At 40.1% G+C, this 72,089-nt stretch overlaps 3 protein-coding genes across 3 annotated transcripts; 1 reads left to right on the forward strand and 2 right to left on the reverse strand.

The window, feature by feature from the left end:
- The first annotated feature begins 6,253 nt into the window (after positions 1-6,253).
- Positions 6,254-30,646, forward strand: LOC113135576 (rho guanine nucleotide exchange factor 26). Its single transcript, XM_026315716.1, has 15 exons — positions 6,254-6,582; positions 7,046-8,540; positions 9,357-9,408; positions 9,531-9,673; positions 11,913-11,969; positions 12,407-12,567; positions 15,419-15,571; positions 15,716-15,845; positions 16,374-16,448; positions 16,744-16,833; positions 17,329-17,483; positions 21,665-21,874; positions 27,205-27,275; positions 27,895-27,996; positions 28,869-30,646. The coding sequence occupies exons 2-15, from the start codon at positions 7,122-7,124 to the stop codon at positions 29,009-29,011; spliced, it is 2,961 nt and encodes a 986-aa protein (XP_026171501.1). The 5' UTR covers positions 6,254-6,582; positions 7,046-7,121; the 3' UTR covers positions 29,012-30,646.
- Positions 30,084-50,864, reverse strand: dhx36 (DEAH (Asp-Glu-Ala-His) box polypeptide 36). The gene is made up of 26 exons (XM_026315703.1): positions 50,403-50,864; positions 49,216-49,373; positions 48,947-49,060; positions 48,618-48,825; positions 47,994-48,032; positions 47,655-47,825; positions 47,484-47,563; positions 45,354-45,428; positions 44,314-44,480; positions 44,115-44,196; positions 43,838-43,978; positions 42,420-42,525; positions 40,048-40,135; positions 38,136-38,191; positions 37,945-38,009; positions 37,224-37,367; positions 36,746-36,863; positions 35,734-35,832; positions 34,930-35,103; positions 34,692-34,778; positions 34,517-34,600; positions 34,314-34,413; positions 34,071-34,161; positions 33,225-33,345; positions 31,711-31,863; positions 30,084-31,623 (listed from the first exon to the last, which is right to left on the reverse strand). The coding sequence occupies exons 1-26, from the start codon at positions 50,655-50,657 to the stop codon at positions 31,426-31,428; spliced, it is 3,174 nt and encodes a 1,057-aa protein (XP_026171488.1). The 5' UTR covers positions 50,658-50,864; the 3' UTR covers positions 30,084-31,425.
- A 5,041-nt stretch (positions 50,865-55,905) lies between these two features.
- On the reverse strand, positions 55,906-64,922 carry LOC113125249 (probable G-protein coupled receptor 149). The gene is made up of 5 exons (XM_026298593.1): positions 63,942-64,922; positions 62,395-62,575; positions 61,769-62,268; positions 57,487-57,630; positions 55,906-57,235 (listed from the first exon to the last, which is right to left on the reverse strand). The coding sequence occupies exons 1-5, from the start codon at positions 64,911-64,913 to the stop codon at positions 56,723-56,725; spliced, it is 2,310 nt and encodes a 769-aa protein (XP_026154378.1). The 5' UTR covers positions 64,914-64,922; the 3' UTR covers positions 55,906-56,722.
- Positions 64,923-72,089: the final 7,167 nt, after the last annotated feature.

A 72,089-nucleotide genomic window follows, 5' to 3' on the forward strand; every position in this document is an offset into this window, starting at 1 on the left:
TGTTCATTACTTTATTTCAGCACATAAGCATATCAGTATTTGCTAATTAGCTTAAAGGTTGGTGGAATTGTCACTAGTTTTGGAGATATTAGATCATCAATGATGTTAGAAATGTTTTAGCCAGAGTGATTATGATTCATCCTGAGCAGGGACTGGATGTTTATACCAAATTTCATGGCAAACTGTTAAATAGTCATTGTAAATTTTTCAACTTTTAATCAAAAACACAAATGTCCTTTGTGGCACTAGAGGGAAATTCAAGGGATCACGAAAGTCAGCAAGGCACCATGGATATCTGTCAATCCATTTTTAAATAAAGGCCATCCATGCAGCCACGTCACTGGCATGGCTAGTGAATAAACAAGCAGGCAGCTTACCAACAATGCCATCAGCCCAGAAACACACCTGGGAGCAAGGCTTAGTTGAAACAGTACCTGAGTAAGCTGTTCTTATATACCTTCAGTTTTCAGAGCAGCTTATCCTGCTGTAAACTTCCACACTGGCCCCAGGCTCTGCAGGTCTGAAGAAGCTCTGGGTCACTGCACCATGCCAGACAAGATTTCACTTTTATTTAATTAAAGGGTTCGTTAAGCAGCTTTGAGAAGAGTAATTGGTTGACTTGATGGGTTCAGTAGAGTGGGGGTAGCGTGGGACTGGACCCGGGGTTCAGGATGAGTCAGCAGCAGTAACCAGAGTGGTAGGATTAGTGGTCAAAACACAACGTACTAGGACTAGATGATTGACAAAAGACCAGATTGCATGTAGTCAAATTGAACAGTACGTTTGCAGGTTAACTTCAATCCATGGCTATAGGGAAACGGACTCTTCGTCTCTTGTTGTGGTCCTGAATTTTATGTACTGTATGGCACTGAGATCTTCTTATTAGATTCCACAGTCCCACTGTGGTATTTACTGTCAAAACCTTCTGTATTTACATTTTCAAAGTCAACAACAAAATAAGCTTCAGTGTAGATCAGATTACTTCTAACTCCAGACTGTCATTCATAAAAGACAATGTAGCGAATGGACTTTACTTAATTTATATTTATAACTAAAACAAATGTGTGGTTTCTTTTGTAGACTACAGGAAATTAACTGATCAGTAAATGAAAGTTCTTAACACTAGAACCAGTTACATATATTTTCAGAAATGATGCAGAACAGATTATTGTAACACCTTGTTTGTTTTTACACACAAAGTCATTACTTAAGTACAAGATTGGTTAAAATAATGCTAAATGTTAAATGATTTTAGACTTGGTGAAAATGTGTTATGTGTGATTTGATCTGATATGTGCTGTGACAGGAATATATTCTGACAGGCTTCAGGGAAATAATGCAAACAAAAGGGGGGGAAAAAACAACAACCCAGTAAATTCAAGCAGCTGCATGTATCGTTCTTTCATCGTTGTCTCGCTATCTTCATTTATGTCTTGCTCTCTACATATGCCCTCTCCTGGTTATAATTGGCAATACTTCAGGTAGACTGGTAGTACTGAATTTCTACGTGATGTGCTAATAAGTCAAGAAATTGGATCCTAAGGAAAAACACAATGGGCCCTGGTAATCACTCTCACATTTGGGTCAGCACTGTCAGGAAGATAAAACCTCCTGTAAATTATACAAGTACAACCATCACTTCCACCTTTGATCCAATTCTACTTTCTCCATCCATGATCATTAGTTCATGTCTCAATGTTACACATGTTACAACATGCCACACACGATGACATCATCATCTTGGGGTAAATGGCCAATGAGAACACACAGGAGGGGAGTCAATCACAGGTCATCCCAATAATATTGTTGAGTTTGGCATGAGCCAAAAGGGCTGTAGCCATTGTGAATAGCACGGGTTCAAATAAATGTGTATGCACAACAGATGCCCCCTGTGTTGTTCCATATGCTCCATGTGTACATGGACGGATCCGCTGCATTAATTCCACACTGTGGGTGGGTATATGCATGACAAGATGTCATTAGCAGTAATGAACTCACTCATACCACAAAACATACAATAATACGCCGTTGTCCTGTTGTAACACATGGTTTATGCATGTAAAATGTGAGCCATATATGGATCCGACATACTTTTTGTTAGCTTCTGAATGTATTTCCTGTTTGCTGCACATTTTTTCCCAGCCCATTGTAACTTATAGCTATGGTAATTACAGCCGTTAGCTTTCATCTGTATTGTTCTGGAAAAGGATGGATGTAGAGACGTGTGGGTGGCAGTGAAGGGTGAGAGGAGGGGAGGGGAGGGGAGGCAAGGACAGAGAGCAAACAGCACTGCTGAGTAGGAGAAGTACAATGGGCTGTGAGTCAGAGGAAAAAGAGGAGAGAGAAGTGAGAAAAAGCCAGAGGTATGCTGAGGAAAGGTCAGTGTGTGGAGGGCTTTTTTTTTTTTTTTTTTGCATTGCCAGAAGACTAAGAGAGCACAGGAATGTTGTGCTCATGCTGTCTCTCTGTGTTATGGCTTTAATGTTCATATCTGGTTTGGTAGGGCTTATTTTGAATGCAGTGAACTGATCGTGTTCTCTCCTCCCACTTAGGAGAAACATGGAGCAACAGCTAACAGCTCAAGAGAAATCACACCTGATATTGGAAATGCAAAAGAAATGAGAGAGATTTTATTTAGGGTTTGCGCTGTTTCCAACAGCTCACAGTGTTAAAAAAATGACATTTATATTTTCAACAGCCTCCTGTCCTTTCAGAAACCACATCCTTGTTACTCTGGATAACCCACAGACCTTAATGTGAACAATTTTTACTGTATTTTTTTTTTTTTTTAAGAAAAACTGGCCCCTGTCAAAACTGTTGACAGTGTGATTGTAGATCTTCCAGAGGTTACTTGTTTCTGGTGTTGCCATTAACGTTGTTTTCTTTCAGTGCAACAACCATCGCACATTTAATTCCATTTGTTGTGCCAAGGAAGGAGTATAAAATCACAGAATATCTCAAAAAACCTCCCTGGATACCATTAAAGGTTAGTAGGGGAAAAAAACATGTTTTTGTAATTTGGGTGAAATTATCTTTTAACAGCCCTTGACCAAGTTAAAGAGAAATGTCCTACTGGGAAAAATGCACCTGTTCACATTACAATTAATGTAAGTAGACGAAATCAGAAGAAGTATTTGAAATCTAACTTAACCTTAGTTTGAACCCTGAGTAGATCATGTCACTAAAATAGGATCTCCAGACTTAACTCACAAAGATGTCTTTCCAGCCGAGCCTGACACAGTATAATTTATGCAGACAACAGCAATGGACACTTAAGGTTAAACCCTGCAGGTTAAGCAGCTTAAACACAAAGAAATGGATGCTAAGGCAGTAATCCTCGGCACTTAGTATAACAAGATATTCTTTTCTGCCTGTAATATACACCACACTTGGGCTATAAATCATATTAAATATTTTTGTGTGCAAGTTTTTTCTTTAAATTACCGTTTTTTTGCTTGAACAAATACATTGCTAACAATTCAAATATTTTCTTAGTTCATGTTAAAGAGACCATGAACTTAATGACCTTAGATGCTGTTATCAGTGAAGCAAAGCTGTCTTAGAGATAAAACAACCCTACAGGGAACCCTGGACAGTAGTAGTAGAGGCTCAGCATATGATGTCTCATTCAACAGTAAATCAGAAAATCAGATAAGATTGTGGGATGCAGATGTGGGATAGTATTAGTGACGTGGTGGTTCATAGTGGTATTATTTTGTGTCTGAAGCAGAAGTTCACCAGAGAAACTGGCTCATCTGTTCTGACTTTGAAGTTTTACTAATTTCTGCTTTTTCAGAACAGCTCATCCATCCAGACTGCTATAACCACAAAATCAAATCCATGAATGTGTAGAATATTAACACTCATGCGTTAATTCAGCTCACCATCATAATCCACAAACACCACATCAGTTACTTACCTGTTTTAAAAAGATGCTTATAAATGGATTCTTTAGTTCTTCCTAATGGTTTGCAAATCACCAGCAAAACACAGAATTCAGTCCTCCACATCTTTTTTTCACAACGATCAGATAATCGTCCATGATATTAAATGATTTTCTAGGAACCTTTCTTTTCTGTTCGTATCAATCACATTAGTTTTGTTTTCTCCTGCAGGTTGTCCCGTCACTTTTACTAATGTCACCCTAATTCTATGCAGTTTAACTTTCCCATAAGTAGACGTTGTTCAGACAAGCAAAAGTCTCACTAGTGTTATTGCCTAATCGGCCATTGATGTGTGGAACAATGAGCAGGAGAAGCTTGGGATATAAGCTCAGTCTATAAGAGCTTAGAACGCTTGCTTGGCTTGGGATTAAAGTTTTTCTTGTTTTTAACGCTCTGATTGAGAAGATGCCAATGATTACACAACACAAGACGGGCTGCACTTCCACTGTGGAACATAATGAGGATTGCCACATCATAGGACTCGCTGCTAGGGTCTCTATGATGACGACGAGCGTGAAACTGTAAAGTATTGTGGTAAGTAATGATGAAAATAATGATGCTGATGGTAATTTGACTCTTTGTGATGAATGCATTGGTAATATTTTCTTGTTTCTAGTGATAGATAGATGGATAGTGATAAACATCTATAGGGAAAAGGCCATGTTTATAAAGGTCAGATAATAAATATTACCCACCCTAACTACTGCAAGGCATAGTGATGACATACATTAAACAGTCAGTTTGTGACCTCATAATTGAAGTAAAAATTCCCACAGTGCTGAACAAAATGAGATGTGATCCCTTTCTCGCTCTGTGTAATTGTGCTGTTATGTGTTTTTATTCATCACTTTGACAGTAAATGGTGTTTGCATTAAATACTTGATAGAAATGATGGTTATACAAATAATGAAGGTACTGAATTTCTTATGTAGGGTTAAGGCAGGTAGAGAGAGCACAGCTTGAGACCAATAGAGAAATAATAAGTTCTCAAGTTAAACATACACAATTTGTAGAATCTTATTAAACTTTCCTAAAGTCTCCTCCCAAGTTTCCAAGGTGTTGTGATACAGGCTGGAAAACGTGACGATTGCGCCCCTTAGTGGTAAAATACCTGAAGTGCTGTTTACGCAGTGACGCACAAGTGAGTCCACGCGTGCCACACATCACAGCGTGATCAGTGATATACAGCAGGTATCTGTTAAAGCCATACTCAAAATTAGCGTCTATCTGTGTGTCTTATGGTTCAGGAATGTAGAGGGTTACGATATCTATGGGTATTTTGTGAAACATGTTTGTCACACATTATTTCGCAACCTTCTCAGAACAAACCAAAGCCGCAAATTGCGCAACACATTGAATGAAAAGCTATAAATCACTCGAGGTCCGTTGTTTATCCAATACTTTTATTAACATCTGCAAATGTCACTGCAAAATAGACGACGTGGATTTTGTAAGAGTAAGCATCAGGTTTCATCCGGGTCATTTTTTTATTTTTTTTTTTGTAATGTATAATGAAGGGGACATTGGCCTTTAGTATAATATGAATATTTTATTTGGTGTTTATTTTAATTACACAGATTTGTTAAACGGATCGATTTCTCATTCTATCCTTTAATCGTTTTACAACAGCCCATAATTCTGTATTTACATATTTTAAGGGATCATATTGCTGTGGTTTGTCTTATTAATTGGGAATGCTGCGATTTTTTTTCCTCACACTCCTGTTACACTAAAGTTACCATTATCTGCTCACTGACTGAGTTGCAATTGGACCGCAAATCACACGATGGCGCAAAACAGCAACGGGTCATTTTAGTAGGCTATTCCTTTTCTGTTTTCTGCTGTAATTGTGCAGTGTCGACTTTGGTTCACAAAACCTGGGAGTAGATTGAAGTTGAAGTGAAATCTGTTTGGCCCCTTACTTTAAACCGAAGCTAACCTTCACCCTTAATCCTCACCAGACGTGTCCATGCGTATAACCAGACCCTCCAACCTCCACCGAACCAAATAAAAAAAAAAAAAAAAATCACCACAACATCTACTCCTGAGTCTTGGGATCTAACGCTTATCGGGCGTGCAGGTGTGTGCAAAACTTTATAAGAAAACTGAAAGTGGCGTTATAAAACTTTAAATGAAACTATACATAAATAAACAAATAAATAAGTAGGCAGACGGTTAGCTTTTAAGACAGCGAATCTCATAATGCACCTATAGACAGAAGCTTTATCGTTGCGTGTACAGGAAATGCGTCACTTGCTTGGTGCGGACACCCAGTGCCCACAGCGTATAGCCTGCTACAGGTGAGCGCATGTGAACTTGGGAGCTCCGACTACTGAGTTCCCTCCGCCTCACTGCTGCTTATCAGCTCTCCCTCCCTCCTTCCCTCCCCCCTGCGCTTACAAACTCCTTGTCCCAGCCAGCAGCGCTTCACACGCTCTCAGAGCCGCGCACACCAGGTTTCAGCCGATTACACCAAAGTTTAGAAACTCCGCGGCTCCAACTCTGGTTTCACGATCTCCGTTTGTTTTGGGTGCCCAGCTGGATTAAGAACCTTAACTCTGTTTTTCGTCCGAGGAAGGTTGTTTTGGGAGAGCGCAGGTACAATGAGCGCGTTCTGCAGAAGATCGACTCGTTAGAGGTGAGTTGGACGAATAATCTTAATCTAGGAGAGAAAAACTATCTGTTGTACAGTAAAAAAAAAAAAAAAGCGACATAACAGTCTATGTAGTGATTTTTCTACGGTTACGCACAAACAAGCGCTGGATTTGAAGTGATACAGGAGGGAAAAAAAAACAAAACAAAACAGTTACTGTTTCCCATTTGGAATATTACAGTGATTGCTCACATCTAACGATAACTTATCAGCTTTGTGCTCGTAATTAGGACGTTTCACCAGAATAAACATATACACAAAGGATTATCAGATGTCTTGATTATTTTTGGCTTCTGTTTTGTCCAATTCAACAACTTTTGCATGTTTCTTTTAAGTTTAGCTGCCACGATCTGTACTGAATCTCTGTTAATGAGTAAACTTAGGAATTTGGACACTGCACTGAGCTCTTTCATACTGTTTGGTATTCCTCTCTCTTGTTTATCTTTAGGGGTGAGATTAGTTCCCTACACGCTTGCAGGGCTCGCACTGTGACCTGTGAGTTTAGACACAGACGAGTTCTGACCATGGATATTGGCAATGATGTAGATCTGTCCAACAATAACATAGCTCCTTTGTGGAAGCGCCGCACGGACAACAGTAAAAGTCCCCGGGACTCCAGCAAACCCAAACCGCGACCCCTCAGTTACCACACGAGCGGGGTCATGATAACAGACTTTCCTGTGGAGGACAAGTGTTCCTTCACTTTAAGCCAGCCTGCCGAAAGACTGGACACCCCCGACACAGGAACCACCCAAAGGAACACTGCGGTGTTGAAGCACATTCTACACAAACCCTCCAGTCAATCTCGAGTTGTTCGCAGTATCAGCATTGGGCAACTCTCCAACAGACGCTTCTTACTGTCCAAGTTTAGATGGGAGGATAACAGATCCGCTTCACTGGACAATAGAGTGTATAATGGAGGCTGTGACACTGGGGGAACCAGTAATGGAGACACAGTGTGGCCTGAAAGGGATCAGGACCCCCAGAAACATCTTTCTAGTCCATTCGATCCGAATTCACAGAAAGATCAAATAACATTTGGGACAAGTTCACCTTCACCTGAAATTGTTCCTCTGGATCGCTCCTCTCCTGTCTTGTCTCCCTGCACTCCTAACAACAACAACTACAACCACCAAGAACTGTCATCCAGCCCTTCTCCTCCAGCCCTCCGTCCCCTTACACCCTCCCACAGCTCCACCTCCAGCATCCCCTCCCTCTCTTCACTCACGTCCTCCGATCCCCCGACCCCACGCTCACCATCACCAACAAACAGAGGACAGGGGCTCTGCAGACAGTCCTCATCTTTGACTGCCTCCTCACAGGATGCCAAGGATACCTCATCCTGCTCTTCCATCTCCTCCAACTCACTCTCTCCCTCTCTTTCCCCGTCTGTTTCTTCCTCTCCCTCCATCGTCCTTAGTACCCACAGCCCCGTTGCCCTGAAGATGGGCACGCAGCAACTCATTCCCAAGGATTTAGCATGCAGTATTCGGCAGAGCAAGGCACCTCCCTCTGGGCTGCAGGTCCAGGGTTTACCAGGGTTGCAGGGATTGGATCATTCCAAGCGATCTGTGAAAGCCCTCAGCATGGTGGAGACAGGAACCTACTTTTCCACTGGAGGGGGCCATGGTGAGGGTAGAGAAGGGGAAAGTGAGAGCCCAGGGACGCTCCGGAGGGGCTTGAGGAGTACATCATACAGGAGAGCTGTTGTGAGTGGCGTAGAGGACCCATCAATAGACTCCAAAGCCCATCGGTTATCCCAGCCTGTCTTCAGAGGGCTAGAGGGTAAATCTGGTTCTCTGCCAAGTCCTGGCACTGAAAGTCACACCAGCCCCAGAACAGCCAAGCCTACGAGCACTGGGACATCCAAATCTACCAGTCCCAGGGTTACAACACCTGCTAGCTCTCGAAATGAAAAGCCCACCCTTACTGGAAAAAACAAGGTAGGGAAAACTGGTGGTCCTATAGTAGTGGGTTAAAAGAGGGAATGTTGGGATGCAGTGAAGACTCAACACTGGTTCTTCTCATGAAAACAGGGATGAAAACTCCTATAATGTACAATATAAGCAAACTTTTGACAATTGCACAAAAAGGAGCAGAAGCAATGAGGTTATCCTAAAAAATATTCTAATAGTTTCAGTAAGGCTTCGAAAAATATTAATCTTTGACTTTGACATTTAATGCAATAAAATATGAATACATAGTAAGATAGCTTTAGAGAAATTAATAGCAAAAGAATAAGTCTCAGTTATAGTGGACTGTACTCATACAACCCTGGGCACTTTGGCATTGCATTTTCTTTTCTTTTACTGTTGCAGATTTAGATTTCTCCACTCAGCTAATCAGAGTCTGTCTGATAGATTTATATTCGACTGTGTACAAAGATTGCTTTGACATAGGCTTTAAGTGGGCCTAAATCGTGAAATTACTTCATGGGCTCAATATTAGTGAACAAACCTAGCAGCTGCAGCAGCAGAGGGTAGGACAAGGCCTTACAAGGAAACAATTAATGTGGTTGTTGGAAGACATGACGTAATGGGACACCATGCCCTCACGTCTACCTTTATATACACAGTGGCTGTATAATTAGACAGGGGTCACTGATGGAGGTCACCATAAAGGGCAAGGACAGGTCACAGACAGGTGACAGGGGTACATAAGCCTGTTTCATTTACTGTGTGAGTGTGTGAGTGTGTGAGTGTGGCGGGCTGCTTCCTTAGTTTGTCCAAGCCAGTACATTTATGTTGTTTCTCTTTCAGAGTTCAGATAAGAAGAAAATTTTGATCACTCAGAGGACATTTGACAGTGAGGGTGAGAAAAACACTTTTTGCTTCATTTTTACTACGTTATTCTTCTCTTGTTGCCTTTCTGTCTCTCACAAAATCAAAATATATTTTCAGTTTTTAACATCAACATGAAACTGTGTGTTTCAGAGGAAGAGCTGTATCAGTACTATCAGGAGAAGGCCCTGCATAATGACTCAGATGAGGATGCTGACTCCAGAGAACCAAAACCTGATAATGGCATCGTGGTCCAATACAGACCTATACGCACCTCCTGGAGCCAGCTCAGCGTGGTCAGACATAGCACACACACTCAAACACGGACAGCTGTGGTAGCTTCTGTTCTTCAAATAACTTGTTCTTTCTGTACATCCGGTACACAAACAAACATACAGTATGCACTCTTGGAATGCTAGTGCTCTGAAGAATGCTATCATATCCAGTTTGGCCACAGTCCATACCTATCCTCCCACTGTTTCTGCCTTCCTCTGGCCTGCTCACTCTGCTTATCAGTGAACACAGGAGCACGTCTTCTAAGACATCGGAGGGCAGGGAGACAGACAGCAAGCCGGACCCACAGGAAGTCTTGGAACCACTGCTGGGCCTCATGCCAATGTGTTGGCAAACTACATACTCGTCAGACAGCAAATATGCTTAAAATGTTGCCCCTGGACAGACGTGCGGTGGCTCTGCATTACATAATATAGTTATAGATTGGAATGGAGGGATAGAGGAGTATAGAGGAAGGGAATTAACTAATTTAATTTTCTACTTAGGCATTCCCATCGGTTTGTTTACATGTTGGGCAGGAAAAAGTGTGGGAGCAAAAACAGGCCAGCTGAAATGGAGGTAATTAGGATTAGCTTTACTAAAGCTTTACTAAATTACTAGGCAGATAATGATATGCACACTGAATCTAATAAAAGGGAAACTGAATTGAAACTAGAGAACATCCAGAAAATATCTGTGGGCATCTTTGTTCTTGTGTCGGAAAACGCAGTCAGATATTATCAGAATGGGCGGAAATCTTCCAAAGTAAGCTTTCCTTTTCATCACAGCTGCTTTACAGCTGTGGATGTGTTGGTCCGATTATTTTTGCCCAGACTCTAGATGATGTAACACTGTAGGATTCCTCTTCAACTTTCAAATTTCGTAGGAAATGCTGGCATGGTGCTGTCATTTTCCTAGTGTGAGAGGAAATCAACTTAGTCCCAATGAAGCTACAAACCTAATAAACAAGTTGTCATCAAGTGAGAATTGTTTTTCCAGCAAGTCTCTTCTTACTCAGCGCTTCCTTACATCAGATGTCCCTGTAGCATGTAGTCAATTAGTTTTCGCTGACATGTCACATCCCAGAATTTTCTCATTTCTAGGAATTACCACTTATAGTTTCAGATGGTGGTGCTGCACTGGAGCTGCCTCTTAACATGGAGCTAAAATATCATGATTTTTTTTTTTTTGTTAGTTTTGTTTTGCTTCAAACAGGAAAAGATTGTTTCAAGCTTCAGAAAGAAAGAATGAACTTTGAAATTGCCTTTAAATAATGATGCCTAATAGATGTTATTGTGGTTCCACCCAGTGTAACTGGAAAGCAGGGTAAAGTTCAGTTGGCACATGGCTGCGAGCACATTCAGACCTTACAGCTTCATAATGATTGTTGGATTTGCTGTAATGGAGCATTAAAGGTTTTGGAGAAGGGAAAGCAAGAGTATTAAATATTAAAACAGGTGTATGTGTGAAAAGGAATAGAAAGAACTACAATGGATGTTTTGTCTGCTGCAGGTCTGTTTGTTCTCAGTGTTTGCTGAGGGCTGCAGGGCAGATACTAGAGAGAAAGAAGGCTCTTCCAGAAGCGGTATCACTTCTTTGTGCTTTTAGACAGGATGAGAAGCTAGAAGATTCCCTCTCAGGATCCCTGCCTGCAAGTGTGATCTGGCAAAGTCTACTGTGAATGTGTCCCAGCTCATATTATTGGTTATATTTGGTGAAATATGAGACGATGGCATGTTTATCAATTTAACAAAGCCACAGCCTGATTAATTTAGTAGCAATCCACACCCAGGTCGTTCCAAAAGACTGTTTTTCTTGTTTGTTTTGTTTCTTCCTTCGATTTAATTCAAATATCTCTGGATTTAATATCACCAGCCTCATTCCATTGAGCGAGCACAAGCAATCACAAGAGGTGTCCATTTTACCTGTAGAGTTTTATGGATATATATTTTCTACACTCACCATGTGCCTCTATTTGGTGAAGAACCTACTTTTCTTGATGTTTTACAACAGCTGGCTGTCTGATTAGTGTGGCATGCAAAGTGCTCCTTCGTTTGTATTCAGGGAAAAGAGTCATACACAAACACACACTCACACAACCATGTTATAAATGTGAAAAGCCTGTGACCTGAAAAAGCCTAAGTAGTCAGCAAGTCTGGCATTGTGTTGAAAATCTTTTTTCATGACATTTACAGTCATTGTTTACTGATATTTTTTTTTTTTTTATTTTTTTTTCTTTCAAAAACTGTTTTCTATGCCTAGGTAAAGAAAAGTGGTCTGTCTGAACGAATGACCCAGGAGGAACGCAAAAGACAAGAGGTAAGAATCCCATTTTACACTGTTTGAATACAACTATGACTATAGTTGTATAGACTATTTGACTATCTCTAAATTAGGACTTCACCATGTCCTGGGCAGCTGGGCGGGGTGTAACTCTCCATCTGATCTCTATAAACTCCACTAGACCAATAAAAAAGCCATTTAAAAAGTGCAACTTGAAACATGGATCACAGACAATTACTTTATATCTTAAAGGTAAATGGATCGTAAAGGGGAAGGGGAAAAAAAACAGATGTTCCAATAAACGTTTGCCTGAATCCATATCATTAGGTGGTTACAATACTTAAGTGTGCGTAGTATTGATAACAGCATGCCAAACGTGATGCCAAACATGTTCATGTCACAGCAGTCATCATGTATCAGCCTCCTGAAGCACAAAAAGTCACAAATGTTGCTCTCTTCTTTCCCTCCATTAGGCCATTTTTGAGGTAATCTCATCGGAGCACTCTTATTTGCACAGTCTCGAGATCCTGATCCGCATGTTCAAGAACTCTGCCGAGCTCAGTGAGGCCATGACCAAGACCGAACACCACCATCTTTTCTCTAACATCGCTGACGTCTGTGAGGCCAGCAAAAGGCAAGTGTGTCACTGTCTAGCTTTTATAGGCAGAACGATTATCAGATATACATTGACATTTGACATGTCAAATTCTCTCTGTGTATATATGCAGAACCTTTTGATCTCGAGGGCCTATAGTAAGTGCTGCCTCTTGCATACTGGGTCGTATTTTTAGGCTTCACTTCCACAGTCTGTTTCAGTTTTGTGCAGCTTTTGGTTCTAACTAACGAGCTGGAAAATGTTATTTAAGTGCACTTAACACTTGGTAGAGTGCACTCATTCCACATGAGGTTTGTCTGCAAACACTATTGAATGTTGATGCCGTTCTTTCAAATTGGACCGCAGGACTGAGCTGTTTTCTGGTTGGGAGTGTATGTGTGGTCACATGCTGATAGGCAGAAAACAGAGCCTGAAAAGAAGAACAAATTAGAGTAAAACAGCACAGAACAATGTAGCTTAATTATGGTTGTGTTGTCAATGTGAACAATCCTTGGATGCTTGAGCAAAGGTGTCCAGTGTTTTGCCTGTTTTTTACAAACAACAAATGAAATACGCTGCGACTGTATGAAATGCCTTGTTCACCATGAGTTATAGTGCACACATGTGGACTGTTTAATGACATTTATAGCCAGGTAACCATGAACTTACAGGAATCGCCTTAAACTGATGGAAGCACTCATGCATGCGAAGCCATGTAAATTGAGACTGTGCTGTAAAAACTGTGCTGCTTAAGCAGAACCAGGCAAGATTTCTACAAATAATTGACATGAATGTTTCTCATCTGATACGTTCTTTTTTTTTTTCTTCTGTAAATCCTCTTTTAAATGTGATATAATTTCTCTGGTGTTTTTATTATGAGATTACTGTTCATTCTTTATTCTTGCTTTTTTTTTTTTTTATGATCCCCTATTAGCTTCCACATAGTGGTTCCTAGTCTTCCTTGGGTCCTCGACTGTAATTCTATTGTTCAGTTTCTGAATATTGTCAGCTCATTGTCACAATGCCATCTGCTTTATCTCTGAAGTCATTGTTCATCATAAAAGTAGCGTCATGTCCTCTGAAGTCATTGTTTACAGCGGTTTAAGACCACATTTTGATGAAGACTATTATTAGTTTTTTAACTCTATCATGCGTTAAGAAGCTTCACTCTGGTTGTTCGGAATATGTTAACTCTGGGCTCTGATTTTAAAGTGTGATTTAAAGGGACTTGCTGGAAGCTGGTAAATCCATGTGGGAAATGAGGCTAAGCTAGAGTTTTTCTGTTGCCTGGGGGTATAAGTTTATAGAGGGGCTGGCAATATGACACGTGTGACAAGCTTTCTTAAGAATTCTGAGTTTTATTTTATCATGACTGTCAGTGAAGGTGTGTGTGTGTGTGTGTGTGTGTGTGTGTGTGTGTGTGTGTGTGTGTGTGTGTGTGTGTGTGTGTGTGTGTGTGTATATATATGTATGTGTGTGCTCAAGGATTCCATGTAAGCACTGGAGCCACCTCCGCAGATAGAAAGGTTTCACCTCCATATATAAAATATGCTATCTACACGTACATTTGGCTTTGGTAAGCAGTGTTCTACAAACATGACAGCTCACTTTCTGCACCTCATTAGTTGCACGTTGATTGACCTGGACAGTATTTGTACATTTATTTATGCCTCATTTCCACTTTCCGTGACGGGCGCTGTCTGTGAATTCCTTAACAGTTCTTCACATTCCTGTGTTTAGATGTGCTGCACCCAGTCTCACTCCCTGTTCTCACTTCATGCCACACACATCCACATTTTCCTTCCACTTTAAATACTTAGACATGCATAGCACTAGGATGGAGAGTGGAGGGCGGAGGGATGTAGGGAAAGCACATCTGAAGCTACAAACCAGCCTGTAGCACTGGTTAAACCAGATTTTTATTATTTTTTTTATTTACTTGGAGCAGATAATCAGCCTTTGAGTTTAGTCTCTCAAATTAAGTACTTCACCTTAAGGCCTCTCTGTGTTTGATTCTTGACTGGGAGTATTTTATATAGTATTATATGGGTGTGTTACTGGTTATGTTTCACTTTCAGCCTTGGGATATAACATACCTCGCTCCCAACATAATTTATAATATGTAATTGAAAGTACATACTGTAATACTGAGGCAAACTGTGACAAATAAAGAACATATCCCTGAAGGCAAGTATATTTTATGATGGTAGTTATAAATTACTTTTTATAGTTCATGGTCAGCAGCCTGAATTGGGACATTTTATTTGTTTTAGTCATTCGATTTAACTCCCCTACTTTGTACTCTACACTCATGAAACCTCCTGTTATTGGGTGCACAGTCTCAACCTGAGCAGCCTTGACCTGTTAATGATCCACATACACCTTTAGAATATGGTCGTGAGTTTTACACAGTGCGTGTGTGTGTCTATGTGGGGTAGGTGGGGATGGGGATTAGAGGGGCTTTTGCAGATGAGCTCAAACATGGGCCAGTTGGTCAAGGTCAGCGTCCTGTGTCTGTGTGACAGTTTCCTGTTTGTCACATTGGATTGCACACACAAAAGCACTTCTTCTCTTGAAGTTGGACGTGTGGCATGCCGTTAAACCAGCCATCTGGTGTTGCTCAGGAAGAGGAAAAGCCCCTGTGTTATGGTTAACGTTAAGCTATATCTATTTTAAGAGGCAGGGAGTTCGTCTTTTGCGACCTGACAGCAGCAGGTTTAGTAGAAAGGTGTTTTGCGATGCTTCCTGCCTTCTAGACTTTATATCTGTCCTTGTATCCTACATATTCCCCAGCGTGGGATGATTCATGGTTTAATGCTTCTGACTCAAGCTGTTGCCATTTACGGTATGAGTCCCTGACATTCTAACCTTTATTCATTCCTGTGTTCAGGTTTTTTAAGGAACTGGAAGAACGACACCAACAGAACATAGTCATCGACGACATCAGTGACATTGTTAGCAAGCATGCTCAGTCCAACTTTGATCCTTACATCACTTATTGCTCCAATGAAGTCTACCAGCAGAGGACCCTGCAGAGGCTGGTGTGAGTGACCGAGTAAACACGCGCAAGCAGATGTTCTTATCATGTTTCTCATGGGCTTGATCCAACATGAATGTTCTGACTTTTCAAACCAGGTCAGTTACTCCTTATTCTTAACAACTGGTCTCCCTCCATCCTTCCTCTCAGGTCCAAGAATCCAGCTTTTAAGGAAGTGCTGACCAGGATCGAGGGCCACCCAGACTGCAGAAACCTCCCCATGATCTCTTTCCTCATCGTGCCCATGCAGAGGATCACTCGTCTGCCCCTGCTCATGGATGTGAGTGCTCTGAAGACATACAGTAGCACAGGCTCAGGAATTTGGACTTCAACTCTTACACAACAGCTTGTTTATTCATATTGCTCGGACTGATTCTACAGAGGGTGTGTCCTAACCACAGAGATGTTTGTTTGACCTTACGTCTTTCCTTAACACTCTTAACTGATTTAACTTCTCCAGTTTCATGCTGCTTTTGGTATCGTATTATTCTTTTCCTACTGTGCCTCCCCCTCTTTCTCTCTTGTTCTACTTTCATTTCCCTTTTGCCCATCTTCCGTCAGTCACTCCCTAAGGACTCTTGGGTTTATGCTTGTACACTCGGAGGCTTTCGGATCCTGAGAAAGTTTGTTTTCTCTTTGTTTCTTCCCACAGCCTGCTGCTTTGGACGCCAGTATTTTACCGGGCCTCTGATAGACTGTAGTGTTCAGGGGTGCACTCATTTGTTGTGTTAGTGCACAAATGTGTTTTGAATAAGTATTGGTTTGAATAAGTGTAAACAGATTTGTGTCCTGACTCCCTTTGTTACAGACAATCTGTCAGAAGACACCTAAAGGCTCAGCACAATATGAAGAGTGTAAGAAGGCTTTACAAGCGGTTAGCAAGGTCAGTGAGTTTAAAGAATCAAGTGAAATGTAATTACATGTCATTTTGGATTTTATGTTTTTAGATTTTTTTTTTAAACATTTTGGTGGAATAATATCTTTTTTTAGAGCCTAAAGGGATGACATGTCTTGGAAGACTTGCCTTATATGTAGGAAACTAGGATTGGGTTGTTCAGGCAGTTACATTTAATTTGTGTATTTTTATAAAGATGTTATATCAAAAACAATATAAAAACAGCAGATTTCCAAATCTGCTTGACACAGTTGTGTGCGCGTGTGTGTGTGTGTGCGTGCAGGTGGTAAGAAAGTGCAATGAAGGAGCTCGCACAATGGAAAGAACAGAAATGATGTACACCATCAACTCTCAGCTGGAGTTCAAGATCAAGGTCTGGACATCGCATGAAATATATCCAATATCCAAATATATCCAATAATTTCTTTTTTTGTCAACTAGCTCCTATCAAAAATACAAATAAGCACATTTCCCAAAATATCATACTGTCACATTAAGTGTGTATTGATCAAATATGTAAGAGCCTTACGCAGTCCTACACTGACATGTTCACACATGCAGACACAGTAATACAAACGGTACACACAACTCACTTGGCAGGTTTCTATATATATATTGCACACAAAGCTTGGCAGGCTCAAGTCTGGCTAAGTAGTGTGGGAAAAAGCTGTTAGCACATTTGGGGTTCGCAGATGTCTAGTGAACATGTTCTCTGTGTGCATGGACAGCTGTTCACATGTGCTCACATTGTGATTTAGCATTCGCTGACAGCACCTATATTAAAGACGCTTTGAAAATGTGTTATTCAGTTAAAATATTTGCCCCACCCCCCACCCCCCGTTCATTACATCATCTTCTTCGCTTGCAGCCTTTCCCACTGGTCTCGTCCTCCAGGTGGATGGTAAAAAGAGGGGAGCTGACAGCCTTTGTGGAGGACAATGGCATCTTCCTCAAACGGATGTCACGGCAACAGGTCTATTTCTTCCTCTTCAATGACGTCCTCATTGTCACCAAGAAGAAGAGGTGAGCCAGCAAACCACTGCACAGTTCAGGCAGGGTCTGTGTTTGATTTAACCCGACGTGAATGTGCCCTTCATCTGCAGGCTTTTCCCAGAACTCACCTGTTCTGACATGCTGAGTGTGAAAGTGTAACCATAAGCCCTTGGTTTTCACTGTCTGCTAAGATACAGGGTGTGTGGCATAACTTGTCCTGTAAGCTAAGCTTATTTTGGTGAAAAACAATTGTTAAGGTCAATGCTGAAAGGAAAGTGAAACAACAACTGGTCACAGTGACAGTGTGAAAGTCCCTGTGAGAAAAGTTGTGCAAGATTTTTGAAAGCTTAAGAGGAATTGGCACTCTGTAAAATCAAGCCAATCTTCAGTGCAACCTTCCTTTTTTTTTATTGGTGTGTTTATTAAGCTGAACAGGTGCAGCTACCTGGACCTGCTGTGACATGGCATAATGATTTCATGGCTTCCATGAATCATCCGGAGCTAATAAATCTGTTCATAGTTAGCCCTGTCAGTCCTTCTGCTTTCCCCGCCTCTGTTTCTCGACTCTGCAATACCACCAAGCAAGTTACACTTGATGTGGTTTTCACTTGCGTGTATGTAGTGTGAGTCTATTTTTGCCAAACCAACCCCTTCCCATCCATCTCCCTCTGTCTGGAATTGATCGTACTGCCACTCGCAGACTCAGAATTCCTTGGAATCATAAACAAAAACAGTAAAAAAAGAAACATTCCATTTCATATTTTTCTGGGAATCTGATCCAGCACCTCAGACTCCAGCAGTGTGAAAGAAGGATTTGGGAACGGGAGTGCTCCAGAGTCAGAGTGTGTATTTGTGCGTGCAAGGCGTGTGTGTTTGAATTGGAGAAGCTGTTATAATATTGGTTTGTACTGTGGGGAGCTCTGGAGCCCTGCTGTGGCACGCTACTCTACTGCACTCCATCTGCAGTAATCAAAACAAAAATACACCAGGGTACATGGGGCTAGCCAGGCACCACCAGGTCACACACCATCTTAGACATTATGGTGTAAATGGTCTTTCCCTCATTATGGAGTGTGTGTGTGTGCATGTGTGTGTGTAGGGGGGGGATATCTTACAGACAGCTAACCACACTTTGTTGCCAAATGAAATAAGTTTATATGCTTGAATCCTTTTGGCTTCCTTTCGTCTCATTTTTCATAAGGCTACATTTGTAGGAATAGCATGAAAAGCAAAAGGAAGCGGTGAAAAGGTCTGAGCACTTACACAGTCGAGTTAAAATATGTGACCTTTTAAAATGGGTTCAGTTCAATTGGTCTATATTTCTTAATACACAGGAGAAAGAGACAAATGTCCATGTGTTAATATGCTGTTTTTGCTTGGGGTTCAGTTGCATTTAGATGAAGTTAGTTATTATTATTATTTTTTAAATCTAAATTGGTTCAATTATCTTAAATCTGTATTTGGTCAAATTCGAACAGTTTTAAGGTTCTAAATCTGAAATGAAGCAATCGGTAGCTCCACAAAATATACTGGCAGCTATTTGTTGTATTAAGGAAAAACTTCAAACATTCCCTAGTTCCTGTTTCTCCATTGTGAATTTGCTGTTCACGTCTGTTTTATGTTTGTGCATTTCTTTCGTTTTTTTGGACTGTTAATTGGTTGAAACCAGACATTTAAGGACTGGCACTTCAGGAATCTGTAAATTTTTTGCTTTTTCCTGTTTTCTACCTGTAATTGATTAACTACAAAAAAATATTAGTTAGTTATGGTCATATAAGTATTTATTGAAAGAAAATTAAACTTTTACATTCAAAGATTTCTAGTTTTTATCAATTGATGTTTTGTATATTGTTCTCCCTTGATCATAAAAGGAGAGAAGATAAATCACCATCTGTTACACTCTTCATTTAATAGATTTGCTCATTTTAACTTTGAACTGGATCCGGTGTGTAACTGGCTTTTAGAAACCCAGTGCATGTCAGACTGGCCTATTGTCACGCAGCAGGGAAAAGTGGTGATCTGCCTCCCTAATGCACTCTGGCTCTAGGGAACACTTACATAACATTGAGTCCACACCAGCTGGCTCCTTTCTCATCTTCCCTCCTTTTTCCATTGTGATAATGGGCATCACCTAAACATTCAGTATTGTTGAGGTTTCCATTTCTCTTTTTTTCCCCTCTATCTCTCTTTCCCTTCTCTTTCTTTTTTGTTGTCATGACCTTGTGGTTTTTGTTGTATTCACATGCATGCAAGTCTATAATCCCAACACATTCTGTTCACACTGTAGTATTTTCCCATCCCTCTGTTTGCTTGACTATGCCACAGTCTCAACACTCCTACTTAGCACCAGAACATTATACTTGCGGCGTGTGTGTGTGCGCGTGTGTGCGTGTGTGTGTGTGCGCGTGTGTGTGTGTGTGTGTGTGTGTGTGTGTGTGTGTGTGTGTGTGTGTGTGTGTGTGTGTGTGTGTGTGTGTGTGTGTGTGTGTGTGTGCGCGCGCGTGTGCGTGTGCTTGCTTGACTTGGAGCACTATCTCAACATCTCTCTGAGGATTTGTTAGTTCTGCTTGTGTGTTGAAGAACCGGTTGTACAGTAATAAGATGGTAGCTGACACAGTTGTGATCACAAATGGAAGATTCCATTGCTATCTCTAACAGCAGATTGATTTTCTTACCAACAAGGTTGTGCGTTTGTTTCTATGGAAGTAGCTGGCGGGAAGGCCAAACAGGTAGATAGCATTTCTTACTCCTGTTATCTCTCTCCCACTTTTCAACTTTTTGTATCACCGTCCTCACATATGAGAAAACTCATACCCAGCCCAAAAACATTCAGATTCCCTACCCATCACATTCCCCAGTGTCATGTAAATGGCATTCCAGGCATTTTGCCCTTAGGGGTATCAGGAAGCAAATTCAGATGACCCTAAAATCCAGCTAACACTTGCTTTAACTTTGAACACTATTGGAGATTATTCAGTCATTTGTTGAAGGCAACCATTATTGAGATCATAAAGATTGTGGTTTATGCGAAGGTTTGGCATGTTTTGAAGTGTGACGTTAACTCCCCCTGCTTTCCCTGTCTTTGTCTTTCCCTGTAATTTCTTTCTCTTCCTCTAGCAAATCTAATTAATTTTAGGTAACTGACTTTTAATTTGATTGATTGGTAGACCAGCTTCTTCAACCAGTCATGACTGTGGAGTCCAGAGTTTGTGTGTGTAAATGAAAGCTGTACAATAAGACATGGGCAGACAGACTGTTCACTACTGTTTGTCCATGCTTGTGTGTGCGTGTGTGCGCAGCTTGAATCTGTACACTAATGGATATGCTGGCCTACAAGCAGCAAGGTTCTGTCTAGTAGCTTCTTAGTTTGTCAGCTGTTTCAGTCTCAGGTTGATAAAACACGTGGGCTGAATTTAAGCTCATGTTCTTCAAAATACTATGAAAACACTCACACACAGACACACACACAGTTTTTCTCCAGGTTCAGTGCAACGTCTGATGTTTTTCACAATCAGCTCCAGATGTTTCCAACTTAATTCCCTATACTGCTAGACATGGGGTCACGCTCAGATAAAGGTAGTCTTGGGAAATGTAGGTGGTGGTCTTTAAAAAATTTGATCCACGAGCAGCAGTGTATGAATGGTGCAGTGAACCATGCCATATTTCCAATGTAAGTTATATTAGTTATATTATTGATTTTTTTTTTTTTTTTTTTTTAAGACCTTCCATATCATGTATTTATTTTATTTGCATTAATTAAAAACGTTTCCATGATACTTTCTTTAAACTCTTTTGAATCTTTAACAATTTAACCATTTTGATTTAGTATAGAAATGTAACAGCAAAGTAACAACATCAACTTTATTTTTATTAGAAGTTTCTGTTGGTGTTGGTGTACTATAACATTTAGGGCCTAAAGGCACAGTACACCAAATCATGGAAAGTGGCTTTGAGCAGCACAACACAAATCATTTAATCATTTGTCTGTATTTTAATGCAAGATGTACAGCTCGAATATGACGTGTACACTGTGCATTTCAATGTAAAAGTGTCATTGTAGGCAGCTGCATGATGCACCTTCCCAGCAGCCCCACCAAACGTCCTGTCACACCTCCAGATAACTTGACGGCATAAAGACGACTAATTACAGGCAGATACATGTTTTTAAATAAATAAAATAATAAAAGTTTCTCACTCTGTCCTTTTGTCAGTGAGGAGAGTTACACCGTGATAGACTACGCTCTGAGGGACCAGATCTGGGTGGGCTCCTGCCAACCAGAGAGTCTAAACCTGTCACCAGTACGAAGCACCACCAGCATGCTGAGCTCCCGGCAAGCTGGCGCCAACCATCTTTTTCGGCTGAGCTTCCGTAGCAACCACTCCAGTGAAAAGGTGCAGATGATCCTGGGGACCGAGTCGCTGTGAGTGCTTTATTTTCTAACCTTTGTCCCTCTGAATGCGTCGGTTTGGTTTCGCTTGTGTTCAGTTACAGATTTATGGGACGGGCTGTTAACAGCTGGTGAATTGCTTTTTCCTCTGAAACTCCTGCATCTTTTTTGACAGACATACTGTATTAGCAGGCCAGGTTTGATAAGCTGGTGCTTGCCAGTCAAGAAAGAAGTGTCTCTCATAATTTTTCCACCTCCAAATACTCATCTGTGCGAACCTTTGCCTTTATCTTTTAACTGCTCTATTACGATTATATAACTCGAGATAAGAAAATTCAATCACCCCTCTTTACTTGGCTCTTATTTCTTAGTTTCTTTTGGACTATTATGGGTCACAGGGATATTTTGTTACATATATTCTCAGGACACAGTCTGAGCCTCATTATTGTTGTTTACGTGACGTTCGAAATGAAATTTGTTAGTGTTACAGAGTCATACTCTCTGCAGTTGTACTGTAACACAGACCAGCTTTGTTTGAAGTTCACTGGTAATAAAATGAGCACACACACACAAACACACACATGCATACTGTAGCCTAAAGAGTGAGTTCATTTAATTTAAGTTTATATAACCCACAAAAACAACAGGGATCTGCCATGTATTGGTATTTACAAAGGGTTTATTTGTTCTAGTCACTGTTAGGAATTAAAGTCCATGTACACATAAAGTTTTTAGTGCAGTTTTTTTTTTTAAACTGTGGTTCAAGTCTTTGTAATGTATTGTTTTTGTATGCACAGGGCCAGTTCTTTGGTGGTTTTGCGTAGATTGAGAAGCAGTGATTTTTTGCCCCACTGTAAAAATCACTGCATTTAAATGATGTACAGCTGTTTTAAAAACTTTTGCTAGTGTTTTGCCAAATATTCAGTGTTACTTTGTAACTATGGGTGTTAAGACTGAACCCAGAGGAGTTTCACTTTTAATTTTATGATTTTCGATTTTTTTTAGTTAAGTAAATTCTTTAAATATTTAAATTGAGACATTTGAAACAACACATCCACATCTCCACTGTACTGATTAATGGTTTGGGCCACTGATATTAACTGCTGTGCTGTACAAACTGGACAAAGCGACTGCAGTAATAGTGTTAAGTGTGACTGCTATGGGCCTATGTAGAAGACAGTGTGACTTACATGACTTCAATGTGCTGCCCACTGTGCCTTCAGCTAATACTCCTGTAACCCAGCTGCGAGGGGCTCCCTGTATATAGTGTGTGTTCTCATGGAAAGCCCCTGGACTCCTCCCTGTGATAGTTTGGGGCCCTCGGATGAGATGTAATGATGTGTGTGTTTGTGCGGCGGGTGCAGCGCTGCACTCACTGTATTACTGAATGAGCCGAGGAGAGGGGACCCTGCCAACTGTCCATTGTTACTGTGGTTGCTAGGCATTGTTTAAGCTGTTGCTTAGCAGCGGCCTATTGTTAAGTCGACCGTTTCCCACGACTGGTGCTCCTCCTGCCCTGTTACTCCACTCTCCCGGACTCTTCTTCACAGTCCCGTGTCTGATCTTTTAGGCAGCAGCCAGTCCCCGCGCTTTGTTTTTCATGACCGCAGAATAACTTCCTGTTCCTTCAGCCATTCATCCCGATTTAGTGATCTAATCCAACATGACACATGGAAGTGGTGCAGCCAGCCTATTTTGGGCTTCCACCAGAGATAAATGAAGCAGACAAATAAGTAATATTGAGGCTTTCTCAGCAATTGGTGTGAAATAGACAGTATAATCACTACAAGTTTTCATTATTGATTAAGCTCATTTCTATTTTTCTTTACCAATTAAGTCTCTAAAATGTCAGAAATTGTAAAATTGCCTATTACAAGTTCACACACACCCAGGTCCATCACAGATTCAACAGTGTAGAAGTCCAGCAACCACCTGCCGCTTTCATTATGTTATTTGTTTTACTAATTAACTACTTTGGTGATAATTTTTTTTTTTTTTTAAATCACAGCTTTCCAGAAATGTAGGTGTCAAATTGCTTGTGTTTTTTAACAGCACTCCAAAATGAAAAGATATTCATAGTAAAATAAAGGAATTGGATATGACAGTCAGCTGATTTGGTTTGTCACACAAAATTAAACACAAAAAAAAATGCAGCCTTGCTCCACCACTGCATATGTTCATTAGCGGTTCTCAGGAATAGAACGTTTTCTGCAGGAAAAAGAAATGGCTATACTGCAAATACTTAATTCTCAACATGTACTGTAAGTCTATAGATTGTGACCAAAGGCAGGTCTCTGTGTTCTTAAATTTTCTTTATTTTTTGGAAATGACACTGTGGAAAATTGAGTTTTTCTCTGTGTGCTCAGTGTGGACAGGTCAGTTTTCAGTTCCAGGTGTTCTCTACCTGAGCTCTCCTTAAGCTGATGTCATACTTAGGTCTGCGTATGACGACGTGAGAGCTAAGAAACGTGTGTACAATAATCTGATCTTTGACCTTAGCAGTAATGTAATACAAGAGGAATTTGCAGACGGCTGAGGATTGGAAATGGCACAAAGACGCCTATGTGGCTGCTCCCTGACTCTCTGTGATTGTGTTTTCTATCAGCGTCCTCTTCCTTTTTCTCTGTATCCTTTTGTTTAGTGGGCGCATGTCAGCGTGCCTTCCCCATGACCCCAGTGTTGTGTCGTGTGAATAGTATTCCTCTATTAGTAGAACAGAGCATCCACAGAAGTCTGCAGCAAAACACTTCTGTTACTCAGACATGCAGCTATAACACAAAGCAGCACCGGTTATGTAATGGCCCCAGACTGCAGTCTGTACTTCTGCTGCACACTTTGGCATTGCTTTTGACTTTTCTTTCACTCTGCCTGCTTTTGTTTAGTGTGATTGCGTTTGGCTTTCTTACTTTTCTTTCATTTACACGATAACGAAAAACTTGCTGATGGGAAATCGTTCCCTCTGTCTGGGAGTTTCCCTGGCTGCTCTGCTTCTGATAAAGAGATGTCATGTTATTGTCAGAGGAGCAGGGATTTTACCCAAATACAACTTTGAGATTTAAAATATATTGTCCCATCCAAACTCCAGCCTTGGTAGCACTATTTTAGATATCATCAATCATTACCATTTTATTGAAAGATCCTAATGTCCTGATTCTGCAGCATGTATGTTCCCCCACCCACCACAACAGCTGTTTTTCATTTTACCAGGCAAGTGCACACAGCAGAAAAGTATTATTATTATTTGTTACCTTTTCAGAGCTATTTTCATCACAATATTCCAGTGAACAAAAATTTACCCAATGTTTACTCTGACAAGTGTGTTATGGAGAAAGAGTCCTTCTGTTTGTGGTTGTTTGATTGATTGATTGAGACCTATGGCAATAATCAGAAGGTTTGAGGAACAGTAACATTGTTATAGTGTGTTTGGGTCCTTTTATTTTCAAGCTTGTGCACAAAAATTGACAGTGTCCCATGACAGGTTGAGTAGAAACGAGGCACGGATTCGGATCAGAGTAAGCAAGCTGGTAGGAGTGAGCAGGAAGGGTTAAAAGGTGAGGGAGAGAACTGAAATGAAGTGAGAAACAGTGGTCTGCTGGTGATCTTAAGTTGCCAGAGGAAAGAGTCTGTCATCTCTCCTTATGGGTTTCCATGAAAGAGGTTTAACAGTGCAGGAGTGAGGCCTCAACTCTTTTCAGATGTGATACAGAAACCTATAAAAATGGACTTTAAGTATGATTCTTGGCATTATTATTCTTTTTTGTATAAATGGTTAAGGGCAGATGAGCTTTACTACCATGAATAGATTAATCCCTCACAAGGTCAGAGGGGAAGAGCAAATGTTCCTGCTGTTTGTGCATATACAGTATTTACATGGCTGCACATGCAGTGAACACTTTTTTTTTTTTTTTAACCTGAAACATCTTTTGATGCTCCGCATTCCACAGACAACCATTAAGTGGCTGTTAAAGACATATGTTTGTCTGTCTGTGCTTTGATACATGTACGTGCATATTTTCAATTATGTATTTCAGCTGTCTGCGAGAAGACGAGTGGTCACGACTGCGCGTTCCTCATGTGCACATGTATCTGACCTCCGGCATGTGTGTCCAGCTGTCAAGAGCAACAAGTAACAGCTGCCTTTCCCACAGAGCAGCCTGGATGTTGAATGAACTTGTACATTCAGTACTGAGAAGTAGCCAGGCCCCATATCAAAGTTCGTTTCTCCTACCATTTCTGGGCTGTTGTTCTGAAGAGATATCCAGTCTATTATACTGCAGTAGTCAGTATAAGACTGGAGACTATGAACTTCAAACTATGAATATAAAAAAAATAATCAATATACTGATGTCACTTGATTAGTCAGTGGTCATTTACTGCCTGGACTATGACCACAGTAAAAAAATGGCACTGGTTTTATTGAACATATTGGAAGGTATCAATAGACCAAGAGTGTAAAATTTATCATTACACACCAAAGGTTATCCTGTGCCACTTGACAAGATGGTTTTTATTCACAGTAGTGGTGATTTCATACTGTCCATGTAGCTGTTGAGGGACGATGTGACCCAGTATTTAACTGCTTATGTGTGCTGAAGAGGATCAGAGCAGTGGGGAACACAGTAATGAGGTCTGACTCATGGGACTTACCCATTTGAGGGCCTTTTGAGGCCATTGTGAAGAGGGTCCACACAAATAGCTCTCAGTCTCTGATTTTCTGTGCATGCTGTACCTATCAGCATGATGCAGGCCAATGGTACTGAGTCACCAAGGGCCTCAATAATCCCCCACCTCCACCTCATCACTCCCCTGGTTCATTTCCTGAATCCCCTTTTATCCTCCCCTCTCCTGCTCTTTCTATAGCTCCATTCTGCTCTCCATTGAACAGGTGAAATCAGAGAGAGTTTCATGGAATCTGACCTGTGCAGCAACTTTTTTTTTTCTTTCCACGAAACTACAGAGAGAGAAAGCAAAAGCAGGTTCTGTCCCTTACTGAGAATCAGCCTTTGTGCTTGTTCTCCTCATTTCTTTCAGACTGAAAACACACCTCTGTTCTCTCACTAACAAGTCAGAGAAGGGAGGGTGAGCAAGACTTGCTCGGCCACTAAATTATCCATTTGCCTCAGCAGTTTGTCAGCTTGTGCGCTTATGTTTCAGTTTCTACATAAGTCAGTTCTGCTGTCCTGTAGCTATATATGTTCTCGAAAACATATGTGACACAGAATTTTCTCTATCTGCAAAAGAATTAAACAGCACTGTCACCTTTTTGGCAACTGTGAAGTGAGTAAAACTCGATAGTGTGTGAAAATCTCATAATGCCAGAACCATTTCATAAATTATTTGTGCGATGTTGTGTGTGTTGGTAGGAATGAGCGTGCTCGATGGATCAGTGCCTTGGGCCAGAATGTCAACAACAAGAAGAGTGAGGACAGAACCAGTGAGTTGTACACACCCTTTAGCTCCTTGATGTCTCCTTTTAGCATTTTGCTCCACCTAGTGGTTGTCTGATTAAATTATTGTTTTTCTTCAGATTGATTTCAAATTAATGGGCTTCTTAATTTAGATATTTTTAAACAGATCCTTTACTTAAGTAAAAGTAGCAATATCACACTTACAAATACTTAACTACAAGTAGTTGTACAAGTCCATCATTCAAATTCTACTAAAGTAATAGTGTATAGGTAAGCAAAAGCAAGTAAATATTTTCTGAATGTATTACTCTTAGATATTCGTTTTGGATTTATATATATATATTGCTGAATTAATGTTTATTATGAATGTTCCCATTGTGGTTAAAGATTAAACTGATTTGGAGTCTATATTAACTAGATAACTATGGATACAGCAGTGTATCATATTCTACAATAAATTGTACATCTAAAACTACAGCTGTGAGACAGATGTAGTTTTACTAGACTGAGCAAGTACCTCAAATTTGCACTAAACTACAGAACTTGAGTAAATGTAGTTTAGGTCAATGCACAACTGTATTCAAGTAGGACCTATAGAAGTTATCTGAAGTGGTTTTATGGACTTGTGTTTATGTGTTGTTTAAGATCTCATGCAGGTGGAGGTGATCAGAACTTACACAGCCAAGCAGCCAGATGAGTTGTCCCTGCAGGTGGCTGATGTGGTGCTAGTCTCTCAGACTGTAGACGGTACGTCTTGTTCTCTTGTACTGTGTATAGCTCCACTCCACTGTTTAGTATTCCTCTCATTTTCCACCTTCCTGTTCTAAACATGTATATTACTCATGCACTTTTATACTCACCTGCTTTCCCTGTTCTACCTGTTTTTTTTTTTTGTTTGTTTGTTTGTTTTTTGTTTCATATCATGGGCTGGATATACCTGTTTGATGTGGTTTTACATGTACACAAGGACACAGACGCCAAAGGTCATTTCACATTTGGTGACCATTGGAACTGACTTTAATATTAAAAGTACAGACAGCATTGAGCATCAAAAAGAGAAGACACATGCTTCAGTTTTCATGTATCAATACTAGGGCCGCAGCAACTGAGCTAATAAAAATTGATGATAAAAATAGTTGGCAATGAACGTATTTATCGAGAGGTGTGGCTGTTTGTGGCAGCACACAGTGACACGGTCTGCAGTTGCAGAGATGAAAATGGCAGAAGTGGGGAATAGTGAAAGTCACGTTTTCCATATAAAACTATTTTTACATTATGTGTGGATAATGGTGGTGACTTCTTGTTCCACTTTTTCTGTTATGTGGTCAGATAATCAGTCTGTTCTGATGAGATATAGTCCGTAGTTTGCATTTTATAACAGCACACTTTGAAAATCCAGTTGACTTCAGGTAGAGGCAGTGTTGCTTTTGTAGAGTATATAAGAGTCACAGCGGAGCTCACACCTCAACACTTCCCAGACTTTTTACATTTAAGGATCACAGTTTAACAGTATAATGCTGAAAACAGATTTAAATCCATTCAATCAAACATAATCAACATATTAATGGATTATTAAAATAGTTGTTTGCTGCAGCCCTAATTACCATTTCTTCTCTTAGGCTGGTATGAAGGGGAGCGATTGCGTGACGGAGAAAGAGGGTGGTTCATCATCGAGTGCGCTGAACCAATCACATGCCAGGCCACCATCGAGCGTAATATGCAGAGGATGGACCGTCTGCAGGGGTTGGAGACTAATGTGTGACCAGGATGAGACGGCTACTTTAAAACCACGGAGGGCTTTTCTCAACGGTTAGAGACACATTGACAAACCGGTGACCTGCCTTTTTTAAGCAGTGAACCGCATGCAAATTAGTTCAGTAACAGCATTAGTGAGCTTCCTTCAGGGACTATGTGGATTGGTATGGAAGCTTTGTGACTTCTTGAAAAATAAGATGAATCCGTAATTTGGACTTCTGTTTGGCGTCTAAATCTCAGGCATACTCTTTGCTTTCCAATTCAGAAAGTAAAGAGTGAGTTCTGAACAAACGCAGTGGAAGAACAGAGTTTTCCATAAACAGTGATTGGCCCCTGTGTGGGTGGGACAGTTTGACAGTGGGATCTATCATAATCATTAATTCCCCAGGTGGTTAGAAAAAGTCACACCCACAGCCAAAGTCACTGCTTTTAACACCCTGCCTCATAACAATTCTTGGTGTGAACTTTGTAAAAAAAAAAAAAAAAATGTTTTTCAAACATATTTTTGAGGATACGTGATATGCAATGTAATAATGGAGACTACAGTGCAGTTTTTAATATACTAAACTAGTGTGAAAATGACAGCAGCCTGATATCTGCTCTGTTAATGAGGCTCAGGCCATGTGATTTGCTTTGTCACTAACAATGTATCTATAAAGATGCTGATTATGACAGTGATGAGGAAAGAGGGTAGGATTGCCAGCTTCTTTATAGTGTGTGGGAGATTATAGAAAATGATGGCAAGTGAAACTATTACAACAATATTTACAATACAACCCCATATGGTGGAAACACAAAAGAAAAGAAATGCTACTCATCTGAGGCTCTTCTTGTAAACAAGTCATTAACTGGATAATATTAAGTTACAGAGATATGGCTTAGATGAGATGGCTTAAGCAGGAGGGCCAAGTATGTCTTGTACCTTACTGTTTGTCACCAGTTAATGTCACCGTCATGAATCTCAGTTTACTTTTATGTCACAGATTGTCATTGTTTTCTCCATACACTCAATAATTTGGACAGCCTGAGATATCACACACACACAGATTTAAATTGCGTGTGTGTATATAAGATTTAAATTGTGTACATACATACACTTTAAGATTCAAATCTGTGATGCTTTAGAGGCAACCCAGAATTAACTTTTATGTGCTGATGGTGAGACCAGAAGAGACAAGCGACCTGGCCCGGCCCTGCTTTTAATGTGATTGTCCAGTATGAGTCATCTTTTTAGTGTTGCTATGCCCAACTAAAGGAAATGAATGGCTTGGTGAGAGTATTGTGATATCATATATCAATCCCACTGCTCTGGCCCTAACTCAAATGGCAACCACAACTGCTGAGCTACACGAAGTGAGTTATAATGATAGCATCCTCAGGAAGGACATGAGTATCCAGACTACAGAGAGTATATAAAACATTGCATTTGCAGCTCAGGGAGAAGAGGATATGTGATACCACATGTAAGGAAATTACATGAAACTTCCTCTTATTGTAAATCACCTGTATACATGTAAATATGTAAACCAGCCTGAATTTTGAACATGTATGTTTGTTTTTCAAAGTATAGATTTGTATTGGAGAAACATGATTAATCAACCGTATATATTTTAATCAGCTATTATTAAAAGCAATAATTGCTTAGGGTCTGGCGTATATACTCGTTAATATATCTCTGTTCCCTGAGGACCAATGCGAGACACACAAACGAAAATGACTCCTTTTCACTTTTCCTCCCATAATATTTGGAACAATAAATGAGCAATGTTCTCTGTGGACATTAAGCGCAGATTAATCAGAAATGTGCATAGATTCTGTGTTGTAGCACTTTTTCACATATTTATGAGCTATCGGCTGTTAAATCAGGGAGATGCAACCGCATGCTGCTGAAGGTTAAACATTGTGCAGGTGTTCATTCCAACAAACATTACCCAGGTTATTTTAGTGACTGGACTCTCAAAGCTCAGAACAAGTGGTGTTAAAATATGGAGGAGATTATAGCCTCCCACCAAAACGGTAGCAATATTTCAGGGTAATATTTATCACTCTAGTTTTGCATTCTGAAATTTTAGGCTAGTAGAATGAATGTATGGAATCATAGATAGTATCATAGGCTATATTTTTATTTATTGTACAGTCCAATAAGTGAAAAACAAAAAAAAAAAAGTTATCTAACCACAAATGTACAAACTAAATGAGCTGAGGGTATTCAAATATGGGTTGGTTCTTGCAAAATATGGACCAAATTGGCAATAAAAGAAAATTAACCATTTACATTTTCAAGTACTCTTGCATCCTACTTTCGGCTTTTAGTGCTCAAGGAGCACTAAAATTTCAACCAAGTGGCACTATCTGGGAGGCCATCATACATATCCCAACTAACCTCCTGCATCTTCTCTTCATAGCCAAGCAGAAACCTGGCTAATCTTTGTCGTCGTCGTCATCGTCAAAGTAAGTGTGTTTTCTCGTCCACGGTGCTCTGGGTGTCTCCTGGGTGGTAATGAGGTCTATTATGGCTGTAATGACAGCACAGTCTTTGGATTTGCGGTTCTGCCAGTCCACAGGAGCTGAGTTACGGATTTTCTCCTCCAGCAGAGAATCCAACTCTTTCTTTAAATTCTGCAAAAAAGACAGGAAACAGAGGTTAGTAAAAATGAATACCACTGCAACCGAGGTGAGTTGACTCCAAGTGTGTTCTTTGCTTACCTTGACGAGATGAGCGATGCGTGCCGGAGATCTGAAGACGATCCACTTGTCCACTGCGATTGTCTCCTGGTCCTCATCTTTCTGGATGGTGATGTCTCCTCCGAAGAACAGCAGTGAGAACGGGGACACCTCAGTGCAATCGTACAGGAAGATCTGAAGACGTGCAGAGAGATGTCGCTGTCACGCCATGACGAGAGTTTTGAAGTAAACACGATAACACGCTTGGTGATGGGGAGCAGCATCGTTATGACACACTATGCCCAGCAGCTATTCTGTAGTGTGGGCTGAAAGTGTCCCATTAGTGAAGAGAGGCTGTGCCAGTTTGAAATGTGCTTCAGTGCCTCCAGTGTTAGGAGAAATGTCATCTTGCCCTGTGAATCTCACTAATGTGTTACACTCTTTTCCATCCATTTTCTCCCTGTGCTAAACTGACTGCTGTTTATATAGATGGGTTTGACAGATAACCAAAAAGGAAAAAAAAAAAAAAAAACTCTAGAAAATTCATAAATTACAATAAAATCTCAATATTGATAAAATGCACTGATCTGTATGTACACACTCAAGAACTGCTTAGTTAAGGTCATATGCCACAAACATGAGCAACAGACTGCGGACTGCAGACTGGAATATTAGTGTCGGAGATAGGGAGAGCAAGGTGCACGGTGTGGGTATGAGACACGGGGGGGAAAAAACAAAAAACAAACAAGGACAGAGCAGGGACAGCTGTATTTGCCCCATGAATGTGTAATGTAATGGACCACCAGGGCCAAGTGTGTCGTAGGAGATGAAATTTAACATCATCCCACACTTTCCGTCCTTTTGTTTCCCTTTCTGCAGCCCGGGTCTTCTGCTTCCTTCTCTCTCTCGCTAAACAAATAACAGAACCATGTCACGTACCTCACCTTTATGACAAAAACAAATGGGTAGCCTTGTGCACAAAACCACTTCCATGCTACAACGGAAAACAACATTTAACAGTGATGATGGCGAAATCCAGCAAAACACTTTTCTTTATAAAGATGAAGGTGGTAAAGTGAGACACAGGCGCATGCAGCAATTAAAGAGCGACATGAAAGGTGTGTGTGTTTTTTTTTTTTTCCACAGAATGGTAACATTCACAAAGAGAGACAGCACAGACAGAACAAAGAGAGATGGAAGGTAGTGGAGAATGAAGAGGGGCCAAAAAAAATAAATAAATAAAGAGAGGGAGAGGAGAGAAGGCGGCATTGACCGTTTTGCACCCACCCCTCCACAGTCACCTCTTACATTGTGTCTGGAAGCTTTGAAGCAGAGAGGCTTTGAGAAAGAGTTGAAAGGCAGTGTTTTAATCAAATATTCATTCAGTGCAAAGCTGGTGTGGCACCATTTCCAACCTTTAACCACTGATGCTTCTTTCCACTCACGCAAGCTTCAGAGGGACACAAACAAAATCGAAAAGGCACACACACACACACACTGATACAGCAGTGTTGAAACACAAGCTAACGCGTCACCATGTCGCCTCGCCTACTTACACTGCTTGTTCTCATCTTGAGGTGGTAGATGAGCCACGTATAGTTAAACTCAGTCTCCTCGGCATTGACAGATTTCGGGTGGATACACACTTTTCCATCAGCCTGGGTGTACACCTTAACCCTGACAAAGACAAGACTAGATGTTAGTGTGTTGGTTAGTTATACTAGAAATGGTCACGTATAATGCTTGATAACAAAAACATTACAGCTTATCATTATCTCAATAACTGACGAGAGGAAACATTTATCAGTTCCTTTGTCAGCAGAGACAAAAAAGAAAAAGACAATTTGGCCACAATTTTCAGTTTTCTGACATTTTATATGTGTTAAATAATCAAAAAAAGATCACTTTAGCAAAAATAAAATCGACTGGCTTGGCATCAACATGGTTAAAAAATTACTTATGCAGAGCAAATGACCCTGGCAAATTCACCGTGCAACCGGGTCTGAAGCCGTCACGTAGACAGACAAACAAAAGTGACAGCCCTGCTGTGAGAGAGTGTGTCTGTCTCCCCGTTGCGTGCATCTGTCTTTTGCACACAGGTCACAGCCAGTGCTGATGACGGCTGCCTGAGGGCAGTTTTATGATGACTGCATTGATCTACAGCTAAAGAAAAGCGCCTCTGTTTTTTGACATCTTTTCTAACACGGCCTCTGCACAGCTTCAGGTAATTGTCACAAGACCATTAGAGAAGTCTTACCTGAGAGGTCTGATAAGATATTGCAGTGTGAAGGCAATTTTTTTTGTCTAGAGATCAATAACAATCACACTCTTCTCTATCTTGCACTGTGCAGGTCTTTCCTGTCTGTCGTTGCTAGTCCCCCTTCCTTAAATGGCAGACTCACCCCGGTCTCTTTTTGCTGTGAGATGGTCTGATCATGGCCACCTTTGGGTATAGACCTGCTACAATCACTGCTTTGATCAACTTCTCATTGTCTGAGGAAGGAAGTGAGAGTTAGAGAAAGAACAACTGAGCTCTGCTATATTTACATGCCCCAAATCATTGTGTGTTACTTTGTCTGTGACTGTTTTTCATATGGATGAAAAGTTTCTGACAGCTAAATCACAACTGAAAATCTCTTTGTTACCTGAGTTGACATTAGATTTAGGGTCTTTGGGATCCTTGCTGCTTACGAAGCCTGCGTGCATTAGATGTTCAGCAAACTGACCCTTCATATTGTGCAACATCTAAATGACAAAAGGACAAATTACATCTAGAAAGGCTGCATGCACTTATGTGCCCAGACAGGGCTCAAACTCAAAATACAATCATGAAGGACCTGCAGCTTACCTGGAGTGTATTGGCAGACAGGAAGTTGTCCCAGCAGTACTCCTTCTCATACCTGGCACCATGCTGTTTCGCTTCCTCCCAGCCCTGGCCGGTAAATTGAAGATAAAGTAAGACAGGAGTAATTCATACAACACACTGAGATGAAATGAAAACTGACAAATGTGGAGCTTTTTACCCGGAAGGCATTGATAATAGTGAGGTGGTCGCTCTTGGAGTTTTTGGACAGGGTCTTTCTCCTCATGTCTGCCAACTTCTCTTTACCCTGAGAGAGGGAACATTTCAGTAAGACCTACTTTACTATGAAAAACAGGAAGAGTTCACCAATGTGTCAAGGTGTGTGTGTGTGTGTGCGTGCGTGCATGCACGTGTTGCTGCCAACATTAGCTTTCATGTCTGTGAACTCAGTGCCCTACCAGGGGTATGAAGAAAGGGTCTTTGAAGCTGAGTGAAGCGGCGATGATGAGTACAGGGTCGAGGCAGCCCAGCAGAGCTCCGAACAGGATGAGTTTACCGATGTGAGGCTCCACAGGCAGACGAGCCAGGTGGAAACCCAGAGCTGTCAGATTCTCCGAATGGTCCAGGGCATTCTAGCACACAACATTGTCACAAAAAAAAAAAAAAAAAAAACCCGAACAAAACACAGGTAGTCATCTCTGGCTCAACACAAGGTGCAGCACAAGTGAGAAAAAAATATTATTAATCAATGACTAATGTGGGCTTTAAAAAGCTTTTCAACCGCTTTGAGTTTGGTTATTGTTAGACCTGATTACTGCGTTTTTCCACTGATTTTCACTGCATTGGTTAGCAAGAAATGCTTCTCAGGATGTATCGTCTTAACACTTGTAATAGGTGCTTGTCCCTCCTCCACTCAAGTGTAAACAACAAATCAGCAGCCTTGGAACTACAGGATTTCTAGCTCAAGCTTCCAGACAGTCCAGCAGTCCTTGAAACCATATGCCCAGGTCAAGGCATGGTCTCTCATGCTAAAGTGATACACTTTCTGTATATGTTAAGGCAAAAACTGTTAAAATGAATTGAAATAATTAGTCAATTAATTTATTAAATGACTGGCAGAGAATAAATTATCAAGTTTCAGTTGCATTTTTTTCTAACCTTTTAGAGCAAACAACTGAGAACTTACCATAATTACAAGCAGTTATAGGTTTAGAGTTAATTGTTCCTTACCTGTTTTTAACCCTATCCCTACTATTTCTTACCAGGTCTATAAGGTTCTTGATGGCTAGATTGACAGCCTTCTCAGTGGGAGGGTCTGGGGCTTTCTCCAGGAATCGAGCTATAGAGCCAAGCTTCAATATCTAGGCAACACACATCAGATTACATTAAACACTGACAAACATTGTGGGCAACACACAGAAATAGCAAGTTCAACTGCAATTAGCTTAATATGGGACTTCTTCCATAAGCGTAATCTATAAGGCATGGTTTACTCATATTGCTGCTTCAGAAGCTGTAAGTGACAGATTCCACCTTATTAACATGTATTAGTAAGTGCAGGGCAGAGAATAACTGGACAGAGATGATTCTAAGAATATCCACCTACGTGCATGAACTTCCTCTTCAAAAAGAGAGTTTTTAATCAAACATCACGACAAACTGAAGAGTAAGGAAGCTAGCGGGGTTTCTGCCTGACTAATGTGGTAGTGTTGGAGTGTTTGTGCATTAGAGAGTCTGCTCGGGGTTAGCATGTTGTCAGCGCTTCTCTCACTTTGAGGACAGTCTGATGCATTAGTCCGCCTCTCAGCCACTAGCTTCAAAAGCCATATTACACACACACACACACTTGAAAACATCCAATTGATCTAGTGGAAGACACACTCAAATGCATATCAAATAAAGCTACTGGTGACAATCATTGCAAACACTAGATCTGAGTGAACTTTGGCTTAATGTTCCATTAGCATGGGTTCCAAACATGTCTGAGTGGAGTATGAGGATATAAAAGGAGAAAGCAAAAATAGGGGGGAGAAAAAATAGTTGAGAAGAAAAGCAACGGTTCGTGTAAAAGAAGAGGAGAGATTAGAGCGAAGGGCCATGAGTCAGCTCAGAATGTTCATTAGGCAGAAGAGGCTGTAATTCTATGCAAGACCAGAAACAGCAGCACTTTCATTGTGCCCCCATGCACTCACAGCTCATTCACAGCAGCCTTGTCCTTATCTCAACTCTCAAGCCAGCCCTCTCTGTTAGTCTGTTTCTGTCCTCATACACAACCTTGATCTGCAGACAGAGCTCCTCCAGTGGTGTCCTCATAATTTCGGGTAACTGATAGGCATCCATCAGGCTGGCCCTGAGACCATTGTACAGATGATAGCACTTCCCTGGACACACTCTGGATATATTTAGAGAAGAAGGAGGGAGATTATGTCTCAAGTGTTTCATTTACAATCTGTTAATTATTCCAGTTTGATGTCAGACCTAGGTAACAGAACAGACGTCTCAAGTCACAGACCAGAATCAACCAACGAGTGACTACACTTTGTCAGTGTTTACAAATGGGAAGGAAGGAAGAAGTGGGCTAATGGGGAAACAAAGAGAGATGAGATGACAAATAGAAGAGAAAATAATCCTCCCAGATTAGTATCACATACCCAGAAGCACTAATATGCAGCGTGCCCTCATTAAAAGAAAAAAACAAACAAACAAAAAAAAAACCTCTAACCAAACCTCTACTTTATAAACACACACGCACCTGCCGGCACGTCCTTTCCTCTGTTTGGCATTGGCCAGGCTAACCCACTCAGCTGTCAAAGTGCTGATGTTGTTGTCGATGTCAAAACTGGTCTCCTTTATCTTCCCCCCATCTATCACATAAACGACGTCGTCTATAGTGATGCTGTGAGAAAGAGAAGAGAGAGAAAACGAGAAAGGCCAAATCAGACAGACAAAAAAAAAAAAAAAAACAACAACTTCAAAGCAGTTTGTCAAGAATGCTTAGCCAAGACTCTCACTCACAATCATTAAAAAAAAAAATCCAAATAAAATGCAGCCCTCTGGTGGATTTAGTCTATATTTAGTGGAGAGATGTGAGAGGAGTGCAATCAGTTTCTTAATTTGCTCAGTCTGTCTGTGTGCGAGGCTCTGTGAATGCATTAAACTGTCAGACACTCAACATGGTCCACCAAAGCCAATATGACAGCTTTTGTAATCAGTCCAAGAAATGTATGCTAATTAGCCCCAAATGTGCTCTTTCTATTAATGACTGGGACCTACTGCTTTTGTGTACACGCACGCACACACACACACACACACACACACACACAGCACCATTGAATGTGACAGCATCATTGCTTTCTTCCTCTTCTCGCCAGTTTACCAGAAAGTAAGAGCCAAAAATACATTTTCAAACGTAGGAAATACAAACACTGGGCAATCCAAACGACACAAACACGCACACACATTCACACACATACCTGGTTTCAGCTATATTGGTAGCTATTACAATCTTTCTAACTCCAAGAGGTGGTCTTTTGAACACCTGAGAAGTGTGAGAGAGAAAAAGAGGAGATTGGACTTTTCAGACATTGAAAAGGGAATAAAATAGGGCAGATGGCAGAGACACAGTCCGAGAGACAGACGAAGACGGAAACAGAAGAATGCTGACCTGAGTCTGATTAACGGTAGGCATGAGGGAGTGCAAAGGGATGATAACGAACCGATCTGAAACACAACAGGCCCAGAAGAAAAGCTCAAACAAACCACCATTTAAACACATAACATACAAGTTCCAGTATGTGAAGCTGCACAATCATGTTTAAAAATATTACCAGGAATATCCTGGTAAATACTGAGAATGCAGTAATTTATCACCACCAATTTATTTAACTTTGGCAATCAGTATCGTTATACTGGTACAAATATTCACTTCACTTTGACAAACCAGGAAAAAAAAAAAATTGTCTTGTCAAATACTAAACAGTTATTGTATCTCACAGAAAACATTATTATATTACATGTAAAGGTTGCCTTTGTTTACCAGAGATCATTTAATCAAACTGTGCTCCAACGAAATGATTGTGGCCAGAGTTTATTGGTGTTTATGACTTTATACACCAGAGCAATCACATCAAACATAATGCATCAAAATTGCACTTTATCCCAGCTAACTATTGTGGATGCCAATTTCCTAATTATAACTATTATTCAATTAAAAATAACAATTTGCAGCCCTAGAGACATGCAAGTGTATGAATCTTAAAACATCATATACACCAGGGTGAAATAATGAATATTTTTAATAATCTCTTGTTCTCCTACATCACTGATCTATTTTTATTATCTATTTTCTAGTATCATCCAACTCTATTATTATCTCTATGTCTGCTGGAGATGTCAGGTTTTCACATCAGACTTGTGCGTTGTTAAAGAATAAATATTTCATTAATATTCATAACACCTTTAATTCATTTCATTAGTTAATCTGCACAATATCTTCTCGAAATTATCAGTTAATTTCCAGGTCTATAAAATGTCAGGCAATAGTGACAATTGCCACACAATAAAAACTTTAAAATCCAATGTCCCTTAGACCAATTAATCAATTGATCTAAGCCTGTAAGCCACTACTGTCCTTTATGATGCATCTTTGTTTTAAGCATTTTCTTGATTAACCAATTACTAATTTAGTCTAAAAAATGGTAAAAAAAAAATAGTACGATAAATAGTAAATTACATTTCAGTGCCATTTACAAATCAGTTTGCTTATTTTGTCTGACCAATAATCCAAAACCTGAAGCTATTCTATTTGCTGTCACATTCACATTCAACAGCAAAAAACAGCAGATCCTTACATCTGAACAGCTGGAACTAGAGAATGACCTTTTTGCTTAACAACAGTTAAAATAATTATTCAGTAATCAAACAGATGATTAATACTGTTAACTGTTGCAGCCCTTAATTATTTGCTTATTTGTTTTGGATCTACTCTGAGTATTTTATCAGAAGTGGATTCCAACCAAGTTTGGCAGTTTGCATGTTAACTAGAGATGTCCCGATTGAGGTTCCCCACCGATTCTTCTGTTCTTTAATGTTTTAACAAAGTAAAATAAACAAATATTTTTATATGGCTTTTATGACAATTCTAGTTAGTGCAGCAAATGGGTATCCATTTTTAGGTGTCATATCAAATTGGTAGTATTGAAGTTAGTTTTGTTAATACTTTCTCCTTACATGCTTGATCTGCATGCACCTCAAATTGTGCTCACTTGTTAATAAAACCTGTGTGAACTCAGCACATGTACTGCAAAACAAATACAGATACTGATCTCTGAGAATAGATCTGAACATCCTAATGTCGCCTGCATATAAAACATGTCAAACTGAGAAACTTTCTGTCTTCAGGAGACGAATTTGAAAACAAATATTATTCTTCACAGTGGAGGTCAAATATCTGCGTGAGGGAGGACTTTTAACTGGGCTAATGATGATCTCTACTAGCTTTAAATTCACTGGCCTGTACTGCACTTGCATAGACGCCACATACAGTATTCTGCAGATGTGTGTTAATGTGTGTGTACCTGATCGGAACATAGGCTGAGCCATCAGCAGGTCATTGAGACTGCTGATGTTGTCCCAGCCAGGCAGGAACACCAAGATTGCTCCATCCTGTAAGACAAAGACATGACACTTAGCGGCTGAAAGACAAACAAAAAACAGCAGGATTTCAAGAAACAAACAAACAAACATTAAAAAAAACAAGCAACCATTAGCCTGAGGAGCTTCAGCATAAACTCAGCTGAGTGAACATGGTGCGCATGTCCAGCAGATACAGATGGTGTGCCCTAAGCTTCCAGCCTCCACATTCAGACACACAATAATCCCTGACACTCACTGCCAACATCATTATAACAACAACATCTTCCCACTACAGGGCTGCCTCTGCTTGATTCTCTCAAAGCAATAGCCAAAAAAACAAGAAAGAAAACCAATTTGTCATCTGGAAAATAGACACAACAATGCAAGCTGAGAAAACATTAGCAGGATAACAGCTGATGGCGGCTAATAGAGTTGGAGGTACTCCAATGTGAGCAAATCTCTGTACATTCAGCTGTCTGACAATGACTGACCACTCACCCTACTGCAGATCTCAGCCATAAACCAACAACCCACACAGTAAAGCTACATTGGTGCAATAAGATAAAGAAACCTCTGGTGATTGATGAGGGGGAATTCTGTTATTGTAGCAAGCAAGAACACAATACAGAGAACAGCACAATAAAGCAAACTAACTGCAAGACAGAACATTTTAAAAGAAATGAAAAGGTTACAACAGATGATTGCAGTGTTTTTAAATTACAGTCCAGTAGCAGAGCACATATCCACCCACACATTAAACTCAGGTACAATGGGATATTGTTCAGGATGGGCGTTGAAATGATAAATGCTGGTACCAATACTACTACTACTATTTTTGAGCAGGAAATATCTGATTAAAGAAGTAAACAGAAGAAGCTAAGCAAAGTTTTTTTTGTTATCATCAATAAGGAACGAAAACTTCCCCCCTTTGCTATTTCATTACATCAGAGATCTAAATTTAAGCAAAAGTGATGATTCTCAGGATAATATTCAGCAGGGATCAAATAACCTACACTTTAAAAAGAGCTCTGCTATTCATTTCCTGAGAGGAATGAAGGAGAGATGAAGAAAAGACAGCTCCTGGGCCCTTAGCACCCTAGTCTTTTAATTAAAGCTAATTATTGTCACCCCTGCTCAACCGCTGGTACCCACATGGGACTGTACTGTATGTGTGTGTGTTGTCTATGCTTGTCAACATGTGTGAAAGAGAGTGGAGGAGGATGAGATGGAGAAAGGTGCAGGCAATGTGTAACATGACAGAAACACGTTCACGTTCACACACACACACACACACCCAGTGGGGGTTCATTAATGCCTGCATGTCAACCCCCTAGGTGTTTAATCACAGAGCCCTGCAACATAATTAACCAATCATCACAGTCAAAAGCCTGGCAGACGGCCCATATCCCCTGTACAGAATGCCATCATGGTGAATCGGCTGGCTCCCCCTCAGCTATTTGACAATGCCATGGAGAATCAGCTGGTTGACTGACTGAGGGTGGCCATGACCAATAGAGATAAGGGTTCATATGGGAAGGAATAATTATTCTGTCCAGCTGTATTAGTCACTCATCATTCTGGGTCTGTCTTTCTTCCATTCCTCTCTCATAGACATTTTTCACAAACTAATGTAAATAAGTCACACTTGTTCCACACAAACAGGAAAGGTGAGAGCAACCTGTCCTCACCCTCATTATTCTCCATATACTGACAATAGGCTAATGTTTATGATATTCAGTTCACATGCTGGCACAAGCATACAACAACTCCGAGGCTATTAAAATAGTAAAACATTTAACGAAAAACTTCTTCCAAAATGATGCTGACATAAAAATTAGGCAATGTAACAAGAACTGAAAAAAGAAAAAAGAGAATGGCTGTGCACTAGGAGAGCATCTGTTCTACCACTCATTAGTACAGATCTGCTGCGGGACCTGTGTTATTTCCTCTGAACTAATGTCGCTGTGTGTTTGGAAGCGAGCCCTCCTGTTCCTTCCATCTGCTCTACCTAGGAGTATACTGTGCTTTCTTCTTTTGTTATTAACTTATAATTGATCTGAAACTCTCTTCCACTGGGACCACTGCGCTGTTTTGCCTGAATATGATCAAACTGCTGGGAGATATGTAACTGTAAGAACACAAATACTAAAAGCTACAAGAAAAGTTTCAGTTACAGAGGCACCAGGGGCTTTTAGACTGTTCAGACAAATAATAGGCATCCATGAACTCCATTTTCTTCAAACAGGATTTCATTAAAAGCCACCAGACTTTTCAGATGTTTGCCCTGAAAACAGACATCTGTGGCTGAACAAACCTTCTCATTTTGCACAATATGATGGATCAGTGCCATTATCAGCTTCAGGTCAATCTTCTCATCATTGTCCAACATCTCCAGTGTTGCAATAGTGTTGCTAGAGTATCTGTAAAAAACAGGATATGACAAGACAACAAATGAACAAATAATGTTTACCAAAGCTTCACTCTACTCCCAAGATTCCACCTGTTCCTTTATTCATCCGTGTTTTGAAAACACGGGTTTTGGCTGCAATAACTTTTGTTCAGATTTACACATTTCAAAAGAGACGAGTTCCTACAGATGCTGCATAATTGACCTAGAGCACATTTGAAAGGCCATTAATAAGCCTGCCCGAGTTGAGAGAACAACAATTTGTTAATGTCTGTGTAGCGCTGAACAACACAAAAACTGTTATGATCCTTGCGGTGTTCACCATAAAATATCTAGGTAAACTATTCCACATCCAAAATGACAAGTACATGCTGGGGGCATTTCAGCCAGAACTCAAAACAAAACAGTATATTGATTTGAACAAACAAACTCTCCATTTAGTTACATGCTAGATTAAATAAGTAAATCTGCTGCAGTCAACTTTTTTTTTTTATTTTAGTTTTTTTTTTTTTTTTACTATAAATGGTAAAACAGGAAAACATGGGCATCAATATCAAAACTTGTTTTACATAGCACGACACCACAACCCAAAAAGAATGACCATAGCAAGAAATAACCAGAGAATTTTAACTGCTTTAAGATGTTTAAAACGATGAACTGATCCTGCAAATCACAACCATGAAGTGCAAAATGGGCCCAAGAGTGAATGATACTTGGGCATTAAGAACCAACTGCATCTGCGCACTGCGTAGGAAGGCAATGTACTGTATGGCAGTATGTAAGTGCATACACTTTAGACAGCGATCTAAAGTTCTGCCTAGAGCCCACTGACTACCCACTTGTTATGCTGTCACATATTATATTGCTGCACGTTCAGGGAGCGTTGGGCAAAAAGATGCACAAACAAAGAAGACTGTTTGGGGAGTATTGCTGAGAAGTGGAATAGAGATGGTCCCTTCCACCACAAGCACAAAGTGGTAACAGCAAACTACATCTGTTGGAGGGTTTGGGTAGGCTGCGTTACTTACTACTTACTTTTTAAAGAGGACTGATTACCCTGCATTGCCTTTTTTCCTGCATTAATACAAATTAAAGCCACATATGGCACAGGTAAATTAAATGTGTAAATCAGTGTTTACATGGCAGATCTATCAAAGCACCAGGTGTTTCAAACCATTCTCTAAACCAAATCTTTTTGTATTCACTTTTTACACACGCAGCCTGTCACAAATCCAAATACTTCCATTTCCCACCTCACCAACACATCTATCAATCTGACAGCTGCTCTGCTGTTTTAACTATCCTGCCGTCCTCACAAATCTCACCTGTTCTGCAATGTACGTGCATAACAAGGCCAGCTCTCCTTGTATTCCGTCTCTTTCTCCTCCTTCTCAGGTCTGATGTGGCGTCCCTGCCAAAAGCTTCTGTTCCATGAGGAGCGACGGTCTGGATCCTGGGGACGATACCTGGCAGACAGACACCAACCAGTTTACTGTATATGGATGCTATTAACATGAACGGGAAGCAGTGGTCCCACTATCATTTGAGTATTTGTGTCTGTGGATGTTAGGGTGTGACCATTTTAGAGTATTATTATTCTACCTGGTTATTTCTATAATGTCCTCAAGAAGGAACTCTTCCACTGGGAATGTCAAACCAGGGATGTGGATCATTGGACAGTTTTCTAAAAGGTGTTTGAGACAAAGAAAGACACGAATGAGAAAGGGAAACAACTCAAACCAATTTAAAAACTGCAACATTTTTGCTGGAAAAAACTTATGTCATTCAACGGGACGCATACCAAAATATTTAGAAAACTTGTCTGCATTGAGTGTGGCACTCATAAGGATGATCTTCAGGTCGTCCCGGAAGTTGAGCAGTTCCTTCACAATGATGAGCAAAACATCCGATTGCAGGTTCCTCTCATGGATCTCGTCTAACACCAGGTGGCTGATACTCGACAACAAACTGGCAAACAAACAAACAAATCAGTTGTGGTTCAAGACATCCTCACTGGGCCTGAAAAATTGCAGCTCTGTGTCTTATGACTGAATAATATTTTTGCTTCTGTATGTCGAATCGCTGGCTGCATAATTCTCGAACTACAAAGCACAAAAGCAAACATTTTATTTTTTACATCCCTCATTTTTCTAAAACAAGTGCTACAATGACATAAATTGCATAGGCCCAGTAAAAATGTTCACATATTATACATTTTATTTGCACTTTTCCTTGTGATACAGCCAGGCGTATTAGATACCGTTGTGCTCTAAACAAGAATTTAACAGAAATTCTTTGAGTAGTTTCCGAAGATGAGTCAAGGGTCTGTAGGACTTAATACATTACTAATATGAGTGTAAACATACAGTAGCTGTAGTCCATGCAGACTGTTTGCTTGTAAGCCAGCTGCTCTGTAAATATAATGCCAAAAAGTTTCATCATTTTGTCAGACAACCGTAGCCCTAAAATGACTCACTAGAGTCGTGCCAATTCTGAAAGAGCATGAAGCAAAAGACGACAAGAAACGCTGGCATCCTCACTTTGTCTCTGTGGTTTTTCTGAACACACTCAGAATGCAAGGATGCGGATGTAGGGATGAGTCAACAGAAGCTGTGTCTGGGTCTGTGTGTGTGTATTTCTCTGCCTATGAGAATGGGTATCCATACTAATGCTTCCTCCACAGAAAACAGAGTCAACTACAAATTGATGGGGATAAAACAAAGTGACACATAGGAAGTAAGAAAGAGGATGAATGGGGGCTGGAACCAGAGATGCTGAGAGGAAAAGCAGAGAAGAAGAAATCCAATGAGGATGAGGAAGCAGGGAAGGTGGGAGACTCACGGGTCTGAGCGAAGCCACTGAAGAATAATGCCCGTAGTACAGTACAGTATCGAACCTTGTCTCCGTGGCAACCGGCTGAGAAAAAGGAGAAGAAAAAAAACAGACTTTACTTTTCTCAAATGGCACAAATGAATACTCATAAAAAATGAAGCCAAAGATTTCCAGAATGAGCTTCTCTGTTTCACTTTGTTTTTTGTTTTCTTTTATCTACACTTTCTTTTTTTTTTTAATAATTTGCTCAAACATTCTTTGATTGCAACAATATCCATCCATAATACTCGGCCTGTATACAGAAATGCACATAAAGCTGCGCTTGGTGTTGTTATGAAACAGGATAAAAGGAGTGACACGGAAATGCGGTCTAATAAGCAAAGAAACTGGTCTTCACACGTACGTTATATCATTCTTTGCTTTAGCAGTAATGAAACGTTTCTCAACATCAAAAAACTAAAAATGCCAAACAAAGCAGAATCTGTCAAAATATATTACATTGCCAGCTGAACCACACTGAAAGCTTTGCTCAAAAAAGTGTGATACTTTCAAAATAAACTCTTTTTGAAACAGGGCTACAAAACAGTTCGTACATCATATTTCAAATAACAGTAACAACATCAACTAAAGCACTAAAACTGTGGTTCTTACAAAATATGAATGAAGAAACTTTACAGCAATGATACAATAGAATATATAAAAGAAATATTATACCCAATTATTCTACGCAAACCTGTCAACTGGTATAGTGATAATGTAAAAGGGACTAGTAACTGGTAATTGAAGCTGGATAAGACTAGATTAAATGTGTGCTTGTCAGCCTGTATTCTGCTTTAAAAGAAGTAGGCTGCCCACTGAGAGAGGAGCAAAGAAAAAGTAAAGTTTGCAGAAATGTGTACCTTTTATATTAGTTGCTGTGCGGGGGAGTTGGCACATCAACAGAAGTTTATCAAAGCCTGAGGTACAAATTGGCAGTTTTTGCATATGCCCACTGACACACACACCCATAGTCTCAATCGGCGATCATGAGAGTGGGCCGTGGAAGCACAGCAGTGTGAATACATCTCAAAAAGATGCCTTTCTAAATTGGCTACACTACAAGTTCTTTGATTCAAAAACTGGCTTTAGTTATTGTTTTCCTTCCTTAAGGAAAGCTGTGAATCACAAGTGGTTTAATGTGTTAAAGAAAAAAAAACACAAACTTAAAATGTAATAAGATTTAGAAGTGAAAAATAGTATTAAATTTCAAATCTAGTCCCTTATCCCATTTCTTTGACAGTCAGTAATCCCTTTGCTCTGTCCATCTTTTTTCATCACATCCCCTGTATCAGTCTCCTTTCATATCACGCCTGAGCTGCCTCTCTTCACCCTCTCTCTTCACCCCCTCTTACTGAATCCATCTCATCCTCTCCCACATTCCATACTCTGCTGTATATAATGCACTTCTGATTGCTGCGCCATCTCATCTGCTGTAATTCTCTGCTCTTTCACTCGACCTGCATACTGTTCAAGTGCCCTTCCCTCCAGCTTTGTTCACCTCTTTGTGGGTGCATGGTCTCAGATCATTATTCCTATCTGCTAATGCTATCCCCTGCCCTTCAAGAAAAAAAAAAGATCATTTCCTATTCATCATCCTATAGACCCCCCTTATCTCAATTTTGTCCATCCATCAAGAAACTGTGCAAGATCCTAAATCAAAGTTAAAATCACAGCTTTAAGGAATGACGAGCCATTTATTTATACTTTCTACCAAAGCTCATAATCCCGTCTTGGACCATTAGGCTTTGCATTTGTTCTATGGTTATGTCCAATTAAGATGCATAATATCAGGATCTTAGATCAATGATTAAAACTGCTATTCATCCAAAAATCTGTTTGTGTTGAACCTGTCTGAGTTTGACAAGGCTAGCTATTGTCACCAACTTCAGTCTGACCCACAAAGTCTCCTGTCTCCAACTCCACACAGCAAAACAACACTACATTGTTGGCAGATGTTACTGTCTTTATGATGAAATCAGATTTTTATCTCAGGTAATTTCTGTTAGTTCTGTAAGCGCTAAACAATTCCTGAGTGCTAATTAAACATAAGGTGCCACAGCTTTATGCACCAACAGATTGAGTTTGAGAGGTGTTCCTTACCTCTGCAGGCGGATTTGGTAACCACATGAATTTCCATTCCCTACTCTTTCTGCTCTCTCCGCTGCTACACGCTCTGCTACCTGCGATTTAAGCACACACATACTGTACATAAAAAGATTTGAAAGCACAATCAGCATAGTGAAAAATAGATATTAAATCTATACAACATACCGAGATGGCGCTGATTCGTCGAGGCTGCGTGCAGACCACTCGGCACATGGAGCCCATGCCTCTATTGATATGGTCATCTAGGATGAATTGGGTGACCTGGGTGGTCTTTCCACAGCCTGTTTCTCCACTTACAACCAAGACGCGGTTAGAGTTGATCAGCTGCACAAGCTCCTGAGGACGGCACGATGGAAATGGAAGATTAATTAGAGCAGCAGGAAAGGTGTGAGGGCAGTGGATTATAAAAATATAAATATGAAAGTAGAGATTCAGTTTAAGCAGAAATGGTGAGATCTTTGATGAGAACATTTGCTTTAAGAATGCATGAAATCTAAAACTTACCTCTTCCTTCGCAAAGGACGGCAGTTTTTTCCTGAATTTCTGAAGACAAAAGAAATTAAACTTTCAAACACTGAATAGAAAGAAGCACAGATCTTCTGTTTTATAACTTCACAATGAGTTATTGCACTCTCAAACATCTCAATATTCACTCAGTGGAGGAACATGACATGACAGCATATTGCTACAATGACAGGATTTTTTTTAAACATTAATTTGTATACGCAAGAGAATTGTGATCAGATTCCTGTTATTACTGAGGTGTTAACTTACCAGATTACCCAATTTTAATATGGCATAACCTTAACTACTTACTGTTTACCACCACTTATAGGTCAGTCATGACTCCTTTAGTAACCTGCTTTCTCCACTGGAATCATCACATGACTTTCATCAAATCACATTATCTAAAACAATCAAATCTACATTCTGTTCCAACATCAAATAAACAACAGATGTGTGGCACAGTGAGCATCTATATGATAAAATGATTGCATTCAATGTAATAAACGGTCAGAGGAAAACAACCCAGGCAATGTTTTAGTAGGACTGGCAACACAGATGATGCCAGAGGCCTGAACTTTAACATCTGTATATTTCAAACTTAATACTAATTCTTACACCTACCAGCATTTCTCCGTACTTTGGATCTGATTTCTTGCTCTGCAGATCTCTCTTCAGGTAACTGTCCAGGGATACATCTCGAACTACTTCATGAAATAAGAACTCCAGATCCTCGTGTACCCTCATCAGTTTCTCTTTCTCATCCTGCTGCTGCTCATCTTCATCCCACTTGTCTGGAGGCTCGTCTTTAGCGACTGCTGGAGAAATGAAACTAAACAAAAACATTACATTGTGTAAATGTCTGCAATATGGTGGATTAGCAGTGTTGGTTGTTCTGTGATCGTGGCTTTGAGCAATATCTCAGCATGTATCAGATTTGTTTGCAAAGTTACCGCTTTGATTTGTGTTTTGCTTTCCCCGGGACCAGACTAATTTCTTCCTCATCCTCCTCAGATTTAACTTCAATCTTATACTTTTCCTCTTCTGGCATGTCGCCATCAAAGTAACTGCATACACAGGTCAGAAACGCATTAATTAGTGCCTGGAGTCAGAAATGTTAACAAATTGACACTATAGGCACTTTAATGTCATCTGGTTTTCCAAATGGTACAAACTACACTGGGCAAGTTTCAAACAGAAAATCTATGCAAGTTATTCTCACCAATGACCAGTTCTATTGGCAGCCGCCTGCCAGTTGTGGGACGTACAGCCTTTTGTATCTCTGAAGTCTCTCTCTGGACCAGGCTGGTCGTTTTGTACAGAGTTAAGCAGCTTGGTAATGTGCTGCTCTCTAGCTTCATCCATCTGGACCACTGCTCGCTGCAAACAAAACACAGAAAGGAGAAGGTTCAGCTGTAACCTCAGTTAGCCTAACCAAACGTGACACCTAGGAGGGCACATCGCTGAACAGATCCAAGATGAGTGATGCTGAAGTTACATTTTGGTTTTTAATGATTTCAATCATTGTCAAGGTAAGGAGTGAAAGTCCGGAGACATGGAAGGCAATATAAATGCACATTTAATATGCACCACAACTGCATGTCCACTGCTTTGATATGACGGTAAAAGTTGTGTCATCTCTCCTAAATTACTAATTAATAACCTGATGCGTAGCTATATGCTTACACAGACAAGAGGCTGTCAAGTCTGGGCAGGACAATAAATCCACAGAGTAATAGGAACACAGCAGATGTCTAGATTATCTTCATTTATTAACACTTCATCATCATCTTCATTCGTTGTGTGCAATGGAATTTCTACTGTTTTGCATCATCTCTGTATGGAACAGGTGAAATTAAAGTAAAAGAATATTCTGCAAACTGATCTTATTGTAATGACTTTTTATTATTCTTCTTATTAACCTTAAGGTTCACATGAATTAGTTGGGCATACTACATACTCTTATCTACATGCTCCAAACTTACGTCCATAGACGAAATGGACTTCCTGTTCTGTTATCTTGTTTACACTGGAGAAGCCTGAGAACAAACCTGCTCCTGAGTAGATCTGAGATTACAGACCTGTTTCCATAACAACGAGTCCTGAGAGGCTTTGGAAGAGCCCACAAATGCGAGATCACATAAAACTGTCAAAATTATCAATGAATGCGTGTTCTGTTTCCCACCATCACCTATCCACTATATGAATCAAGGAACTGGATCTGTCAGGATCTGGGTGGCTTATCACCTCTGTGCACGACTCTGCTCACAGATCAGTGTGCACAACTTGTAATACAGACTAAGGTTAAATCAGCCTATTGAGCAGAGTTTCCCCTCAGTATGTGTCTCTCATGTCTCAGTCAAACGTCCTGGTTTCTGACAGGACCATGAACCCAAGCACAGTCCTTACCGATCTCCTGTCAGCCTGTTTCCTCCTCACAGCTCCGTATTTTGCGTACCACAGACCAATCTCACGGCCCTTCAGATGTGGAGGATGACGGGCGCCTTGTCCCTCTGCTCCTTGGTCCCGGTCCCGGTCGGAACTATGTCCCCTCGAAGCTCCTCCATCTCCTCCTTTCTCCCACCTTTCTCTGCTTCCATCTCTGCACCCTCGACCCCCTCTTCTGCCTCTTCTCCCACCTCCGCGGCTAGATCTAAAACTCATAACGCCGCTGGAAACCCGACTGGAGCTGCAGCTCTTTGCTATCGCTAACGTTAATTAGCTAACTGTCGCAAACCACACACTCAGTTTAGATCTTCACACTTAACTTAATCCACAGGTCGGGTTTCAATCACGGCCCGCTGTTCTTCTCCTAAAAACATCAAGACTCTGAGCTTTAATTTGATCGCTTTCATCCGGCACGTCGCACAGTGATGCCGACAAGGTTTTCAGCCGAGGGATTTTGACGTGGCGCTCTGTGATTGGTTGCTCGGCCAGAAAGCGCCAGAGACGCCTGAACGACCAGACAGTGAGTGAGGATACGTTCAAGCGTCTTTCCTACAGATGCTGTTTCTCCAGTACTGCACTACACCTGAGTATTTCAAATTAATGTTATTTTATACTTTCACTCTATTATTCTATAGGGAAATATTATAGAGCATTGGCGGGCAACACATGTTCTTCCCATCTATCCCTGCCCTACCTACTGCTGGTTACCTGTACCAGCAGTATGTCCAGCCAAACAGAAGCTGGAAGATACGAGATCTGAGATGATAGAAATTATGTTGTAACACAAAAAGCATTGTTCTTTAAAGTCAATGACACAATGCTGTGAATAGGAGATATGTTATCTGTAGGTCTGGATTGCAGGTAATAATATAAAATGCCTCTACATTAATTAAGAGCTGCAGAGAAACAATGTTCCACCTCTTCTAAACCTAATTTTCTATCTGAATTTTCCTTCAGGGAATAATAAAGTTTATCTTATCTCAAACATCTTTCTCAGCAGGGTATTACTGAACTTCCTGTGGGATTTATTTTGTGGCATTTTGGAAGAAGATTAAAAAAAAAAAATGCTAGGCCTAATCTTGGCTTGTGACAAGAAATTCGTATTCCCTGTTGCAAATTTACCGCCGTCCTTTACATATGACAGAATGTCACTAAGGTCTTCGAAGGACACAATAATTTATGTTACCCATGAATTTTCCCAACTATAAAGATGATCTGTCTCTGTGGTTGTTGTTGCATGTGTGAGTTCTTTCATTGTAAAATGTTATATGACACTATGAATGTGGAGCAGCCGGACAGGTTTTTATTTTACAGTTGAATGAATGCATATAATGAGTATATAATAGGCAAGCGTGCAAAAGAAAGAAACCCATTTAAAAGCAGTGATGCAAACTGGTGGTGGTATTTTATTACAACAGCAACACAAAGTTTGAGGGTGGGATCAGAAATAAGAGCAAAGAAAAAGCAATTATTTTAAAAAAAGAATTTGTTACCTGCTAATTTTGTCTCGCTGACTTCAGCAGCAAGTCATGTCACAATTAATCAGGTAAATGTTTGGGAACTTCTGATAGACAATATTCATCACAATCCTCACAATACAGCAGAGCCAGAACCCTTGTGGTGATTCAGTCTACAGCAATCATGGTAGATCTTACTCATTTAGCTGTAACCTTTAAAGCCCAGACAACAGGTTATTGGCTGATGTTTTGTTTTGAGTGGGTTACAGCAGATACATTGACAGCACACACTGACTCTTATCTGTCCATAGTCACTAATGTTTCCTGGTTTTGAGCTTCAAAGCTTCCCGATTTTGTTGCTTTTGCAGGAGACTCAAAACAGATTTAACATATAACTATTGCCTATTTCTTTCTGGATGAAATTCAAAATCTGCCCATCAATCTACACCCAATAGTCCATAATCAAAAACGCCACATTAAGTACTTTGTGGAAGCCCCTTTGGCAGCACCTGGATTTAGGCAGTTTATCTCATTCTTCCTGGCAGAAGCTGTGTCAGATTAAATGGAAGCATATGTGAGCTGCCATCTTCAGGTTACTACACAGATGCTCTGGAAGTTCAAGTCTCAGCTTTGGCTGGGTCACTCACGGACAGTCAGAGACTTGTCTTGGCTGCATGCTTGAGGTCACTGTCGTGCTGAAAGATGAACTGTCGCCCAAGGCTCGGGTTGTAAACACTGTGGAGCGGATTCCTTCCATGACCTCTCTGTGTGTTTTGCTGCATTCATCCTTCCCTTAGTTCTGACCAGTCTCTGTCCCTGCTGCTGAGAAGCCCCCAACACACGGATGGTATTAGCCAGGTGATGAGCAGTGCCTGCTGTTTAACAGACATAGTGGTTGAATTTTTGTCTAAAGGATTTAATTTTTGTCTCGTCACACCAGAGAACCGATCATAGGCACATATACATTATACTAACGTCTCTGTTGAGCTTATGCTCATGTGGACAGTTATGATCTTTTTAGTTCAGAGATTTCACATAACAAACACCTGTTGTTTACCCTTGTGCTTTTAAATAATGTAGGAAACTTTATTATAAAATTAGGAAAATGTATTAGTCAGTCTACACATCAACATAAAACTTATATTTCAAATACAAAGTGCAGTACTTCTTCCACTATATGTGGAAGAATATCTATCTATCTATCTATCTATCTATCTATCTATCTATCTATCTATCTATCTATCTATCTATCTATCTATCTATCTATCTATCTATCTATCTATCTATCTATCTTTCCCATGCCTTAATCTTTGCCCACAAAACGGTGTCATGTGGCCACACATTATTATACCACTATGTAGCTTCTCCCACTACACATTGTGTCCAGGATTTTAGTAAAAATGTGAATGTGAATGAAGCTTCAACATCACTCACTACCCTGCAGAGCAGAGTGACACTGCGTGCTTCAACACCGGTAACCATGGTAACAAAGATGATAACAATTGTAGCTTCAAAACGCTTATGCACTAAAAATGTACATAAAAATTAAACTGGATACTTCTATGAGAAAATAAATAAAAAAGACTTAAAGTAACAAAAATCAAATTACAGAAGTTTAAATAAATCTGCCATTTTAATAAAATAGAGTGGGAAGAGGAAAATAGACTGTATCATTTTATCTGGTGAGGAAATTAAGCAGAATATTTAGCTTTTGACAACACAGCCCTCCTGTAGTGTGTCACACACACTACTGGATAAATAGTATAGATAAAGGATGGATGAATAACTTCCTGAAACATATTGACTGTAACATATATGTGAGTCTAGTGAATCATTTTTAAAAAGCTGTTGAGGTCTTTGGTCCCATTATCTTTAAAGATGCCACAAGTTTTCCACATTCCTCACTGTTTAATAAAAAATGATCATATAATGTTTTACTCATAGAAGTTACAATCATCAAACAGGGTAAAACTTTTTCTGATGTGTTTTTTTTTTTGGCAACCTGGTAAATGAAAACCTAAGGGGAGACCTGCTTAACAAAAATGTGTTATAAATTTTGGTAATGAAGAATCTTCCATGGCCATATTATTTATATAATTATGTCTTCAGAGTAAGAGTTCCTGGTATTTTCTCCTTTTATAGTCAGTACATGGCCTTGACAGAATATATATTTAATGTTGTCTTTGGGCAGGACTCTGTTTGAAAAATAAAAATAAATAATTTGGCCATTTAAACTATGTAAGTCACCAAACCTGCTGATACTTTAGTCTGTGTCATTATTTTTAAAATACTGTATGTGGGCACAATGGATATCTTACCTCGCTGCTCTAATGAGAATAGGTGAGAGATTCAAATGAGCTGGAGTCAGAGCGCAGGTATAGAATGAAAAAAGTGAGAAACTAGGAGAGGAAAGTCTAAAAAAAAAACCCACTGAGAATGTAGCTCAGAATAAGGAGAGGTGAAATACAACAGAGCCTTAGTGGACAATTTGTGAAAACAAAAGTGCATGAAAGGAGAAAAAAGTGTTTTATAGGCGTATGGATTTTCTCCACACTGTGTTTTTATATACTTAAAGCTTCCTATAACACATATAAATGATTTCTGATCCTAACCAAGAAGAAAAAGATGTTTTAATATACAGTTTTGGCTTTATTTGGCCTTGATTCACATTTTCATCATTGCATGCTGTGCTTATTCAAGGTGAATGTGATGAACTAGAGATCTCAAGAACTGGTGCTATATTTCGATGCAGACTTACCTGCACTTTATTGCTTCAACATAAACACAGATTGTGAGCATGAGATGAAAGTCCTCAGATCACAGAGAAATGATAAAACAGTAGTAGCTGCTGGTCAAAGCCTTTGATAATTACAGTTTTTATATAATTTTACTTTTGTTCTTGCTTCGATATGCCATTTTATCCACTTTTGTCTGCTTTCCTACTGTTAGGCTTTCCAGTCTTCTCCTCTTCCACAAAGAAAACAGCTCTCAAAGTCAGCAGGTACTCAAAAATATAATGAATAATTTGTGAAACCCAAAAAAAAAACAAGAAAATATTATGCCTTTACTACTGATTTTGTGTCACTCACTAAACACGGATAAAAGTACAACAAAAATATCATTGCTTTTATTTCTGAAAGAAAGTATTCCATTCAAATAGTTTGTCTATTCCCCAGTCGAGTTCAGACACGAATGAGTAAACATGAAGCTCTGTTCAGCTAACAAACTGGTGCCATTAACAGCTGAAATGGTTGACAGTTAATACAACTTTACGTTCATTATGTTTCATACGCTTGTGCATTATTTTCTGTTACATTTTGCCCAGGAGTGCTCGAAATAGAACTTCACTGCAGTCTCGCTGGAGGCAATTTTCTGGTATGCATCTTTAATGACAACATTCTTCAAGAGGATGGAACGTGGAAGCTGATGAAGTGGGTTCACTGAAAGACAATTCAAAAAGGCTGCAGTCCACAGGTGTCAATGCTGTGTTAAATATCAAGCAACCCAACAGCTGAAATATAAAGGACACCATCACCAAACAAACCTAAATACGTACACATATATTCTAAAATTAGTTTAAAATGAATACCTATTTTAATATGTTACTGCTGTTTGTTTACACATATACATGTAAATGTGTATATAAGTAATGATGGATATATTTATATTTTCTCCAAAAGACAATAAATACTTCTATAGGGTTTTCACAGTTCATGTATACCTTTAAAATGGTTCTGAAATAACACAATACTGGCTGTGTAGATGTTCCTCCAGTCCTGAATTTATGCATGTATTCAATAAAAAGTGAAAAGCCCTGGTGGCTCGCTCATTGGAAGGGCAATGAACTGAGCAGGCAGAGAGATGATCCCCAAAAGTGACTGGAATGTACATTCATATGCTGCCTACTGTATTAAAATATGCACAGTGTCACTCAGTGAAATTTCACTTAATGTGCACATGGCAGAAAACTGCTCTGCATAAGTATCCCCTCAACCTCTTCTTAAATAATCACTTCAATAATACATCAAATCCTTGCATTTTTTTATCCCTGTATTGTTTTGGTTTTTCACCATGGAAAGTGGTCTCTCTCTCATTGTATAGCAGCTGTAATACACAGTGTGACATATAAAATGGCTGCAAACTAAAACACATCTCTTTTGAAAGACATATATGCAAAATAAACACATTTATACAGGGGAAACATGAATAATCTTGGTAGCTGATGTCACAACCCACTACTCTCATATATACATATACTCTCTTCATGGGCAAGGCTAGTTCCCCTCATACAAAAAAATGTATAACACACACTTGGATGACCTTCACAGGTGAATCACAGTGATGTATGGGAGCAGCTTCACATCAGACATGTGACCAGACTTCAGCCCCCTGTTTTCCAATGTAATGCAACTACATTTCTCTCCAGCTCAATTTGGTGTATGATGACAAGCTGCCACATGGTAAAAGTCTTGGCAGATATACAGATGCTTTGCTAGAATACTGTGTCTCTTTACTAGCCTCTCTTCCTCACTTGTTCACCTTAATTTACTACTATCTGTTCTTTTACAGCCTAATCTATCTCTATGTACTCTACAGACAGGTGAAACACGTGTCCTCATGATGATATCTGGAGAGGAAGCACAAGAATAAGCAAACAGGCTATTATAAAAGGCTTAAGCAAAGTCTCTATTTGGGTCACCTGTCGGTTCTGTGGGAGAAGTGATCAGAAAGAAAGGAATGTGAAATGATTAAGAAAAATGTCCTTCATCCTTTGTTGTCAGACGTTGTCTTTCACCCTCCTCTTGAGAGCCCACTCCATGTGTCTCACTCTTCCTTGTCTCCTGCGTGCTTCCTGTAGGCTTCGTTAAGAAGCTGTATCTCCTCATGATATCCCGAGTTCTCCTGCGTCTGTCGCCGGCTGTTCTGTCGATGAGCCTCCACAGTGTCAGGTATAGTGATATTGATGGTCTCTGTTTCGGGGTTGCTGCTGGTGGGAATGAGCAGAGAGTAGGAAGCTGTTTCGCCCAGGTCGCAGGAGACGAAGCGGTTCTCCCTGCGTGAGTAGCGCAATGATGGCGAGCGAGCGTGGGTGGATGACTGACTGATGTTGGAGACGATGGAGACACTGTCCATGGCCTCCTCATTGTCACAGATTTCTAGAACCTCAAGGTGGATCTTTACATTTGTGTCCCCTACTCCAGCCCCTATTCCCATCCCCATTCCAATCTCCATGCCCATGCCTATGCTGCTGACGTTCACATCTCCAGCCTGGCCTGCTGATGCTGGATCGTCCGCACTGGGCTCGTGGCCAACTGATTTGGAGCGATACACTTCCACCTTAAAGCAGGGAGAGATTTATAATACAAGTTCATAGGACCAGAATGTAATTCAGTATTTAATTATTTTCCTGCTGTTTGAGTCAGACTAAGATTAGCTGTTTTGTCTTTCCTTCTTTCAGTCTTTACAAGCTTTACATTTCCCAAAATGTCAAAACTGTTCCTTTGATGAATTGCTCACAATGAACAGGAGCTGAACCCAATCTTGCTCAAAGATTTTAGATAAAGAGACCATGTTGTGGTTGACTTTACCTTCTTGGCATTGTTTGGGGAGATTTTGAGGCCGTCACTGCTCACTTCATAGGTGGAGAGAGAGAGAGTCTTCCCAGTGGGCGCTTGCAGAGACACGGTGCCCTGAAAGGCACACAAGGGGATTGACAGCCCACCTGATGACCTCTGCAAAGAAAACCCAAAGAAAAAAAGCTACATTTTCAGACGAGATCTAGTATGACATCTTCATTTATGTACAATTATTTAAGAATACTGTTGTACTATGCAGTGCTGCCTACAGCAAGAGAGTTTTGGGTTGTGAACAAGGTCCTTCTGTGTGGAGTTTGCATGTTCTGCTATTAGCAGTATGGCTAATGGATGTTATCAAGAAGACTTTTAGCTGTTTGGTTTTCGTTTCCTTTTTTTAACTAATTTGGGTTTCATATCAGTTTGGCATCTTATTTCATCTCTTTAATGATATTTTATGTTTTCCAATCATACTGCCTATTTATATAATTTTCATAGAGATTTATTCACCACAATGTACATCAAAGTGAGCCTCTGTCAACATGATGTTCTTGAGATAATGCATATTCTTCGTAAGGGGAAGGAGAAGCAGCCTGCGGTGTGACAGTGGGGAGACTGTGGCAGGTCTCATTAAGGCCTCTGAATTATTTAGATTAGTGCAATATAATGATCTGATTGTGACTATGACGCACAATAGAAACAAAGACGATGTCAATCTCTTGTCCTCCCTGACTCTGTTTTCCTGTCATCGTTTTTTGAATCATTGTGGATGGAGAGAGACACATACTGTATGATGTTGAGCTGAAAACATACTGTCAAGGAAATCAAATAACACCGAGAACCCATCAGTGTGGGAAGTACATTGATGGATGTGTGTGTGTGTGTGTGTGTGTGTGTGTGTACACACTCTGGGTATATGTAACACATAGTAACATGGCTTTATTACATGTGATCTTGATATACATTTTAAACCTTTTTGACTATTGCACATTGCTTTTACAATAATGATTTTGGTGGGATTGCTATGAAGTTTTATATTGACATTCATCAGTCTCCTAATGATTTATATAATATGCCCTCTTTTTCTGTATGACCACCAAAACATGAGCAATGTACTGTGAAATGTCTCAAAAGCTACTGAATGGATTGCTATCAAATTTGGAAATGGATATCCATGGTGCTCAGAGGATATATCCTAATAACTTACCTTGACTTTTATCTAGAAGCACCAGCAGTGTGAAAGCATTTAATTAATCCTATAAAATATCTCTGTTTATGCAGACCTGCATGGTTCCCCCAACTTTACCTCTACAGTCACCACAAGATTAACTTTTAGTAGTTGAAGCTAAGATGTCGCAACAGTTACTGGATGTATTACAATTAAACTTGGTATAGAAATACATTTTCACCTCAGGATGAATTGTAATAACTTTTGTTGATCCTCTGGCTTTTCATATAGCACCATCATCAGGTGAAAATAAGTGTTTTGCACTCAAGTGCCTGTATAACTATGACATACCCTGTTCAGTGCTAATAATCAAATGTTCGCATACTGTAACTGCAAAGCATCAGCATCTTAGCACCGTTGCAGTTCGCATGAAAACATCATGAATTTAGCATGTAGCTCATTCATCCATAATCTATACCTGCTTATTCCTATTTTTAGGGTCACATGGATCTGCTGGAGCCTATCCCAGCTCTCTTTGGGTGAAAGGCAGGGGTACACCCTGGACCGGTCACCAGTCCATCACAGGGTCACATAGAGACAAACAATCTCACAGACTCACACTCACTCCTATGGGCAATTTAGAGTCACAAATCAACTTAAAATGCATGTTTTTGGACTGTAGGAGAAAACCAGAGTACCTGGAGAAAACCCACGCAAGCACAGGGAGAACATGCAAAATCCACACAGAAAGGCCCCTGCCAGGTTTCAAACCAGGAACCTTCTTGCTGTGAGGCAACAGTGCTAAGCACTAATACATCGTGCTGGTTTGAAAACTCCTTTGTACTTATATATTAAAATGTCAACACCTATTTTATTTTAGCAGCAGTACTGTAAGTTATCAGCACCAGTACAAATCATTTTAATTTCCATGTCTATATCAAAATTTATACTTTTTTCACTCTCCACCTTACTGATGAGACCAAAATTGATTTACAATGTCACATGTGCTCTCAGAAGAGTCAACGGGTGTCATCTAAATGCGCATTAGACCTCCAGTTCCCCTCAGTGAGATGGCTTTTGAATGCGCCCCCAGCTCTGTGCTTGCTAACAGAGACTATAAAGTCACAGAGAGGGTAAAGATGTCTTTAAGTTCTAATTCCATGTCCCCCTGCGGATGCTGAAGGCCATAAGGGATGACTGTGAGGAGTTGAGATGCTGGGTAATGACATCTAGTCTGCTAATGAGGAACAAAACACAGCCAGGAAATGCTATAAATCACAGACTATTTAGCCTTAGCTTTGTTGTTGGGCATTGTGTATATACAATAGATATTGTTTTGTGTATTTCTGACTGTTTTTTGTTCATCATGTCTTTTCTGACTGTGTTTGGATAGCGGGGTAGATTGCTGGATCTGTGCTGCTTCATTGCCATGGCTCTTTGGTGCACCTGTTTGTGCATGTTTTTTTTTTATCTTTGTCTGTTTATATATATATATACACTGTAACTGTACTTGCATATAATACTACCAATCAATAAATAAGGCCTAAGGGAACATAATATACAGTTTGTGATTAAGAAACTGTGAAATGGGACAAACACACACACACACACATAAACAAGCCAGCAGTGAGAGTCTGAGACTTATACATGATGCAAAGTGAGTGCCAAAGCCAAGCTGTAGATGCACGCTCCATGGATTTTCCACCCTCTGGTGATTTTCAAACCAGACTTATAACTAGAACAGAGACAGAGAGGAAACCAGAGAGAGCTGGAGTGTGTGCGTGCGTGTGTGTGTGTGTGTGTGTGTGTGTGTGTGTGTGTGTGTGTGTGTGTGTGTGTGCAAGTATGCATGCATGCTTTAGCATCTGTTCATGTCCCAATTATTTTTGTGAGTCTACAAAAAATTCATGGTACTGTTCTAAAATTTCACAATTACTGAGGTGTCAGTTTCAAATGTAATTCCTGTGGCTGTGTTGCTGTTTTTCTGGACTAGAATGAGGCTGTGTTCTCATTTCTGTCTATATCTCCAACACCAACATACTTATCATTAAGCCTTCAGTGTTTTGTGCATGTTTTAACAATACATCCAACATAACAAGAAAAGAATTAAGCATCTGGTATTGTGAGAGCACAGGATGACAAAGTTTAAACAAATAAAATGGTTAAACAAGGATTAGTGGACAGTGGTTTGTGTCCCCATAGCAAGCTGTCTTGAGCTGCATTAAATTTGGTGCTCTTTGACTTTGCATCTACTGGATAGAGTTACTGAGCGAAATGTTGGACCTTGGCAGACAGTCACCACAGCATCATATAGTGCATACAAAGTTTTGCTGAAGTTGTACTAAAAAGAAAATGGATTCTGTCCCAAAAAATTCATAAGACTAAATCAATAAATAGGTTGCACCTTGGAGCTAGTCTGATTTTAAAGTGGAGTGGTGCAGCAATGAATGAATATTTAGACAGGCTGACATTTAATAATGACATTTAATAAAATACTATGATGTATATGGTATTCTGATCAATTGCTCTATTAGTCAAAATCTATTGAGGATTAGCAGAGGTAAGGATGTGCAGAGAGAGAGGAGAGGAAAGGAGACAGGAGAGGAGATGAGTGGGGTTGGGGGTTGGGGGGGGGGGGGGGGGGGGGGCTAAGTGGAGGAGAGTGGCTAGGAGAGAAGGGATTTTAACAATTTTATCTAAATCACATGTGACTCCCTGTCTGTCAGCTTGATGCATATTCACAGATGTGGAAAACAGACCAACAAACAAAAAGTCATGCAGGCTAGAGGAGAAACAAAACTGCACAAACACATTAATATTTCTGGCTATGTAAAGACTGCAGCTTAGTCCGCCATTGGAATGTTTTGTGTTTTCTGTGGAGGTGCATTGCAGTAAGACCGCATTTAATTTCCTTTTAATATAAACTGCAAACACAATAAAGGAGACTAAAAATGTATTAATGTTCTGGTTCTGAGCCTCTGCACGTTCATGCAGGCAGTTATTTAGGAAAGCAACACAGTATAACTGTGGGAAATCAATGAATGCCAACTTTAAACCACAGATACAAGCTATAAATAATTGGTTCAACATCAGACTGAAAAAAAACAACTACTCTGGACTGTGGTTTACCTGTCTGGGTGTTCTCTCTGATTTACTCCTGCACCACTCCCAGTCTGTCAGCTCAATTTTCCGACACTCCTCATGCGACAGCCTCCTCTCTGGCCCCTCAAACACTGATGATGTGTCAGTGAGAATATGACCTTGTTCCCGTTGAGAAGACAGAGAAGGGATACAGTGGAAGTCATCATCATCTCCATGGCTCTCACAGGGCAATGGAGGACAATCAGCCAGTGCCTCTCCTCCACCAGCCACTGCTTCCAACAGAAGGTCCGAATGAGAGGAGCTGTCCACTGGACATGTGGTGCTGAAATCACACTTGGGCCCCAGACTGGAAAGCCCACCACTTTCTTGTGCATCAAGCTGGGTATTAGGGAAGTCACAGTTAAAGAGACTGTGATAGGCAGGCTTTTCAAGGGGCAGACTGGTATGAGACATGGTGGCATGTGACAACTTGTACACTCCACAGCCTTGTTGGAAGGAAAGGTTGAACTTCAATCTTCTTTTCATTGCTGAAAGAAGTCATGGAGAATTATTTAATTTAACCCTATATCACACGGGGTAATATGTTCATTATATAGATGTGAGAACACTTGTAGGTGCACTGTCAGTATATTTGTGTTGTGTCACTGGTCTACCTGAAGGTTCCTGTGTCGGCTCCCGTTTACAGTTAATGAAGCAGCCACACGGCATGTGAATCCAGCGCTCAGACAGCACGAACAACGGCGTGACCGCAGGGGCAAGCAGAGTGAGGAAGAAACTCAGGGTCTCCAGGGACGAGCTGCGTGCATTCACTGCGTGGCGCACCAACACCAAAGTCTTTGAATGGAAAGGAAGGGGAAATTAATTCACCAAGGAGTGAGTGATTCATTATGCATGAGGAAGTGGGGGGAGGGAAACACATGAATGAAAATATATCACACAGATGCTTCACCCATACCACCTTCTTCTTCTTCTTTTTTTTTGTTGCTCTTGATTGTATTTTGTGTTGAAATATGTCAGTGCCATTTGAACCAAATACAAATTGTACTGTGTATAGGCTATTCCTTTATAGATAGTGTTTTTACAGCTTTATAGAAAGTTATGTACCTGAAAATGCACAGATTCATATATTCTAAAGCAAATACCTCTAAGGCCAGAAACGTTTGTTCTTTTAAAACAATAAATTTGGCTCCACAGAAAGAAAATTCATTGCAAGTTCACTGTATTCGTGATCAGTGAAATCTTGACATTTTCTGTATTAATGATTTTCCTCATTTTCAGTGTTGCAAGTTGCCAGTTTTGTTTGGCCATCATTGTCTGCTGGCTGCACAGCATTTATCACCTAAAATTCTTTTCTTTTTTTTTTTTTGTTCAAGCGAGAACACATTTTGTAACAGCAGCACACGCTGTGTAGCAATCATGCAAAGTATTTCATAACACAACCCAATGAATGCTGCCCTTTAGGTGTTGACTGAAATCTGCCAACGACTGTTCTCAAGGCCTTCGGGGGGAATGTTAATTTAATGAAACACTGGCTGTAACTAAATAACAGCTTGGTTTTTAAATGTCCAGTGTTTGACAAATTTAATAAAACTGAAAACTGTGATGAGAAGTGTAAATGGTTTCAAAACTTTAACCATATCAGAGGACTACAGCATAGATTATATCATGTAAAATACTGTGCTTCTCAAAGTTGACTCATGGGGCATTCAGGGACACTTGGTTTCCTAAAAATGTAACAATACTGAATGGAATAATAAGTTATATTAATAAGAATAACAGACTTCCATCCTGATTTAAGATACCACTTTCAGTTACTTTTACCTACACTTTAAACTCATAACCAACACACAAAGGACAGCAGCTTAATGGATTAATTGAATCGCTCTGCAATCTTGTGCTACATTAGAGCCTGTGGATGAGTTTCTAGCTGACTGATTGTTTTATCTTGCCCCTTTTAGAATTTGAAGTGAGTTTATCTATCTTGTAACAGGTGTGATGTTGTTCCAATATAACAAACTATTCCACTTGCTGGTAGTGTCATGAATATTCTAGAAAGTGTCAAATGAAACATTATATAAAAACATAACAACATAAAACAAAAAACACTTCAAATCTAAAAAGCAGGTAATGTGCAACAACTGAATAATACGATTTTGCAAGAATGTTGTGAAATGGAAGTGGATTTGATCACACTGCTTACCATCATTGGCATCCATAAAATAACCCGGACGACCGCCAGGATCATGGAGAAGCGCTTTTGTGCAAACACCACTGGTGTGTCCCCGACAGCGGATGTCGTCCCCTGCCTTCTGACAGACACTGGGGACAGGCCGCTGTCCTCTTTCTCCCTGAGCTCTGCCCCACATGAACTTGGGCTCATCTCGTTGTAGTCACCGAAACTTTTGTTGAGGCTGTCCCGGGAGAAGGACTGTAGGTCACAGAGGGGAGCGGAGCCACTCAGTCCCCTGGCCATGTCCAAATAGCTGGGATACAGTAAAGTCCTCTGGGGCTCTCTGGAGCATAGCAGCTGATATGTGAGGGGGATAAAGAAAAATAACAAAGCTCCGAAACACAGGGAATATAAAGAGAAAAGCAGCAGGATATAAAAACTATCGCTCTCTGGGAAGCACCCAAGAGACGCCGGCGTAAAGCTGCCCCATCCGCACAAAGGTAACACGCTGACGGCCAAGCTGACTGCCCACACAGCGGCAATGGCCCACATCACCCTTAGGGGCCGGCGGACAGACTGGAGCACTCCAAATCTCTTGGTGACATAAAAAGTGTAGGCTGCTATAAGACAAGCTTTCATATTGCTAGAAACCCCCTGGAACACGTAGAGAAGTCCAGACAAAGTGCACAGGCTGCCCGACCCTCCACCTTTGTCGGTCTCCCACTGTAGGAGCATGAACAAAGAGAGGGGGACCACACTGAGCAGGTCGTCCACCGACATGGAAGCCACAATGAGACAGAGAGAGGTTTTCCTTCTCATCCGGAGGAGAGACAGCAGTGAATACACACCTCCGACGAAAGTAGCAGCGGCGATGGTTACGCACAAGCCGAAAAGCAGCAGGTGAATTTGCCTCTCCACTTCAGATGGGTCTGTCGTCTCGTAGGTGGCCGTGGAGAGGTAGCTCTGGTTGGGCGCCGGAGAGCTCAGGTGCGTCGTGGGCATTTTCAGTGTATTAACTTCTCTGTCTCTTTTGGCACTGTTAACCGGTCAAATGTGACTCTTCAGTCTGTAAACTTCAGTGCGCAGCAAATATATGGAGATAGCACAGCATGCCCAGAATGCCAATAAATAAATAAATAATAATAAATTAGACACTGGCGATAGTGAGAGACTCATAGCGCGACATTCTTCTTGGATCCAAATGGGAACGCACCCCTAACCTAAAGCTTTCCGGTCTTTTGGATGTGGAGCCTCGCGAGTATCGAGCTGGCAGGCACTTGTGTTCACCGTTCAAATCGCGCAACCAGGGCATCTCTTGTTTCCAGCTGCCGATTTACGCGCTGTCGTCATCACCGTCTCCCCTCACGGCAGTCACTGGGGTTGGGCTAAACGCAGCCTTACCGTGTCCGTGTAGAACTAGTCCGATGCACCAGGCTGCATTTTCATTTGTGGATTAACTGGACCCTTTTCTCAGGCCATGCCAAATGCATAAAAAAAAAACAACAACAAAAAAACAAACATCTGTCTCTCTCTCTTCTCCACCCCAATTTGTCCCCACGACCCTTCTGCCTGGATGATGGAAATCTAAGCTATTTTTTGGACATTTCTCTTCTGCCAATGCAGATTTGTTTAAGTGTGTAAGCGGACTATCAGTTTGAGATTAATTCCATTTGGAACCAAAATGACCCGTCTGTGTCTGTGCCAGCCAGTTTGGGCAAACTGCCTTTCATTGTTCCATTTCAAAACCTTGTCAGCTTAATGGAGTTAGAAAACTAAATGCCAGGACTAAAATAATAAGGCAAACATAAATTAGATATGACTGGTGTGGTATCTTGTGACCTTGTAGGCTGGATGTTCTCAGAGCCAAAAGAGAGTAAGGCCAGTTTAAGTTCATGTGTCTGTGATAGCATAGTATGTGTTAATGCAGCAGCCATCATGAGACAGGAGGACAAAGTACACGTCCAAGGCAGCACAGTACTTTGAAAGAACAGCCAGCCTTGCTCGACTCATCCTTGTTTGTCACGAAATATGTCTTTGAAAGGATAATTTAACAAGAGGTCACATTGTAAATGAGTTTGATTACTTATTAGATAAGACTATAAGATGCAAACAACTGGAGAAAAACCTGAACGCTATGTGACCTTGTGGCTGGACATTAGTTTAAAAGTGGAAGCACAACCTGCGCATGTCTGTGTCTTTATATGTGTGTACATGCTATACATCAGTGTGGAATTGGCCTTGTCTTGTCCTTCCCTATAGTGTTCAAGGATTTTTAGGCTGAAGGGCTTCTCAGTTTGTTTATATGGTTATGAGGTGTTTATTTAAGAACATAGAAATGTGCTAGGATTATACTGTAGATAGATTTGTGGATTCTTTTATGTGAGTGTACAAGGGGATCTACATGATGACAGACCATATTTATTTACATTGCTTCATCATGTTCTCACACTGTATGAGATCACTTTGTGGTAGAGCTGTTTTGGCCTTGTGCAGCATAAATAAAAGTGAACGCAAGCATGACTGTAAGTGCATCTGACTTCAGGTCTTGTAACTGAATTAACGTTTAGGATAAGTGACTTGGAGGCAGTATAATGACTAGACTCTCTCCAGGGCCATGACGACACAGAGGGGAACGAAAGAGGACACAACACAATCAACAAGGGTGCATCAACACAAAAACGCACATGAAGATACACCAGCTGAGCTCAGTGTCAGACATCAAGGTGACCTACTTTGTGTGTGTGTGTGCATGTATTTGTGTGTGACTGTACATATTGCATGCAATAGTGGGTTTTTGTGTGCAAATGAAAAAGCACAAGGTTAGAGGGCAGCTCTGCATAGATTTTCATTTACTAGTGCACTGCTGTGGAATGTAATAAAACTGGAGCTGGTAGAAAAATATGAAAATGCAACATTAGGCCAAAATATATCTTGTAAGAAAGAATACATTTTAATATCACAGTAGTTATAGATGGAAAGGAAGAGTCACAAACTGACTGAATGTTTATCATCTGAAAATATGAAAAAAAAAGGTTTTAAGAAGTTATTAAAATCATCATGCAGCAGCATGAGTGTAGATGTATAATGTAAAAAATCTATTAAATATTTTGAAATCAATATATGCAGATAAATGTATATATTTATTTTGGATGCATAATAAACTTTTCTAACTCTAGATAAGATGCAAGCATAATTACACTGCTTATATTTCCCATGGTATAAACAGTGAAGCAATCCTTGTTATAGAAATCCCCAGTGAAATTATGACAGTTCATTTTTTTTTTTTTTTTACATTTATGGCAAATGTGCTTTATTGCTATTATCTTTGTTAGTTATTAGATGTGTTCAGTGTAAATGGTAAAACTCTAGACAATGAACAAACATAAACAGCACAATCACAAATGTAAACCATAGTGCGGCTGCAGTATCATTTTCTAAAAAAATTGTACCAAACACATATATTTCTTCATCTGCAGACAGGCTCATATCCATCCTTCCCAGTTAGTGTTACATGATGACAATCAGCAAACAGAGTTTACTCAGTGCAAACCTGTTTAGTAAACACTAACAGAAATATCCATTCTTGTGAAGTCCTTTTGAGAGTTATGGTACATTTGTTCTGCGAAAGAGGGGCTGTTGTGACTTGTATGTATACCTGGAAAGGTGTTTGCTAAAAGTCTCCATTTCATTAATGTGTCTGCTGCTATTACTGTCTACCTCAATAAACATTTAATGGAGTATGATAAAGTCAAATAAAATTACATTAAAACTAATGAAGCGGGAAGTTTGATTTGAGAATTACAGCCTTCTTACAACATCTAATAAATCATTCATCTATAATATTGGCTTGGAAGTGAGAGAGAAACCAGGGGAACGCTATGGAAGCAAATCCCCTTGTGTCTCAGCTAATCAATGATAGATCACTGTAATATATAAATGCCCATAATAAAAATGTACGGTGTTGCACATATGCTTGTATACAGTGCCTGCGTACATGTTTGCACAAACCACACAGCTCACATTACTCTGTAGCTTACTGGCCTCTGGTGGTGCTTTATAAATTCAGCGCAGCACAGTTTGTAACTTTAAATTGCAGAACTGCAGGAGTGCCTGTCCCCCCTCGCTCTCTCCCATCAAACACAAATCCACCCACACCTGCAGGCACATCACACACACACACACACACGCACGCACGCACACACACACACACACACACACACACACACACACACACACACACACACACACACCTACAAATACATACACACAGAGTCTAAGTGCATCATTATCCCAAGTCACATCAAATATTAATGAAGCAGCACTTGACACAGGGATACAGACAGAAACAAAATGGAAGAATGTATTTGCATAAAGAGAGAAGTAAAACTGAATGAGGAAAGTAGAATTTATTATGACTCAGCCTATAACTCTGTGTTGCAGCACTTAAAATAACAGATTGTTAAAGTGCTGTTTTCAGAATTACACTGACTTTCAAAACCAAAATACACATAGGCCTATACTTGATATAGCAGGGAAAAAAACACATGGTGTGAACAAATGCAGGTGCACATGTTCATAGAAAACAGATATAAATCAGTGTTTTATATATTACTGTAACACTCAATAGAGAAAAGGAGAATGGTGTCATCTGAAGTACTAAGATCACAGAAATTCATCACATAATGGTTAAATCTTTTCAATCATCTTGCTCTCATCAGATGTCCTGATCAGTCCACAGCACAGAACCAACCCAGCACCAGAAACTGTTGGAACATGGTTGAATATTGGGCCAAATCTCAGTTGAGCAAGGGATAGTTTCAAGAAATTCACTGGGTGGAGACCAAAACAGTGCTGAAAGGAAAGTGAATATTGGGCTTAAATTCATTAGGGGAACATAAATATGCCTCACAGTAAATGTTAATATGCCAATGTTCAATGTAAACAGCTGTTTGCAAATGCACAGGCCTTCAGTCTAAGTCTATAAGACAAAGACATGATGTTGGCCACCTTGCTTTGTTGTTGCCTGCCCCCTAGTGGCTAAACATACATTTATGCAGATTAAGGTTGAATGCGCTCTGTTGCATGTTGTATTGTGTATTTTGTCTGCTGAGTCAGGGTTAGGCTATAGAGCTGACTGTCTTAAACACAGAAAGAAGGTACATCAGTGATTCATTTGCACTTTGTGTCAATATCTTTGTTTCTTAAAGGGTCACATAACAGGTTCAAATAATAAACATATGCAGTATGTAAAAACAGCTGCACTTTTGTAGGTAAAAGTACATTTGAAATGTGACATTTGAAGCAAATAACAATGATTTGCCACCAAACAGGCAGTTTGACTGATATGTTTGTGAAAATGTGGCAGTGTGTGGCACAGCTCATACTAAGAATATGACCTTGATAATGAACTACTGGTTTGAACTGTGTGTGATAAACTTTTTTTAAGGTTATTATTTGGTATTTGCCCTTTTTTGGTATAGACATTAAGAATGCATTAGCAGTGTGAGACTTCACTCTGGAGGCTGTGTAATAGTTGAGCCACCAGGACGCTCGTGTTTCTAAATAACTAAATACAAATCATTTTAAAAAAGTATAAAATTGAGACACAAATCAATATATGATCAGAATCCATACAGTTTGAATATTCAAACCATAAATATTCAAATTAATTAGCATGTTTTGTACTATGCATTTAGCTGCAAATCCCAATATGCACCATTACCCAGTAAATGATGATGTCTGTCAAAGTGCATATGTGAATGTGAGTAAGCATGCAAAATACATGAGGTGGTGTGTTAGAAGGCCATAGTTTTGAAGTATATTTCCATTACTTATTGATGTATTTATTATGTAATATTAACCGAGGAAGCATACAAAAGTTGTTGAAAATGATGTTGAAAGTAAGACTTACTTTGTGCATTTATGTGTGTGTGCCATTTTAAGCCAAGTCAAGCTGACCAGCCGTTGAATACATATACATTAAAACTTAATGAACTAGTTAATGGTTATACACAAACATCATTTTGCCTTCTGTGCTTGCTTTCTTTTTCTCACACAGGCTTACACACACACTAATGCTCAGTTTGCACCACCATTAACTGACAGAGAGAAAGTATTTTATACTTTCCCAAAAGAGTTGCAAAAGTGACTAATAGTAAACTCTGAGAGGTTTAGAAGAAGGTGGCGCCCTCAACACTGAACCAAACTGCATTTTACATCCCTCTTGGTAACAGCGCTTCTCAGGTGAAATGGAGTGGAGAAATATGACACAGTATCCATGGAAACACCCATTCAATGAGTACCTACAACAAGAACTTATTCAAATTTAACTGAGGTAAAGTTATAACGGCTAACATCAGAATATCCCTTTGAGTTTTTCAACATTTTTCAGATTCAGATTTAACTCTTTGTTGAGTTTGCCTGATTTGCATTTGCTCCATCATTGAGCTGGAATAAGTCATACAGGTGAAACGTAGCTGACAACAAAGCTGATACGTCATTTGTGAGCCATGGCACTCTGGTTACACACAATAACAATAAAAACAAGTGACAAAGAAAAATCTGAATAAATGAATAGAGAAACATTAGCAACGGCCACTGATGACTGAAAATGATGGAATTGAATGATCATGACCTCAAGCCAATTAAACACAAATGGTTATTTTTAAGGGACATTAGTGTGTTCCTCACCACCATCAACAAAACAGCAAATAAGGGGGGATCTTTTGGAGTGGCTATGACAAAGAGCATTTCAGCTTTTAGCACTGCATCTATAGGGGGTTGAAAGATACCCTTTCACAACTATTCTTCAGGCAAACATTTTCTTTTCAAAAATAGCAACATGTGGGATTTAATATCCAGAGAAATAATACTGCATCACAAATGGGATCATTTTAACCTAACACTGACACAGTTTTTAAAAAGGAGTCAGTCATGTAGTCATAAATGATCTAATGCCTGTCCATCAGTTTTATTTTAATTTAATTGCATCATGTGTTTGTGCTGTTTAATGTGTATTTCCCATTGGGTTTTGTGTATTTGTATAAAGTCCCACCTGGGCACAGGCATTCCAAGCTAGCTGATGTGGTCTATAGAAGTGATCCATTCTGAATACTAGCCAATAAGGAAGATTATCATAATTAAAATACTTGTTTTTAAGGCTTCTGCTTTTTCTGTCTTGTCTCAATTATTTAGTTAATTTCCATTACTTAAAGATCGTTGTCAGATGAGTACTATGGGCTGACACTCCAGCAGAGCATCCCTAAAATGGTGATTATTTTTTCACAACTGCAGCCCTGGAAAGTATTAGGGATTAGGGACTAAATCATGTCAAACAAATAGCACAACTTAGAGGTTTCAGGCCCAGATAAAGTTAAGAGAAACTTACACGCCATCATCTCCAGCAGGGTGGACTATTGTCTTCTGTCTCGCCTCTCCAAACTGACTGTTTCACCATTTCGGCTTAATCAGAACGCTGCTGCCAGATATTTAACAAGAACCGAGCACATCATCAGCGGTATGGAGCTAAACTACATTTCTGAGCTCCTAGTAGAACCTAAACTATGGCAAGATGTTTGAGCATAAATTCCATATCCTTGATATCAAATGTTCATTTCATATACTAGTTCAGTCTTTGTCAGAACTAGTTGGACATTTGAACCCTTACTAGTCACGTTTTCTCAGCAACTAGTGGCATTTCTGTCCAGCTAGTTCCAAGAAAAGCCTTACTATCAAAGCCAGTCACTGCACTAGTAGGACCAAAGTCCCAACTAGTCAGCTTTTTGACGTACTAGTGGCCCTCTGGAAAACACTAGTAAGGCTAAAAGTCTTACTAGTTAACTACTGTGACAAGTTTACTAGTCAAGCATGAGTTTGGCTCACTAGTGAAATGAGAGCCTAAATCCTCACTAGTTAACTAGTGAGGGCCAACAATGTACATTAGTTAACTAGCTAAGACCTCTAGGCCTTACTAGTTAACTAGTGAGACTAAAGAATGCATACTAGTTAACTAGTGTGATTAAAACCACACTAGTTATACTAGTGACAGACATTTTCATGTAACTAGTAAGTTCCAAATGTTAACTAGTTGAACTAGTGAAAGCCAAAATACCCATTAGTTGACTACTAAAAGTTTTTGTTTTGCTTTACTAGTTAACTAGTGAAAGCCAAGTTGATCAC

The sequence above is a fragment of the Mastacembelus armatus genome, chromosome 13 (genome assembly GCF_900324485.2).
Source record: "Mastacembelus armatus chromosome 13, fMasArm1.2, whole genome shotgun sequence".
NCBI classification, from domain to species: domain Eukaryota; kingdom Metazoa; phylum Chordata; class Actinopteri; order Synbranchiformes; family Mastacembelidae; genus Mastacembelus; species Mastacembelus armatus.

What these genes read in the sequence shown, in the direction of transcription:
- LOC113135576 (XM_026315716.1), top strand. Translation starts at nt 7,122, where the DNA reads ATGGATATTGGCAATGATGTAGATCTGTCCAACAATAACATAGCTCCT. An exon ending in AGGAACGCAAAAGACAAGAG is followed by an intron (nt 11,970 to 12,406) that starts GTAAGAATCCCA and finishes TCCCTCCATTAG; the next exon opens with GCCATTTTTGAGGTAATCTC. An exon ending in AGTCTCTCAGACTGTAGACG is followed by an intron (nt 27,997 to 28,868) that starts GTACGTCTTGTT and finishes TTCTTCTCTTAG; the next exon opens with GCTGGTATGAAGGGGAGCGA.
- dhx36 (XM_026315703.1), bottom strand. Translation starts at nt 50,657, where the DNA reads ATGAGTTTTAGATCTAGCCGCGGAGGTGGGAGAAGAGGCAGAAGAGGG. An exon ending in GCAAAACACAAATCAAAGCG is followed by an intron (nt 48,826 to 48,946) that starts GTAACTTTGCAA and finishes GTTTTTGTTTAG; the next exon opens with TTTCATTTCTCCAGCAGTCG. An exon ending in ACCAATATAGCTGAAACCAG is followed by an intron (nt 37,368 to 37,944) that starts GTATGTGTGTGA and finishes TCTTTCTCACAG; the next exon opens with CATCACTATAGACGACGTCG.
- LOC113125249 (XM_026298593.1), bottom strand. Translation starts at nt 64,913, where the DNA reads ATGCCCACGACGCACCTGAGCTCTCCGGCGCCCAACCAGAGCTACCTC. An exon ending in TTTTATGGATGCCAATGATG is followed by an intron (nt 62,576 to 63,941) that starts GTAAGCAGTGTG and finishes TTCCATTCAAAG; the next exon opens with ACTTTGGTGTTGGTGCGCCA. An exon ending in CCCCAAACAATGCCAAGAAG is followed by an intron (nt 57,236 to 57,486) that starts GTAAAGTCAACC and finishes CCCTGCTTTAAG; the next exon opens with GTGGAAGTGTATCGCTCCAA.